Below are 72089 nucleotides of genomic sequence, written 5' to 3'. Positions count from 1 at the left end.
ATAAGGTATCACCTAAAAAAAATATCATTTAATATTTATAATCATTTTAAATAAGTTTAATGAAAATGGGATGATGTTTTTCTAATTATTTTAAGAAGTGTTATTTAAGGTTGCAACATGATGCAAGTATAAATGTATAATTATAACGTTTTGATTTTATTTGGTTGAATAATGGAAATTGTTTAATTATTTTATTAACAAAATTAATATGTTGACATGCATGTGACGTATTAAAAGCCTTATAATTCAGTGACATTATTCTATTATTCTTTTAAGAGATTTCATGTTAGATACCTCCCTTGCAAAACCTATTGTAAGAAAAAGCAGAGGAAAAAAGAAGAAGTAAAGAAAAGGTATGCACACGACACTCCTCAAGTTTTCATAATTTGAAAGGCGCATTAGTTCCCAATTTTATAATTAAAAATAATTATATATTAGTGTAAGTACACAATTTGTACCTGGTCCAATCACTAGATGGACTCAGACCTAAAAAGTCTTATACAATGAAATTCGTAGAGTATGAGTTTAAAATCTAGGTTAGGGATATTGGAGAGTTGATAAACAGGCTAGAATGCCGTAATCTATGCAAATAATAGATAAATATGACAAAAAACTCACCTTGGACGTAAGCCGAGGACCACTTGTATTGCCTTTCTTTCTCTAAGCAAAATATTATAATTGGTCTTCCAGTTTTTCCTTTTGCCCCCTTCTTCATACCTCTCCTATCCTCTTATCTCCCTCTTCTTCTTTTCTTTTTCTCACACGTGTAGCACAGATTTTCCTCTTAGATACTTGTCCCATCCACCACCTTCTTGAAGTCTTCAAATAATAGCCGGAAGGCTAAATATTACTGTTTAGAGGTCATTTCTCCATTAATGCAACCAGGGAGGTAGATGCAAGGCCTTTAATGCAGTGGTAGCAGCTTTTTTCCTCATATATTTTTCACACGTTCCTCCTTCTAACAAGTGCTTGGATCATGCCTTTACCCAACAGATTTTCCAGAATTCTGTCTTTAAATCCTTTAGCACGTCCCATGGCCTTTACTGTGCTCGTCCGAGGAGATACTCCTCCTCGGACAATTCCTTTGCCCCTTGTAGCGCGAACTGGCTTGTGGGCCTCAAAGACTCTAATTGAACAAATTTATACCAACAAACCAGGCCCAAGGCCCAAATGTGCATTTAAACATTTATATCCCCTACAATAGCCCCTCAAAACTTCATTTTTCCCCCCATCCGAGGAGAGAAATGGAGTTTTGAACCAACAGCGCACCCTTCACACACTTTGCATACTGCCACACGTGTAGGGGTCCTTTCGTTCCTTTAAAACCGCCCTTGACGCTTCGAAACCCGGAACACTCGCATTAATGACTGCAAGTTACGTCTTGTTCCCCACGTTCAACGGTGAGATACGCATCCAACGGTCCGGGTTCACTCTAAAAATTTGGGAGGGATAATTCTGATTTGAGGCCGCCTCCCACACGCCAAAACGCCTAGGAAACCGAATCTCCATCCATCCTTTCAGAAATCAATCAAGTCTAAGAGTCTTTCCTCTCAAGAAGCTCGTGAAGAATCGCCTAACTATTTCCCATAAGTTCTCAACTTCCTTTACTAATTTCTCATCGGCTTTTGTCCTCGGCCACCAACTAGACCCCTCCCATTCTCTAAACTTTCATTCTCACTTCCACCAAGTGGGTAGATAAAGGTTAATTAGATACCGACGCCAGTATGGAGGGTTTTCGGGCCAAATATCATATTCCCCAAGACGTAGGCTTGAGATATTGCCCAGTAGAAGCTATAGGTAACGCTAGAAGAGAGGGAGAAGTTATCATCCCCATCATCGCATTCTTAGAAGGTGGGATGACCCTTCCCATGAGAAACGTAACCAGCGAATACGTACGTAACCATAGGTTATGCCCAGATCAGTGCACACCAAATGTATTTAGAGTCTTACGTTGTGTCGACGCTTTAAATGAACAAATGGGTCTGAACCTCACATGGCACGACGTCGTTTACATGTACGAGTGCCATAAACTTAAAAGCATAAGATACTACCTTAAATCTAGATCTAGCATTGTTAGGCTAATATCCTGTCTTCCCAAATCCAACGAAGGCATGAAAGACGACTATCTTATCGCCTCGGAAAACTGGTCTAACGGTCCTCACTACCCAGTCGAATGGGGAGACCCAGGTGTGACTTCATAAGAGTTAGATTCCTTAACCTGTGACTTAGTCCCATTAACTTTACCGTTTTTGGTTACATTGCATATTACTACACCTTTCTTTGATATTTATTGTTGATCTAACCATGCTCGTCTCCTCAGATGTTTTTCACAGATAAACAACACGTACGGCCGCGTCTAAGTCTTTGCAGCGTCGCAAACCTCAATCGCGTTCTTTGATCTGAAGTGTTTGTTAGCGAAGACCTACAAGTGAGAGCAGCCCACCTGATATTAGGATACGATCCTTTATCAGACGATTTTCAAGAGATTGACAACGCGATCACCGCAAGAGACCAACGACGCAAAAGGATAGATATTTCACAACGAGGCTTCCTTTCTGACCACAAACTCCCAGACGACCCCTCCATCATCCTATACTCTCGCCCCATTGCAGCAATTCCTCTCTCGGCACATTCCCAAACAACAGCCATCTGAGAAGAACCTGCGTCCTCGCAACAATCGCTGGATGAGGAGATTGACCAGTTTCGCCTTGAAGAAACTGAGAGATCTCGAGAGGATCAACTCGTCATCCTCTCAGACGAAGAGCACATGCCTACAGAAACTTCTGGCATAAAGGGTTTAATAATAGCACAACCCGACTCTAGCTCTGAGGAAGACGACATGTCTACTCTTAGGAAGCTGATGTCTAAGAGGGGCACGAAAACCTCTAAAAAGGGCGCAGTTGAGTCACAGATCCCTCCCCCTCTGCCACTACCCCCTCCTCCCTCTGATCCTAAGATTCCTATTCCGGAGCCTAAGAAGAAGAGGAAACACGAGGCCAAGGAGGCGGATATGGAGAGGTAGAAGAAACTAAAGTAGCAACAACAACAACAGAAAGTAGGCAAAGGTAAGGGACGTGCCTCTTCAGTAGAGAGTGGGGAGAACCGTGACCTGGCTGAGGTACGCCGTACACAGGCCAACTGGTCTCCCGAATTGAAGTTAGATGGGGCCCCAATCTCCTGCCAATCCAGCATCAGGGCGTTCTAGCAAGGACACGCTGAGGCTTTGGAACGACCTCTTCTCCTACCAAAGGACATGGATGCCCTAGACAAGATGACTCAACCACATCTTTTTCTCTCTCTCAAAAGAGACTTGGCTTTGGTGAGTGTCTCGTATTTACCCCCACCTTACTACTTTCATTACACTTTAGTGAAAAATTTGTTCACATGTACTTTGAATTTTCTTTAACAATAATGCATTTATTTTAATACTTTAATGTAGGCCATACAAGAAGTCTTTGCTGTAGAAAAGTAGGTGGAAGACTCTCAAAAGAAGACTGCAGCTGAACTTGAGGTCAGACAGGATACCGAGAAGGCCTTAGGCCAAGCCCTTGCGGAGAACGAGAACCTAACCAAGCAGCTGACAGAGGAGAACAGGGAGAGAGATGGTGCCGAGGCCAGCCTTAAAATGATGAAAACTCAGGTGGAGGGGCAACGTAAACTTTTACGTCAAAAGGACAAGAACTTGTCTAAAGCCCAACAAGAAAACTCTGACCTGAAGAAGGAGCTTGCTCGAGTGAGGGAAGAGGCTCGTACCCTCAAGGAAAGCGTGGAGGCTGCTAAGAAGGCTGCTTACAAAGAAGGGGTTGAGGCGACAAAAAATCAACTGACAGAGGAGTTCGCCGAGCTATGCAGGGAGTATTGCCAACAAGTGTGGGTAGAAGCTTTGAATGTGGCAGGGATTCCCACGACTTCTCAATTGAGGAAACTTGAGAACATTTGGCTTCCTCAAGACATCCAAGTGCTCGAAGAGCTTCCTCCTGTCGCACCTACCCACGAGACAGCACCTTCAAAGCATCCATCCATGATTCCAGAGCCCATTCCAACTCCTAAAGAACCTGCTGGTTCTGACAAAGAGAAGGAACAAGGCGACGAAGCCGAGAAGCCTCTGAGCAAGAATGTTGAGCCCAATATTCCTTCACTAGTGGCAAAAGACAAAGGGAAACAAGTCCAGACCTCATTCGAAGCAGAGCTAAAACAAACAAAGGAGGATAACAAAGCAAAAGGGGCTTCCAGCACATCCAAGCAGGACCCCCCCACCAAGGTTTAAGACCTAGACCAGTTAGGACTCCCTCCCCTTTTCTCATGTAATAATTTTTGTTTTAGGTCTTTCATTTCCAGTGTATATCTTGACAAAATTAATGAGAAATTGGAAAGGTTTGATCTTCAACTGACTTCCAACCTTCAGTACAAAAATACTAATTCGCTTCTCCTTAGCACAAAATTACATGAGTGGAACAATTAACTCCACCCATTAATACATAGTAAAGTTTTTACAACATTTCGATTAGCATTAACTTCAAATAAAAGTACATACACTTAGTATATATGTGTAAATTATGCCTCAAAACCATAATATATGTAATACAGCAATACACAATCTAAAACTTAATTTAGCATTTAGTTTGGAGCATAAAGCAGTCCATCAAACTTACTGTAACTCATCAACACATCAACACTCATGAGGTATGGTTTCTGCTAATTTTCCCGAAATAGAGGGTCCGAGGACCCGACATAACTAAGGTTCTGTTTAACAGTCAATAGGATATCAATTTTCACGAGGTATGTGGTCCGAGGACCATGCATGACCAAGTTTCTGTTTGACATTTAGCAATAGCGAATTGAAATGTTAATTTTCCCAAAGTAGAAGGTCCGAGGACCCGACATAACTAATGTTCTGTTTAACAATCAATAAGATATCAATTTTCACGAGGTATGTGGTCCGAGGACCATGCATGACCAAGTTTCTGTTTGATATTTAGAAATAGCGAATTGAAATGTTAATTTCTCCAAAGTAGAAGATCCGAAGACCCAGCATAACTAAGGTTCTGTTTAACAATCAATAAGATATCAATTTCCACGAGGTATGTGATTCGAGGACCATGCATGACCAAGTTTCTGTTTGATATTCGTAATAAGTAAATTGAACTGTTACATAATGATAATTTGAACAACGAACGACAAAAGTGCTTTTCATTAATAATAATACCTTCGTAGGTTATTTACATTCCAATGGCGTTGTACAATTTTTTCATCTAGATCAGCTAAGCGATATGACCCTATACCCGTTATAGAAATGATTTGGTATGGTCCTTCCCAAGTTGGTGCTAGCTTTCCCCACGCTGGATTTTTGGAAGTACCCATGACTTTCCTCAACACCAAATCCCCAAGCGCTAGTGGCCTTAGCTTCACATGAGCATTATATCCTTGTTTGAGCTTTTGTTGATAATAAGCCAGTTGGACCATGGCGGCCTCTCGCCGTTCCTCAACCAGATCCAGGCTTTTCTCCAGGAGGCCATCGTTATTTCCCGGGCTGAAAGAACTCGTCCTTAATGTGGGTAACCCCGATTCCAAAGGTATCACCGCCTCAGCCCCGTAAGTCATGGAGAAGGGTGTTTCTCTAGTGGATCTTCGCGGCGTAGTCCAATATGTCCACAAAACGTGTGGCAATTCCTCTACCCATCTACCCTTTGCGTCATCCACCCTCTTCTTAAGTCCACTGACTATAACTTTGTTAACGGCCTCGGCCTGCCCATTTCCCCGAGGATAAGCTGGAGGGGAGTATCTATTTGTGATGCCTAAGTCATTACAATATTTCCTGAAAGCTTTACTATCAAATTGCACGCCATTATCTGAAATAAGTGTGTGAGGTACCCCAAATCTAGTGATAATGTTCTTCCAGATAAATTTCTTGGTGTCCACATCCCTAATATTTGATAAAGGCTCAGCTTCGACCCACTTGGTGAAGTAATTAGTTCCTACGGGTAGCCACCTTTTGTTTCCCACAGCCCTTAAAAAAAGCCCAACTATGTCCAGTCCCCATTGAGCGAATGGCCAGTGACTAGACAAAGGATTAAGGACACCACCAAGCTAATGAATATTGGGAGCAAACCTCTGGCACTAGTCACATTTTCTTGCGTAGTCTTGAGCCTCTCTCTGCATATTGGGCCACTAATATCCCTGAGTTAGAGCTCTATGGGCTAAGGATCTCCCCTTAGTGTGACTTCCACAAATTCCCTCGTGCAATTCTTCCAAAAGTGTCTCCGTCGCTTCAAGGTGTACACATAGAAGGTATGGCCAGGAAAAAGAGCGTTTATATAGCTTCTGATACTTAGACAACCAGAATCGAGGTGCCTTTCGACGAATTTTATCTGCTTCAGACTTCTCCTCGGGCAGAACATCGCTTTTTAGAAAAGAAACTATGGGGTCCATCCAGCTAGGTCCGAACCTTATCAGATGGATATGGACAACACTTGTGGTGGTTAAAGTCAGTTTCAGCAAGTCTTCGACGAGGATAATCCTAGGCAGACATTAAGGCGAGGACGTCGCTAAAGTGGCCAACGAGTCCGCATGTGTGTTTCTACTTCTAGAAACATGTGAAAGGATGAAAAAATCAAACTTGGATTGTAAACATTTGACTTGGGTCAAGTACTCTTGCATTCTTGGATCCCTAGCCTCTATGGTCCCCTTCACTTGGCCCACAACTAATTGAGAATCTGAGGACATATGAACTGCCTTTCCCCCCATTCTCCGGACCATATCCATACCGACTAAGACGGCTTCATACTCAGCCTCATTATTAGTGGCCGGGAACGCTAATCTCAATGATTTCTCAAAGGTAATTCCTTCAGGGGATACCAAAACAAGTCTAACTCCTGATCCCCTCTGGTTTGCTGCCCCATCAACATACGCTTTCCAAACTGGAGGCCCTTTGCATGTGATCATGCCAACTGATTTTTCATCCATGTACGACTCCTTTGCAGTTTCTCCCCATTCTCTGGACCATATCCATACCGACTAAGACAGCTTCATACTCAGCCTCATTATTAGTGGCCGGGAACGCTAATCTCAATGATTTCTCAAAGGTAATTCCTTCAAGGGATACCAAAACAAGTCCAACGCCTGATCCCTTCTGGTTTGCTGCCCCATCAACATACGCTTTCCAAACTGGAAGCCCTTTGCATGTGATCATGCGAACTGATTTTTCATCCATGTACGACTCCTTTACAGTTTCTCCTAATTATGGTTCAGCGAACTCTGCCACCAAATCAGTGAGAACCTAGCCCTTCACCGAGATGCGCGGCATATATTTGATATCGAAAGCTCCTAGAATAGTTCCCCACTTGGCTACCATCCTCGAGTAGTCAGCACTTCGCAATACTGACTTGAGAGGCAGTTGAGTCAAAACCACGACGGTGTGGGATTGGAAGTAGTGAGGAAGCTTTCGTGTAGCATGGACTACGGCCAGAATTGCCTTCTCCAAAGGCAAATAATGCACCTCAGCTTCATTCAAAGATTTGCTAACATAATAAACTGGTCTTTGTACTCCACTGTTGTCCCTTATCAGAACCAAGCTGACTGCATGGATAGCTACAGCTAGGTATGCAAACAGGATTTCATCGACTTCCGGCCGAGACATGATGGGTGGCTGGGAAAGATATTCCTTAAGTTGCTGAAAAGTTAAAACGCACTCCTTGGACCATTGGAATCCTTTCCACTTATTTAACAATTGGAAAAAAGGTCTACACCTATCAGTGGACCGAGAGATAAATCTGTTGAGAGCAGTAGTCATCCCAGTTAATTTCTGAACTTCCTTTGGATTCCAAGGTGGTTGCAAGCCCTGAATGGCTCTGACTTGTGCCAAATTTACCTCTATTCCTCTATGAGTCACCATGTAGCCTAGGAACTTTCCGGAGCCCACCCCAAAAGAACACTTTGAGGCATTAAGGCGCAGCTTGTACTTCCTAAGTGTTTAAAAGGTGTCGTCCAAATCTTTCACATGCATAGGTACTGTCTTACTCTTCACTACCATATCATCCACATATACCTCAATGGTCTTCCCAAGCTGCGATTTGAACATCCTGGTCATCATCTTTTGGTAAGTAGCCCCTGCATTTTTCAAACTGAATGGCATCACTTTATAGTGATAATTCCCCGTAGGGGTAATGAAGGCAGTATTCTCCTGATCACCCAACACCAATGGTATTTGGTGATAATCTTGGAAGGCATCCAAAAAACTCATCTGAGGGTGCTCGACTGTAGCATCCACTAGCTGATCTATGAGAGGCATCAGGAACGAGTCTTTTGGGCAAGCTTTGTTCAGGTCTGTGAAGTCCACACATACTTTCCACTTTCTACTCTTCTTTTTTACTATGACAGTGTGCGCCAACCATTCTGGGTAGAAAACTTCTTTAATAGCCCCAGCCCTTTTGAGCTTGAGCACCTCTTCCTTGACGGCCTCGGCATGTTCTTTCGAAGAACACCGAGGTGGTTGCCTCTTGGGAATAACGACAGGATTGGTGTTCAAATGATGGCAAATAAAACTTGGGTCAACCCCCAAAGCCTCATAGGGATCCCATGCAAAAAAATTGAAATTGTTTTTTAAAAACATCACCAATTCGATCTTCTCTTGGTGTGGTAGCCGTATCCCAACTTGAAAGAACCTTTCGGGGTCATCATTTATGAGAAATCTTTCCAACTCTTCACACGTGGCCTCCTCTGCTGTCACCGCACCGGGCGCATCCAGAGTTGTTAATTGCTATAAGTCTTCCACAGCCGAGGTCGAGAATTCTGATTCGGCTTGATGTAGCACTGCGGTCGATATGCATTACCTTGCTACTAATTGACTCCCAAGAATTTCTTCAATCAATCCGCCCGAGGGAAATTTCAGTTTAACATGTAAAGTCGAGGAGATAGCACCCAAAGCATGCTGCCAAGGCCTGGCGATGATGGCCGTGTATGGAGAATATGCGTCAACCACAATGAAATCTACATCGATCGTTTCCGGGCCCGACTGTACGGGCAAACGAATTTGTCCCTTTGGTATGACAGCCTTCCCTTCAAAGCTTATCAACGGCAAATCATAGGGAGTGAGATCCTCCAGCTCTAACTTAAGCCCCTTAAATAAGTCAGGGTACATAATATCCGCACCGCTACCCTGATCGACCATCACCCTCTTGACGTCATAATTCCCTATCCTCAATGTGACCACCAGGGCATCGTCATGTGGTTGAATAGTCCCAACCTTATCCTCATCAGAGAATCCCAAAATAGGCATACTCCCTTTGATCCTCTTCGGCCTCGAGCCAGACTCCTTGGCCGGGGAATGTGACACCGCCATCACCCTTATAGGATAGGAATTGGTCCTGCCAAGTGTAGCGAAGATGACATTAATCGTTCCCAAGGGCGGCCGAGATAAGTTGTTCTTCTGATTATTTGAACCCGAATGATTTCCTTGCCTGTTGGGTTGATACAGGTGCTGCTTCAATTTTCCTTCACTAACAAGTTGCTCTAAATGGTTCCAAAGGTCCAACAATTCTTGGTAGTATGCCCCACATCCTGATGATACTGGCAAAAGAGGTTCTGATTCTGTTTCGTAGGGTCCCCCGCCATCTTATTGGGCCACTTGAAGTAGGGTTCCTTGCGGAGTTTCTCCAGTAATTGGTGCATTAGTTCTTGGAATACGGTATTAACTACTTGAGGAGTGGCTAAATCAGATTGTCCAGAGAAATCTCTCCTTGGCTTATTGTTATAGTACCTGTCCGACCTGAAATCCCTTCTCTCTTGAGGGATAACCTTCGCCTTACCCTTATCTTGTTGTTGATCTTCCTCAACCCTTTTGTACTCGTCGATGCGATCCATGAGGCGACGTACACTTCACACGGGATTTTTGGTCAGAGATTTCCTTAAATCGTGATCAGTTGGGAGGCCCACTTTGAAAGTGTTAATCGCCACTTCGTCAAAATCATCGTCGATTTCATTAAACATTTCCCAGTATCTGTTAGAATACGCTTTCAAAGTCTCACCCTCCCTCATGGCCATGGATAACAATGAGTCCAAAGGCCAAGGGACTTTGCTGCATGTAATGAATCGAGATGCGAATGCCCTAGTGAGTTCCATGAAGGAATCGATAGACCCTGGCTTTAGTCCGTTAAACCATCTCATAGCAACAGGTTCCAGGCTTGAGGGAAAGACTTTGCACATCAAGGTTTCATTCTGAGAATGTACCACCATCCTCTGATTAAAATGGCTCACGTGTTCGACTGAGTCTGTCCTGCCATCATAGATGGTGAAGGTGGGCTGAGTGAACCGCCGTGGCAGCCTTCCCTTCTCGATCCTGCATGAGAAGGGTGACTTGGAGAGTTGGTGCAACGCTCGGCTCATAGCATCGTTTCCCAAGCCTTTGGAGGGAAACTTCTTATGCTTACGACTTGGAAGCTCATCCTTCTCATAAGAGAAGGTTTCGCTAGGGGGAGTCCTAGACCTTGGACTGTAACTGCTTCCCTAGGACCCCCTAGAGGAAGGATTGGACGGAGGTGAAGCCTGCCTTTGTCTGACACGGTGTAGCTTTTTCTTAAGGTGGTCAATCTCCATTTGCATGGCCTTGGCGTCATCCTCATGGGTGGCCCTGCTTCCTCCACGCGAATGGCTTGCATCAAGGTGTACTGTATGCACACTTCCCTCTCTATCCCTCCGACGTTCAAGACGCTCAAAATGATCTTGCGCTGGAACCCCTGAGACTCTGCATGATGCGAACCTAAGCCTGCCATGATATTCCAATACCTTCAACACTAGATCCCCACAGATGGCGCCAATTGTAAGTGCACAATTTGTACCTGGTCCAATCACTAGATGGACCCAGACCCAAAGAGTCTTATACAATGAAATTTGTAGAGTATGGGTTTGAAATCTTGGTTAGGGATATTAGAGAGTTGATAAACAGGCTAGAATGCCGCAATCTATGAAAATAATAGATAAATATGACAAAAAGCTCTCCTCGGACGTAAGCCGAGGACCACTTGTATTGCCTTTCTTTCTCTAAGCAAAAGATTACAATTGGTCTTCCAGTTTTTCTTTTTGCCCCCTTCTTCATACCTCTCCTGTCCTCTTATCTCCCTTTTCTTCTCTTCTTTTTCTCACATGTGTAGCACAGATTTTCCTCTTAGATACTTGTCCCATCCACTACCTTCTTGAAGTCTTTAAATAATAGTTGGAAGACTGGATATTACTGTTCAGAGGTCATTTCTCCATTAATGCGGCCAGGGAGGTAGATGCAGGGCCTTTAATGCGGTGGTAGCAGCTTTTTTCTTCAGATATTTCTCACACGTTCCTCCTTCTAATGAGTGCTTAGATCACGCCTTTACCCAACAGATCTTCCAGAATTCTGTCTCTAAATCCTTTAGCACGTCCCATGGCCTTTACTGGGCCCGTCTGAGGAGATACTCCTCCTCGGACAATTCCTCTGCCGCTTGTAGCGCGAACTAGCCTGTGGGCCTCGAAGACTCTGATTGAACAGACTTATACCAACAAACCAGGCCCAAGGCCCAAATGTGCATTTAAGCATTTTTACCCCCCATAGTTAGGATCACACAAAACTATATATCTAAACGTTAGAGTCCATAAAAGTTAGTCCAAAATTCTTGAATGAGTGTGGAATCTATAGAGGAGGATGTATACCTTTTGAGTTATGATTTAATATAACGTTTTGGTGAATGTGACAAAATTATTGCCATGCGTAACCTTGCTATTGTTATTAAAAATAACAAACCAAAAAGATATATATTAGCTAATTGAAGATTATTAGGGGCGTGCACCCACATAAATTCATGTCTAAAATTCTTGAATGACTGTGGTATTTATAGAGGTGGATGTATAACTTTTGAGTTATGATTCAATTTAACGTTCTAGAGAACGTGACAAAATTATTGTCATGCATAACCTTGTTAGGAGAACTACCTTATGTTAGGGTCATATTTTCTATGTATTGGCTAATATTTTGACAAAATGTAATTTACTTGTAATTAGGTAGATCTAAGTTAGATTTAATGTATCAAAAAGTTTGTTACTCAAACACATCAAGTGGTATTATTAAAGACATGAAGATTGATCCAAGAAACAAGTGAAGAAAACTTGAAACAGTGAAGCTCGACACTAGTTTCGACACTAGCATCTATCGCAAGGAAGTCAATACCGTACTGGAGGCTGTATCAGTTTCGCCATCGGTACGATATATTTCGAGTACTGGTCAATACCGGTGTACCGTTTCAGATTTACCGCTATTTTATATATTTAACACACACACACACACACACACACACAAAATCTCTATTTACCATAAAACATTACCTCAAAAATCTCTGTTTACTATAAAACATTACTTCAATTGTTCATTGCATACAAAGAAAAAAAAATACAATATAAAAAACAAAAAAATTAATTGTTCATTACATACAAAGAAAACAAATAATACAAATAATTAAGTTAACACAAATTACATAGTATTATCTACTCCCATCCATCAAAAAGATCTACATCAGGACCATAATATACATTAGTATTAGCATTTGTCAACACAACATCATTGACAATGATCATAATGACTCTAGAGATCACCAAGAGCAAACACAGCTGCATACAAAATAAAAAAAAGAGGGAAAACGGTTAATGATTCATCAGTTAAGTGACTCCACCAACATAGATTCTAATTGCAACATGGAAAGAGAAATTTCAAAAAACTTATATTTTGATTAAAATAAAGGTAGGAAATTTATATACCTGAATGAGTGAATGAAGTAATGGTGCGAGAGTACTGATGAGAGAGCTGGGATTTTTTGTTGTAGATTAGAAAGAGTGAGAACGAGAGAGTGAGGGAGAAGAGAGAGTGAGGGATGCGGCTTGGGTAGTGTTTAGGGTTAGAATTAGGAATTGAAATTACCATCCTGCCCTTTAAAAATTGTCACAATAACAAAAACAAAAAAAACACAGCATTTTGTGTTTCGGTCCGGTATTCATTTACCTGCCAGAATTCGCCGGTACACAATTGGTATGACTTGTATTTTTTTCGGTACGAAATAGGTGGTGTACCTGTACCGGTGCACTGACCGGTATGGTATGTATCGGCTGGTACGGTATGGTATCGCCCACACTAATCTATCGAGATTTATTGAAGAAACTCGACACAAGCTCGACACCTCTCGATCTATCGAGCTAACAAATTTCAGAATATAGCCAACAACGTTTTATTCTAAAAGGCTATTTGTTTATGGATCTGTATTATCCTAATAGAATTAGGAAAGTTCAAGATTTGTGTAAATCTAATTGGAATATGAGAGCTCATCTAAAAGACCCATTGAACTCTTATTTAAATAAGGAAGTGAAGAAAAAAAACCCTAACCCTAGAAAGCTTCATAAGATTTTATTTTTGAAACCCTAACCTTCTCCTACAAAAGAAAGAGATCTTGGTACAATTTGGGTTTTGTAACCAAGAAAAGTCTCTAGCACCAACATTAAAGATCTTATTGGTATTTCTATGTGAAACTGTTGCAAATCAACTACAATAATCAAAAGGTTGCTGAGGAGTTAGTCACGCACTTAGATTCGTGCAAAGGAGTTAGTGACGTACTAGAATCCGCATAAAGGAAAAAGTTTCTACAAATTAGAGCAAAGATTTAACTGGAGGTTAGTATTTTGGGATAGAGTTGGTAGTGATAGGATTCTTTATACTTGTCACTGTCTGTTCTAAATTGGTGGATTCTAGAGAGTGGTGATCTGAAATTCACGCGGTGAGATTTTTGCCTTGTGAAAGGTTTTTTACCATTAGTCAACAAATTATCGTGTTATTTAATTTTCACTGCATATTAGTTTATTTAGTGATTTGTTGGTGCCTTCATGATTTACATATAATTTGACCTAACTAATTAACTTAGGTAATTGAATTAATTAACCAAGTTCAGTTTATAACCCAACACCTTTCCTTAAAATTAAAAAAAAAAAGTGAATAACCTTTTTATTAGAATTTCTCATATATTCAATTAGGAAAAAAAAATCCCATATATTAAAGGGACAATATTAATCCAAAACCTAACACCTGCCGGAAAAAACAATGACAAAAAAGTAAAGGGACACGATGGTCAAATTTACTGTTGTAAATATTGAGGAAGGGTTTGCGCTTTTAACAACATCGTCATGAATTGAACTTTCTCTCCCTCGTATCATGGACATGCAGCTTTTGATCGATAACATACAATACAATAGTAGCCAATGATATGCTTTGTTATGTATAAAAATTTTAAGCAATTATTTCATGTTATCTAGCAATTGGTATCTCCTATATTTTGTCTCTCTGAATATTTCCCCGCGTACTATATTTTGTCTCTCTGAATGTTTTGGTTGTGTGTTAGCTCTAGATGTCTCTATTGTAGACATGTTTTGGTCCTCTATTCATTATCAGATAGCATTATCATAGCAATATATAATTAACTAATCTCAAAAATAGATCCTTCATACTTAATAATATAAGTAATTTCAAAGAAGATCTTCCTCTTATAATAGTTAATACCATTGTCAAAGAATCAAGTTAAAAGGAACACAACCCAGGGGGTTGGCTGAGTTGGTAGAGCTCTCAGTCTCAAAGTGCTTGTACTGGGCTCGACTGGGTGTGCTCCCTAGTTCGAGTCTTGCTACCTGCACTTTGAAAAGAATTTCCTGGGCCAGTGCTTTACCCCTTCGTAGGCTCTCCGCACGAACATACAGTTGAAAGCCTTGAGGATACACTGTGGGCAACCAAAAAAAAAAAAAAAAAAAAAAAAAAAAAAAAAAAGTTAAAAGGAACACAAACTCAGAGAAGACTAATGGACCCCTTACATTTGACCCGTTCCCTAATTCTTTGTTTCCTAGCTTCACGGGCGAGAGAGAGAAAGAGAGAGAGACTATAGGGAAAAAACGTTTAGAAATTAAACTATAGTTTTATTCCAACCTCCATATGAACACGAAATCAAATATTCTAAAAAGCAAACAATATCATGTTCTTATAGATAATGATATATATCACATACCCTCTTAAAAAGAAGAAGAAGAGAACAATAGAGGCCCTTTGCTAAATTCTGTGCCTGTACAAGGCTATCTCACAGATCCCTTTTGAAGTTATATAGTCGTCCACTTTAAGGAAAGATATGAAATCTTATAAGTCACAATCAAAATATAAAACTTTATCATGACCGAAAGTGAACTTCTTTAATCATATTGTGGGCATCTGTTAGAAATTTTCAAAGATACTCCATTTTAGAGGATTGTAATGTGACACTGATTTTTGGCTTTAGAACAAAGTAGTAGTTAAAAAGCAAAGCTTAAAAGAATTTAATGGGGTAGTTGACCCCATAAGTCTTGAGCCCAGAGTTGTCATTGTCACCTAGAATTGGTCATTTAAGACATGTTCTTGGGACTCAAGGCACAATCACATTCATCGATCTTCTGATATACATTAGTCAATTGAAAGGAAATCTCACGAGGATGAAAAATAACAATTTTGTGTTCAATGGCACATGAAATAGTCGGCAGTGTGTACCTGTGGCTATGGACAATGCACTATGCACACCTGCAAACCACGTGAAACTGAAAACGATACAACACTCTTTTCTTTAGCCCACCACATGAAAATTGTCACGTGAATTGTGCATGCACGGCTCCATTTTTCTCCTACAGCTGGGATCACTTAATTAGTGGAGCCAACTCTTACAGTTGTGCAGTATAGGTTCAGTTAAGCTTAACAGATAAAAGTCATTGTCATTCAACAAAAAATTTGAGGTTTAATTCGAATTCCATTTACAGTAAAAGCTTATTGGTATTGCAAAAATTTGGGGTTTAATTTGAACTCTGCTTACACTAAAAACTTATTGGTATCGCTTGATTTAATAATAAAGAACAATCAACATAAAATGGATGAATAAATTGAAATGCTATCGCATCTTTCTAAAAAAATTATATACTTTTACAGCTGTATCCCAACCAATAAAAAGAAAAAAATTGTTGACATGGGGGAATTCTAGGTGGGCATGTGACTGAAAAGGGTTAAAGAGCATGAGAAAAGCATTTGATGCATGTGGTTATAACTACATTTCTTTAGTTTTTACCCTACCTGTTCTCCAAGATTGATGTACATGTCTAATACATGTCTGTTGCTTTAATTTGGTTTTTAATATTTTATTTCATTTCCTTCGGACCTGATTGTTTTCACTCTGATGAATTTCATCTTCACTGCTAGTACTTCTTTACTAAGAATGGAACATTGATTGCCATACATGTAACTTGTTGTAACGAAATGATTTTGATGGTCCAAATATTGGGCTTGGATTTAATAATCTAATAAGAGCATGCAAGAATCTCCTTCATCCATTTTTGTTAGTCACAGTCCATCAACTACTTCAAAAATGGACTCAATAATGGACTTTTTCTTGGGTCTTGGCTTAGTGGACTGTTTACATTCTTTCATAATAGGTTTTCGGTTCTTCAGGATAGATGAATCCAAAATGGCCCATTAAGTATCTCAACCGGCCTTACAGAATATAGTTTCGCTGTGGGCTTACACGCTACGAGGCCTTGAAGTCTTAATGCACTCACGTTCAGCCCTTCAATTTTATTTAAATTTTTTTAGTTGTTATTATTATTAACCAAATTGGCCAGCACTATAACAGTATAACTACAGATCACAAAAAAAAAAAAAAAAAAAACTCCACTTAACTAGTTGTACATCATTATTTAAAAATTTGCAAAACATGATTGTATTGGTACTAGATTTGTAGCATTTTAAAATTATTATTTATTCTCTCTCTTATTAAAAATACTCTCCACTAGATCGACTTAGCAAAACTATGGGTTGGTCATGGAGTGTGGGTGAGCATGAGCGTGGGTACTGGGCGTGGTGTGGGTGACCAAATCAGTGAAGAGCATGATCATTATCTTCTTAGTTTGGCAACCACTTTGGACATAAGCTATCGATAAGGTAGTACCGCATTGTATAGTTATTATCATTGATTGAGTAATCAATTGTAGTATTGCAAAAACATGCTCTTGTACAAACTTAGTAAATATACAAAATTGTTTTAGCACATGAATGCCATAATGAGACCTAGGTAACCTAAAACTCTTGTTTCGTATACAAAGATTATATGATGTCATTACTTACAAAATAATAGTTGGTTCTTGAATATGATCAGAGTGCATATCTTTTCATATTAGATACCATTAGACATTTCTTTCATTTCCAATGCATACAATCAATGTTGCCTAACATCTTTATAAATCAGTAGCATGGGTGGCCAAATTAGTGAATAGCATTGATTATCATCTTCAGAGTTTAGCGACCACTTTGGATATAAACTATTGGCATGGTATTTTCTCATCGTGTAGTTATTACTATTGATTAAGTAATTAACTACAGAAGCACGCCCCTTACATGAACTTCATAAATATAAAAGACTTTTCTTTTTTGATAAACAAATATAAAAGACTATTCTATCACATTAATGCCATTATGAAACCTAGGTAAACCAAAAATTGTGTGCGATATTCAACAATCATATTAAGTTATTTTTTACAAAATAATAGTTTTTTATTTTATTTTTAAAGATAGGTACAATATGGTGCTAACACTATAGTTTAGACTCTTTTCCCTTTAGACCCCAATTACTTTATAGATGTGAAGGTGCTAATTAATTTACAAAACTCTTGGAATTTACAAAATAATAGTTGGTTCATGAATATGACCAAAGTACATATCTTTTAATGCCACTAGACAATTCTTTTATTTCCAATGCATACAATCAATGTTGCCTAATAGCCCTGTGAACCTGTGGCGTGGGTGGCCGAATTGGTGAACAACGTTGATCATAATCTTTAGAGTTTGGTGACCACTTCGAATATAAATTATCAGTAAAGTTGTATACATTGTGTAATTAGTATCATTAATTGAGTAATTAACCGTATAAGCATACCCTTTAAACTTCCAAGTCTATGACACGTCCTTCAAATCTATTGAACCTACCATCCATGTATTCTCAAGGGTTAATTATTAATTCACTTGAATTGTTGATGTAATTATTTTAGTACTATAATATTTTTTTTTTTTTTTTTTTTACATTATTAACAATCACGACACAATATTAGAATACACTAATTAATATAAATAATAGATTAATTACTGCAAGACACCGCCAAATAATAATAATAATAATAATAATAATAATAATAATAATAATCAATTTTTCCATTGGCCGTTATTAAAATACATATTTATATAATAAAATAGTTGAGTTGAGTAGCACTTTTTATGCCAAATAGGTCATTTATACAAAACACCTTTATTATGTCTTTTTTTTATTATTATTTTAATTTATCAAAAAAAAAAAGCTCTTTAATAATTTGGTTATCAAGCAGTTGTAACAACTTTAAAGTATCTTTTTTTTTTTTTACTGAAACTTTAAGTATCTAAGCACAGTAATTTGTCAAACACATTAAAAGTTAAATATATTTTCATTTAAAAGTTTTTTTATTATTATAAAAACTCAACAACTATAGATCTACGAAAATTATTAAGTACTCTCGAAGTACTATAAATGTGTACTCTCTCCCCTCACATAAATAGTGGATCCCACCATGAATTTAATTAGTGGGATCCACTATTCATGTGAGAGGAGGGACTACACATTTATGGTACTTCGAAAGTACACAATAATTTTCCATAGATCTATAGTTTTTTTTTGTTGGTAAACATGGAATATATTAAAAGATAAGAGCCAACCACAGGGGCTGCAGAGTTACAAATATGGTTACAAAATAGTCCAAAGAGGTCATGCATCAATAGTTGAGACATCTCCATAAGCGGAGTGTCTAGTAAACAAAAATCCTATTGGCTATAAACAACCTTCTTGGCCAGGGCGTTGGCACAGGCGTTAGACTCTTGGTAGCAGTGCTAGATCTTCCAGGTTTGGTGTAGGTTCATCAGGTTCCTACAATCATCAATTATTGGAGCATATTGAGCATAGGAATCAATTTTGCTTGTCAGTAGACTAATAACAGTTTTAGCGTCAAGTTCAATATACAAGGCTTGGATTAGGAGTTGGTTGCAAATAATGAGGCCATTCCTAATGGCCCATAGCTCCGCTTCATGGCTATTGACCTTGCCAATTTTCCTGAGAAATCCCCTCACCCATCTGCATCTCGAATTAGTCCACCCCCACCCACAGGGCCTGGGTAGCCCAGTGCAGATCTATCCATGTTTAGTTTAAACCAACCCGAGCTTGGAAGGTTCCATCTAACCTAAATCATATTATGGGTTGTGTTAGGTTTTGGGGGAGGACAAGACAAGAGAACTCAGATGTAAGATTTTCAACATCCCTCGTCAGAGAAGGCTTGAGATTAGAATGTTGAAAGCTACATCTATTTCTTTGCAGCCACAGATTCCAAATACCAAAGAGGAAAAAAGTGTCCCAGGTAAATGATTTGTTAGGAATGGTCATACTGTTGAGCAAGGAAGTCAATACCGTACCGGAGGCTGTATTGGTTTGGTCAGCGGTACGATATATTTCGGGTACCGGTTAATACCAGTGTATCGTTTCGGGTTTACCGCTATTTTATTAATTTATATATATATATATATATATATATATATATATATATATATATATATATATATATATATATAACCAAAATTCATATAATTTATTAAAAAGTTTAAATTTATAAATCTTTATCTCATTTAATATGTTAATCTCTAGTTAAAATTTCAACTAAGTAATATTAATAATAATAGGGAATTGATGTTCCTACTTCTTTAATAATAATAATAACATCACAGTCAGTAACGTTTGGCAATACAAAAACTTTTTTCACCTAAAATGCTGTTTGAAACTTCTTTGCATTAGAAAAAAAAAAAGTCAAAATTTTATAATAATTCACGTGGGTTTGTTAGGGGCACCCTGCCACAACTTTTTTAAAATGCTGTTTGAATTTTGAAACTTCTTTGCATTAAAAAAAAAAAAGGTAAAAAATTTATAGCAACTCACGTGGTGTGTCAGAGGGCACACTACCACAAATTTTTTTTTTTTTGGTTAATCACGGCCACAAGTTACAAATAAAAAGCAAAGGAAACAACAAAGGAAACAAAGGAAACAACCCTTTTACCTTTAGTCATTTTCTATTAAAAGTCACAACAAAGGAACAAGCCTTCAGAAATAAAAACTGAGAGAGGCAGACGAATGGAGGGATGGGCGTGAAGAAGAAGAAGAAGAAGAAGAAGAAGAATGGCTGGTCATTGTTTCGGTGATGGTGGTATTATGCGTTATATGCTATTTTCTTTTATTGTTAATCACTAAATTTCCATTTTTCTTGTTTTTCTTTTACTGTCCAGTATCCTGTTTCCGGTCGGTATCCAAATTTTTCCCGGTTTTGCCAGTACAACCCGATAAGCTTCAATACAAAAAGCGGTACGAAATAGCCATGCTTCTGTACCGGCCAAGTTGCCGGTACGAAAAATTCCAGCTGTACCGGTCGGTACGGTACAATATTGACTCCACTGCTATTGAGGGCATTTGCTTTAAGCCAAGTACCACAGGGAGAAGAGAAAAATTTAGGATCATCGACAGGAATCCTAGCCTTAATCCAGAAGGCTTTGGCAATGTGACAATCCCTAAGAACATGAGATATCTCTTCCAATTGATAATGGTGAATGCATGAAGGATTTTCAGAGAGCCTTTGTGGTGGAGGGTGCTTTTAACTGAGAGACTATTATGAATGCATTTCCAAAGGACTATGTGCATCTTCGAGTAGCATTTGAGTTTCTATATCCATCTTCCATCAAAAGAGAAGGTAGGACCTACAACCGCAAAAGCCAGATTATAGGCATGCTTTGAATAAAAAAGGCCTTTGGCTTTCCCATCCCAGCAAAGTTTGTCCTTGCTAACTGAGGCTTTCCTAAGAGGAATGGCTTTCAAGGCCATCAGCCAACTATCAAGTATCACAAAGGAAATTTGGGAGCAATCCCATTGACGATCAACTACGGTGTTTTTAACCAAAAGCTTTTCTTTAGCAAGAGTGAGAAGACCCTGGATCAACTACCTGAGAGGCCCAAAGGTGGTCGATTTATCATACCAAAAGGATAAGTTGTTGTTGTTACCAATAATCCAATGAGTTCCTTTGGTGCAGATCTTCTAGCTTTTGGTAATAGCAAACCATGTTCTAGAGAACCCATGCTTCCTAGGGTGGTTTTTGTTTAAATATTTCCTTTTAAGAGTTTCAGCCCATAGTTCCTCTTTGCTATTTTTGAATCTCCAGCAGAGTTTGGTTGTAAGGGACAAGTTTTTTTGTTTAGCGGCCTTAATTCCTAAGCCTCCCTCTTCTTTATAGCTAATCACTTTATTCCATCCAACAAGGTGGATTTTCCTTTTCTTTCTTTCATTCGTAGACCCCCAGATAAAGTTCCTATTAATTTTATCAAGAGCATTGTGAATTCTGGCAGGAAGGATTATGCCTTGCATAACATAGGCGGGGATGGTGGAAGTAATAGAGTTAGTGAGAACACATCTCCCAGCCATTGATAGAAGATTGGACTTCCAACCTACCAACTTACTCTTTACTTTGTCAATGATGAAGTCAAAATCATGCCCCGTGGAGCCAGGTTGTTTGAAGGGAAACCCCAAGTACTTGCCTAAATTTGAGATAGCTTCAAAACCAATGGTCTCGCAAATGGAGTCATGAGATTGTTGGGAAACATTGGGGGAGGAGAGTATTTTGGATTTGGACAAGTTCACTTTAAGGCCAGATAAATCAGAAAACTATTCTAACACTTCTATAATCTTTTGGCTATTTTTGAGGTCAGCTTTAGTAAAGAGAACTAAATCATCAGCATAGCACAAATGGGAAAAGGCAAGTCCACCACAGGCTACCTAAAAGGGATCCCAAAGATTATTTCATTGATGAAGAAGCTTAGCATTTCCATACAAAGGATGGAAATATAGGGGGAAAGGGGATCCCCCTGTCTAATCCCCTAGAAGGTAGAAACGGATCCAGCTTACCTCCATTGAATAGCAAAGAGATAGATGTGGTAGAAACATAGCTTAAGATAAGCTTTATCAAGTGGGGGGAAACTTGTAAAGGTTGAGCATATCTCTTATGAAATTCCAATCACGCTTATCATAGGCTTTATCTAAGTCAATTTTAATAGCCATGAAACTAGTTTTTCCTTTTCTTTGAGTTGAGGGTGTGGATGTGGTAGAAAAAAAACTTAAGATAAGCTTTATCAGGTGGGGGGAAACTTGTAAAGGTTGAGCATATCTCTTATGAAATTCCAATCAAGCCTATTATAGGATTTTTCTAAGTCAATTTTAATAGCCATGAAACTAGTTTTTCCTTTTCTTTGAGCTGAGGGTGTGGATTAGCTCTTGAACAATGATCATGTTGTCCATGTCGCGTCTCCCATGGACAAAGGCTGATTGGAGGGGAGAGATAATTTGGTCCAGGAAGGGCCTGAGTCTTTGGACAATGAGTTTGGATATAATTTTGTAGAAAGTGTTGTAGAGACTTATGGGCGAAATTGACTAATGGATTCAGGGCCATGGCATTTAGGTATCAGGACCAGAAGGGTTTGGTTAAGGTAATTAGGGATGGAGCCACTTTGAAAAACCTCAATCACCACCTTTTCTATAGACTCACAGACAATGGACTAGGAGTTTTGATAAAAGCTTATGTGGAGGCCATCGGGTCCTGGGCATTTCTAATCTCCTCGAGGGAGATGGGGAGGCTAAGGGATTCCAAGGCTTCCTCTAACAGAACAATGGGCCAGCTTGGGACATCCCAAAAGCTTCTATGGGTACTACTTTTCTCAGTATAGAACAATTTCAGAAAGCCTTCCCTGACAACATTAGCAACCTTATTTGCCTCATGCACCCAATTACCTGAGCTATCTTTAATTTTGTCAATTCTATTTCTTTTCCTTCTAAAAATAGTTGAGGTGTGGACAAAGGAAGTATTTCTATCACCTTGAATAGCCCAATTGTATCTCGATTTGATGGCCCAAAGATCATGTTCTTGCTATAGAATAAGATTGTATTCTTTTAACAAATTTCTTTCTAGGTTTATAAGGAATTGGTTGGGGTTGTTAGCTAAAGCATGTTGAGTGCCTTTAATTCTAGATTCCAGTCTACTCTTTTTATGAAAAATATTCCCAAAAATTTCTTTGTTCCACACCTTGGCCGTGTTGGTGAAGGCTAAGTTATTGGCTCACAGGGAAATGGAGTCGTTCCAGTTATCCTAGACAAGCTTCTTGAAGAGAGTATAAGAGATCCACACGAGTTGGAATCTAAAAGGTCTATTAAAATGGTTCCCATTGCTTGGATTGAGGCTAAGGAGCACAGGGCAATGGTTTGAGTGCAGCCTAATTAGGTGGTAGACAGAGGCTTCAGGGAACAGAGTTCTCCAATTAGAGTTTGCAAAGAAACGATCAATTCTTTCTTGAATTAAGGCAAAGAATCCTCTCTTATTAACCCAGGTGAACCTAGGTCCCTGGAATCCCAGATCCAACAGATTACAAGAATTTAGGCATTGTTGAAACACCATGGCTCTATGAATATTAATAGGTCTCCCCCTAAGTTTATCCTCGCTCGAGAGGATTGTGAAGGGTAGCAACTTGGTTAAGGTTATTCCACAGAATACGCCTTTCCCTATATCTAGGGCTCGCATAAATAGTAGAAATGAGCCAAGAAAGGTTTGAAGAATGTAACTTAGTGACTGCATGTATCTCTTGTTCGGTAGATGCTAGGATGGTGACATCCATGACTTCAGTGTACTAGAGCACCCAAATGCCTCCAGCATAACCCATAGTATTAGCACGAGCTGCTCCATCGAAGGAAAGCTTATCAGTTATTTCTTTCACTCTGTTTTTACCAACTCTAGTTTCAGTGATGATCATCATCGAGGGGGAGTGGCAGTTGATGATATTCTCCATTGACTAATGAAAGTTGGGGTTTAAAGCTCCCCTGCAATTCCACAGAATTATATTCATGGATAATTGGAGATTTGGGCCAGGACACTCATCAATCGGAGGAAGAGTCCTTCATCTGGTCTATCATGGTCCATCCCATGTCCTTTAGAAGAGACTTTGTAAACCCCTCTCTTTGGATGAGCACCATCACGTGTTCCATCACTTATAGCTAATACCAAACGTGCTCATTCTAACGTTCCGTTTGTTTTAATGGAAAACCTTGTGTAAAGATAATTTTCCTTATTTTTCAATGTTTGGTAGCATAAAAAAATATGAGTAAAAAGAAAACTATTTTTGGTTAATATAAAAAGTATGGCTTATTTTTAGAGATTGTTTTCCATTAAATTTTTTTGGAAAACAACTCTATCTCACAGCAAGCTAAATAAGGGAAGTTAAGAGGTTGTTTTTCAACTTATTTAAAGTTGCTGCCAAACATTGGAAAATGATATAATTTTTTAGAAAATGTTTTTTAGAAAATGAATCATTTTCTAGAAAACATCATTATTGAAACAAACAGAGCATAAGGTTGATATTGGGTACCCTAACGTAGTTGGCTTATCAGCCTTATATAATGAAACCATAATATCATTTATTTGATTTCAAATGGGTGTAAGGATTGTTAGGAGAGAGGAGATGTAAAACAATGTTCATTCGTTTAATGGGGAATATTTTGGGGTTCTGACGAAAGCTAAGCTCGGTTTCTAATTCTACTGTCCATGCCAATTTTTTCAATACAATCTCAAATGTTCATTCTGAAACAATGCTTATTTGGGCAGACGAAACAAGCTGGGGCAGATTGGGAAATAAACTATAAGTTGGGCTATAGGTTGGACTTAAAAAGTTGGACTATTGTAGTGAAAAATAGGATTTAGTATTTTGAAATATGAAATTTAGGTTTCCAAAGGCCGACTATCTTTCATTGATCCCAAAAATCTAGATATGAGGTATAACTGTATAAGTTCTTTCTTCTATCAAACTTTTTATATCTCTAAGACCAGATCTAACCCACATAGAATTCGACTTTTAGATTATTTTTCATTTAAGATTGGGTCCGTTATTTTTCAAACAAACAATGCCTATAAATTTAGAACCAATATTCAAACAAGGATCAATTGCAAGTAGTATTGTACTTAAGTTTTACCTTTATCTTAGAATGAGGGGCTATACATTTTTAGTCAATGTTTTATTATTTTAGGATATAATCAAGAAAATCCAAATAATAAAAAGTAATTTTGTATTTAATTGGAACTCAAAATTACATTTTCTATTATGAAGATTCATAAAAATAGAAAATTATGTGGCTTACTTTCTTACTTACAATCTAAAGGAAAATTATAAGGGTTTGACTCATAGTTACATTTTAGGGTGTGACTTACCTCCAGTAATTTTTTAACTAAGATCTCTTTTTGTTTTAATAAGAGACTGCCACATTATTCACTAACTAAATAAAAAAGTGGAGATTCAAACTCACTATCACTTGCTATTGTATATTTAAAATAAAAGAACATGTTCAATTAAAAAAGTATTGGAAGTAAGCTAAACCCTACATTTAAAGATATATTGGATAGTCACTAATCTAGAACCCAAAATCTAATTTCTCTTATTTTTCTTTGTATTTTGCCTTGAAATAATCTCAAGACAATGACAATGAGAACTAAATGTGGGGACTTAATTTTTACTATATGTTCGGTGACTATTAAAGGGAATAAAAAGTTGTTCAAACCCTCAAAACATCAACTAGAAACAATTACTTTCCTTCACACACACACACTCACTCTTATTTCCCTTTTGATGGAATTTGGGAATAAAATCAACAAATTGGGGCTTGGTGAGTATTTTGGCTTGTGAAGAGAGTGATGATATAGCTAGATTTTATTAGAGGGTGTAAAAGTAGGGTTTATACCATATCCTTAATTTGTTCTCTTGTAAGATAATAATACCACTGAACTTACATCATATGCTTTAATCTTATCTTTCGTGATCTTGAGCTTAGCAGTGCAATGGTAATGGACTGCTCATTGGTGAGAGTTTTAAGCTTGAACTTATAAATAAAAATAAAAAATAGAATAGGTTGAACAAGTTTTCTATCTAGTAATAGACATGCAGCATCCAGCAAAAAATAAGGGGAGGCCAAAGAAAAAGAAAACATCAATCATATGATACGTTATGAATCTGATAGTGAAAAATGATTGTTTCACACCCCTTAATGTACACTGTTTCACACATTGTCCACATTTTTCAAAGTCAAGTATCAATAATTTTAAAAAATGTTCCTGCTTTACACATTCATTGAAAAGAGTGTAGATACGGTTGGGCCGGTTGGGAGCAAAACAATCATAGCTCTATGATAATATGTCCACCCTTAAAGTTCTAATAGGAATAATTTAACAAATACAAAAAAAAAGTGTAAAATATGCCTGACAAACATTTGCAAAAACTTATAGCTAAGAGTAGAAAAAGTGAGGGGTAATAGTTGAGAGTAGAAATTGGAAGTAGTGTGACCAATCAATAAGGGGATGTTTGAATTTCTATGTTTCCTTTCCTTATTATTCAATTTGTCTCATATATCACCTAAAAATGGTGGGCTCTACAAAGCATCAGCTTGTTTGGATGTGATTTTAGATTTTGTTTTTAACGATCAATTCTCACCAAATAAGTAATGATGAATTATAGAAACTAGAAACAAGTTTGAAATGTTTTTAAGTTACAAAAACTGAGTAACCGTGGCAATTTCGCAACTACACTCACAGTAGCGGGCCCCATGATCAAAGTATTGTCAAATCCAACCTCTTTTTTCGTACTCTCACCGATGGCTCTAAGTGCTTCATCACCCTACCACGTACCCCATTTGCATAGGCACATCACGTTAACACCCATTACTTTAGCTTTCTTCACTTCCTCAGCACAGTTGCTTCTTGCCTTCCTTCTCCTCAGCCCAGCCACGTCTAGCAACCAAGCATCTGACCTGAACCAAACCGCGGCGGCCACAGCTCACATAGACAACGGACGTAGGATTGGGCTGGGTTACACACAATAGTAACAGGTTCAAGTGTAAAGCAGTTGTTTGCTCAGCCGTGCGACCCGCTTCGTCTCTTCAAACACCACCAACGGGATCGAAAGCAGAGCACGTTGTTTGGGTTTTTTTTTGGGTTCGGTTTCAATGCCGAGGAGGAAGGAAGGAGGTACAGACGTAGCCTAGGTCAGAGCGTGGGTCTCACATTTTTGAGTTTTTCGATTTGAAAAACAAAACTTGGTTTAGGTGCCAAACAATGCTAGGGTGATATTTGAGGGTTTTTAAGGGGTGACAATGCGTTATAGAGTGACGATTGATAATATTTGAATGATGAGTGATATATAACTCACCACCCAAACAAGAATGAAGTGACTCCAAACATAGAGATTGAAAAATGCATTTTAGCCTAAAATTAATTACGAGTAATTTTTTTTCTTGACTTAAATAGTGAGAGAGTGAGAGAGAGAAAAAATAAATAAATGAAGAAAAGAGGTATCCATCGATTCCATCCATATAGGATTCATATCCATACTTTTGAATTCATATATGTTTGCTAGTTTAAACTTTAAAACATCTATACATTTTAGAAACACAATTTTATGTAGAGTATATAAGAAGATTATTGTCTCACACTTTAAGTACACCCCGTACATACATTATTCATATATTTAATTTAACCCAAGACGGTGTATTCATATATTCTTGTTCATATTTCTCAAATATATCCATGTATTTAACCCTAGACGGTGTATAATTTGAGTGTCAGACAATCAAAACTCGAGTGTGTACTGGAATATTCTCGAGAAAGGAAGACAGCGGGCGAGAAGGCAAGTGCAACTTGAATATGAACTATGTTGCAGATAGTTTGCTGGTTTTACACTGAAAATGGGACCTCCATACTTTTATTATGTATGGCCTGCCTTATTTATTTCAGTTTGTGCCAGTTTGTGCAAATCATGATGAATGAAGCCAAATAAGTTAGGGCATGTGATCCTTTGCTCGCTAATGTCCAACTTTCGGGACCATTCCATGTGCCCACTTGCAGACCCCTCACTTTTGTGACTCTAGAAACACCTTCGCATCTAGCAATATATGCCCAAAACGTCTTAGTCTTTATGTACCAAACGAAAATTTTAGGCCGTAAAGTCTGAATGTTTTTGATAAACTGCTAAATTCTGACTGTTATTCCCACAATACTCACTCCTTGTTGATTATATTGGTAAAACTATAGCTAATAAACGAAGAGTTTCAAATGTGGCTCGAGTTTAAAAAGCTCTCTTTAAGTGATTCTATGGAACAAAAAATATTTCCAATATGGTGTAAGAAATTATTTTGAATGGCAATGTATGCAGTATCATACAAGGGAGGATGAAAGAACAAGAGGATGGTAATATCACTTTTCATGAAAATAAAGACTTATTATCAAAAGCTGTTACAAATCTAATTATCAAAGAAATAGAAAATGATGATATAATGATTAAGATTGATGTCATCTTAACAATTAATCAATATATATATATATATATATAAATATATATATATATATATATATTATTTTTAAGTAATTAGTGACATATCAATTTGTAAAATTTTTAAAGTAAAAATTTGTAATATTCATAACATTACAAAAAATAGACTATTCAAAAATTTAAATTTTATGAAAAATGGTAAAATTTTACCAATTTGACTACAAAAAGTTTACAAAATATCATGACAATGAATATAATTAATGGCAAATCAACAACATAGTAGATAGATTTTCAAATTACTTGGGTGTTCAAGAAATAAACACGGTCAATACAATGTAAACCCTCCAAGTGAAGTAAAGGGTATCCCCAGTATTATTCTTTAGACATATATTCTTGAACATGTTGCTTGAACAAAGTACAAGGAAATAAAGAATATAACAAGAGAAGACAGTGCTATTTCTTAAGAAACACAAACGATATATAATAAATTAACAAATTCATGCAGCGCACCTCAACTGCTAATTTTGGCACCCATTAAAAATGGTTGCATTGTAAAACAGTGTTGAACTTGAACCCACGTAGAGAAAAGAAAAGAAAAGAAAACTGGACTCTCGACTCTGCAGTCTGCACCCAGCAAACTCAACTGGAGTAGTAGTCTAGTAGATGCTGAATTTGATAGATAAGATTACTTATGGCAAACACATTTGTAGTGGTAAGCGCTATTGACTGGGTCGTTCCCTTCAACAGGCACTTGCTCGGCTCTGCACCTGTACTTGCACCCTCTACATTCATTATATGTACATGTTGGTGCAGTGGATCCTATCATCAATCTCCTTGAATTCCTCATCATCACTCTTTCACTGCCACCCTTTAGGCTCCAATACAAATAAATGTGAGAGAGAGTTAAGCAGCCAAACGATTTAAAAAGTAAAAAACCAAATAAAGTTTTTGTTACAAACAATGCTAGCTAATTTTCACCTGCAAATTTAGTTCCCTTTGTGGTTGAGATGAATGAGAGGCCCTTAGAGGATGAGGTAGTTCTTGTTGATTTGTAGAACCTGCAAGACAAGAAGAATAAGCATAACATATTTAATTCTGGAAAAAACTTAGAATAAAGATAGGCATTGGGAGGAAGAGAAGCAGAAGAGAATTGCTTTATTATCTTGGAAACCAGACACAAGATAGATATACTAGCTACTAGCTAGGCCTATCTCATTCATTATGAATGGAAACTTAGTGCAAGGAAGGCAAGCGAAGCTTAATTTTAAAACTCATTCCATATATAGTTTCCCTAGTTGGAAAGCCAAGAGAAGCATGTTTTACATTGAAAAGCTAGGCCAAACTGACTGTAAAACTAGGATATTTTTGACAAAAGCTCAGCAGAAATAGAACATATATTGGGAACAGGAGAAAACTATAGGAAAAAGGTGAAATACTGTACGATAATAGGAACCCACTAAGGAAAAAGGAATTGAAGTGAGAAAGAGATAGCCAGTAGCTGATTATGACCTTGAATAACATATGCTGCCATGATTAAGGTGATGAGTAGCAACAGTAAGTTGCTTAGTTTAATGTTGGCCATTTTTTTTCCTTTGGTATTGGAATAACTTTGAAGGTGATGAATATGTGGTCAAAATAATTGAAGGATAAATATGAGTGCGTGTTTCAAAGAGAAAGAAGTGGTGACTATTAAGAGAGACTGCAAAATCTGCAGTGATTCAGAGGAGTACACTGAAGAGGCCCCAGATAGAAAGATCCCCTACTGAGGCTAACTCATGGAATTTCTGGACAATTAATTAAAATTACGAAAATGCCCATTTATTTTTCGACATTTTATATTCCAATATTGTTTTTTATTTTGATATTTTGTGGGTTGAAGGGGAATTTTAAGTAAGAGAATCATTTGCAGTTGCAGAGGCTTGGATGGGTAGAGATATCTTACCCACAAAAATCGGTATCAATCCAGGTTATTCAGTCTTGGATGATCCACCGAAGATCTTGAATGAATGTGATAAAAAAAAAATGAAAAAGACTGACTCTTGTTAAATTAATGTGGTCAATGGACCTTGAATGCCAAGTCTATGTTTAAATTAAAATAAGAGTACAATTTTCAACAAAACCAATTCTCAACTATATATTCAGACTTAGGAAATGGTGTTTCAGAACTTTGAGTTCCACATATCCCTCTTTTTTTTTTTTTCATGTATATATTGGGAGTGATATATATTTTTACCACATATCCTTTCTTAATTGCAAGAGCTTAAGGGTCATGCATGTCAAGTTATCCAAATTAATTACATGTTATAGCTTAGAAAAATAGAGAAATAAACACAAGAAATCATTCATGTGATCATAGAATTACTAATGGTGAATTGGATTTTTTTTTTCTCCAAAGCATGTCATCATTCAAAACATCAAAAAGCATATTTGATCATCATGTAAGATCATGTGAATCACGTCACGCACATAAAATCACATTTATATGAGAAGAAGGTATAAAGGTCTGTTTAAATACTGCTTATTGCTGAAAATTGAAAACACTGTAACAAAATAATTGTTAAATGTGTAAATAGTGTCGTGGGATTCAGTTTTAAAGAAAAATTTGTTGAAATCCATACTTGTGGATCCTGTGAACAGTGCACGGGGACCCACACAAAAAATGCAGCCGCCAACACAAATGTAAACGCGTTTGTATTCAAACTAACACTAATATATGTTGGGAATAATTTTTCCAATTTGCATCTAAGAGCATTTGCACCAGCTCGTGCAAAAATTCTTGTTTATTTTAGTACAAGAACCTACTTTTTTTATTTTATATATTCACTTTTTAAAACATCCCATCTTAAATGATTTATTTTACACTACATTTTATTAAAATATCAATTTTCTTGATTTTTGTAATTGTTTCTCTTTCTTCACACAAAAAAACTACCATCTATTCTTTTCCTTCATCCTCAAGATGTGTGAAAAAAGAATAAATAATTAAATTTAAAATGAATAGTGCCAGTATAAATTTACATAGTTATTGTCGTAAATATGTAAATTTACATAATTATACATGGACTGATGTGAGTCATTTTTAGGCAAAATATTGTAAATTCTACACATTTTTCTATTATATAGGGACTGATGTGAATGCTCTAAGTAAACTAAACTTAAAGATAAGTTGGCATAACATTCACAAACCAAAATCCAAGTGTCACGTTTGGAAATAAATTATTTAATCAACACATAAATAATACAAATAATGGTTTAATTGACTTCTAATCTATGAAATGAAATGATTTTTATTTATAAAAAAATATTGTACTTGGTGCGCCAAACTACCATTTTTGCAGGATATAGAAAAGGTGATTGGTAATAAATGTTACTCCCAATTTTTCTTTTTTTGAAGAGGCTAATTATTTAACTCGAAGCTGCAAAATATCACTTTGAGTAAAGGCACTTGTTATCACATTATGAAAATCAAGAAAAATACATCCAAAGATTTTGAATTTGTGTATTTACAATAAATTATTGATAAGTAATTTTTGAATGTATACTATTTCATAATTAGAATTTTCTTTAAAACTCTATAGTTTTAATTAAAAGTAACAAATTAAACTTATAGTTTTCAATATAATAAATTAAACCATGAGATTTCAAAAGTAACAAATTAAATCTTATTTCACTTACATGGAACACCAATATTGTTTTGAGATTTAATATATGTCGAGAGTTTAAGTTGTTACTTTTTGAAACCTTAGAGTTTACTTAATTATTTTGAGACTATGAAATTAATTTATTATTTTTGAAGATTGTGGCTCCACGGTTTAAATTGCTACCCCTAAAAGGTTAAGGTTAAATCCAATTTTTTGTGTTTTTTTTTTTTAAACACCCCTTACGAGTTTCAAAATAGAAATTGGTGTAAATTAAAACCCTTGATATGAATATGACCCTTATCGTCAAGAGATTTCTAATTTAATGACATTACTCATTAGGTTTGGATTTCTTTCCATTTATTATTGTAACTATCGTATAAAAAAATAAAGAAAAAATTTACTCTTTTTATCATAAACTATCACTTAATTATACGTAAGCCCTTGAACTATCAAAATGCATAATTGACCCTCAAGTTTTAAAAATGCATTATACTTAACCTCATACCATATGTCTTCTTGTTAAGTCTAACATAATTTAGTATTGAAAGACTAATTTACTTATCAATCATTTCATTTAGAGATGTATAATTTGGTATTTTAATGTTAAATTTTGTCAAACTTAACACCAAAATAGACAGTGAAGAAGACATTGTAACCAAGCTATATAACTTGGAGGGTTAATCATGCATTTCAATAATTTAGGGTCAAGTACAATTGAGGTAATAGTTAAAAAAAAAAAAAAATTTAAGCAACCCATAAATAAATAAATAAATAATACAACCTTTATCAACATTCCTTTCAAGTTGGGTTTCTCTTAACGTTGCCAAATTTAAAGATTAGGCAGCTTTGGAAGTTGGGAACTCCTCCTTCCCGCGTATACCCAACCCTTGAAAAGATTCCAAACCAAACAAAGCCTCCCACCTCTTTCTCTCTGTTTCTCTCTAATGCTATCCAATGTTGCACAAACCAAAACTCGCCAACAATCCCTTTCCTTCTCCTCCAACCTCTCCCTCCTCTGCATCACTTCTCACTCAAGGTATCTCCGCCATGCTATTTAAGCTCGCCTCCAAAAACCCATCAACCAACTTCTTCTTCTTCTTCTTCTTCGTCTTTTCCTATCCTTTCATCTCTAAATGGCCACCGAACAACAACACCAACTACAACAAGAGCAGCCACAACATGAACAACAAAAACAAGAAGAAGAAGCTGCAGCCATGCTGGTTGCAGTGACAACTTGCAAGTACTCCAACCGGGTCTTGTTGAAAACCATATTAAAGCGTGATGATGGTGGTGTGGGATTGGTTGGTAAGAGAGTTTTGATAGGGGGGTGGGTCAAGTCTTCTAAAGAGGAGATTAAAGACCCCGTGCCACCGCCACCACCACCACAAGCTGTTGACAAAGAGTCTAAAGTCGAAATTAGCTGTGTCGAAATCATTCAGTCTCGGATACCATTTTTCCGGTCCATCATAAATGTTTTGGGTGGTGGAAATTACCACGTTCGTGAGAAGTTGGAGAAGCCGGCTCCTAGGCCACCGCCGCCTTCCATTGCCTTCTTGCAAGTTAGTGATGGTTCATGTGTTGCAACTCTTCAGGTATATACATTGATCAGTTATATGGAACAATAAATTTTATTTTTGTTATGGAAAAATATGATGATTGATTACACATCAAGTTAGCTTCATATATAGGAGAATTAAAAGGGGTCTTCTTTATTTTTCATAGAGGCCTTTTGGTTACTATATTTTGTCCATATAAACTATGCATTCTAAATGCTTGTTGTTATGCAAATCGATTAATGGGATGGTAAGACTCTTGAAGTGATAAATGGTTTTAGAGTTTGGCTAATCATGCCCTTGTCATGAGTCAAAACCACTAGTTTAGAGAAGAATTCAGAGGTTTTGAGCTTTGCTCTCATAAAAATTAAACCCCAAAATTTTATTATAGTATAGACTTGGAGAAGATAAATAAAATGACTATAAACTAGAGGCCAGGACCCTAAAAAAAGCCGTACCTATTGCACAAAACTCTCATTTTTGTGGGTTTCTGAGAGGTGATTGGTAGGCAGCCTTAACCCAAAAAAACTCTTTCTAAGTTGTTGGCTGCACTTTGAAGCTCAAGGTATTGAGCATAAATTCCAACCTTTTTTATTTTATTTTTTTAGTTTTGGTGGAATTGCATATTCATTCTTTATTGAAGGCACATCTATCATAACAAGTTTCAAATCATTTATTGATCAATAAGAGTTTTGTACCAGCTCTTAGGACTTTTATATCATATTCTAACTAAAATTAAAATCTATCAGGTTCATGTAGCCTCCAGTATAGCTCCTCCCTGCCAGCTCCTGCCTATTGGAACTTGTATATTGGTAGAAGGTGTATTGATGCAGCCATCGGTACCGAGAAAACATGTTATCGAGCTTAAAGTGGAGAGAATTCTTCATATAGGGACAGTGGAACATGATAAGTATCCATTATCAAAGAAAAAAGTACCATTTGAAATGTTAAGGGATTATTCCCAGTTTCGACCTCGGACAACCACAGTAAGTTAACTAGGATACTGCAATTTTATTGAATTTATTCTAGTCCTTTCTGGGTTTTTCTTAGTATGTATCTATAATTTTTGAACCCATAGTATGCATTACCATGTGACTTCTAGAGGTAATCCAATTTTACTTTTTTTTTTTTTCCCTACCCAGTGCTGAGATACTTTTGTGTTATAATTGTTTTTGACTGGTATGGATCTGTGCACTTACGGATATTCAATAGAGTAAATCATAATAACTATACCTATATTCTAAATGCGGTATTTCAATTTCTTTTATAACTTTTGGAGTGCTACTTCTTGGAAATAGAATGTGTCAATGAGCTGATTATATCTTGTATCACACAAATTCTATAGTAATATAGCTTATTTATGTTGTCATCACATTTTTGCAGCCTTATTAAAAGCTCGCAGTTACATTATAGTATAGCAATCATATTGAAAATTTATTACACATAAGAAACTGTACCTAAATTTTATTTATTTGACATGTTTCACATTCTCTAGGTGGCATCTGTTGTGAGAATCAGTAATGCCCTGACTTTCGCGACTCACACATTCTTCCAAAACCATGGCTTCCTTTATGTGCAAGTGCCCATTATCACAACCACAGACTGTGAAGGATTTAGTGAAAAATTCCAGGTTACAACTCTTCTTGGAAAAGCAGATATAAAGGTGAAGCCAAATACCCGTAATGACACTGATGGTGTTGGCCCTGAAGTTATTAAGTCTGCTGTAAAGGAGAAAAGTAAGGTAATTGAAGAACTAAAGAGGAGTGAAAGCAATAAGGAAGCACTGACTGTTGCAGTTCAAGATTTTCATAAAACAAATGAACTAGCATCACAGTTAGAAGCAAGAGAAAAATCAAAACCTGGAACTTCACTAAAGGCTGATATTAACTTTTCAGAAGATTTCTTTGCCCGCCAAACTTACCTAACTGTTTCTGGTCGCCTACATCTGGAGAGCCATGCATGCGCCCTTGGAAATGTTTACTCAGTTGGACCCAGGTTTAGAGCAGATTCTACAAAACGTGTGGCAGAGATGTCAATGATTGACATTGAAATGGCTTTTTCACAGTTGGAGGTATAAGCTCCTCTTACCCAGCATTTTAATTATTTCTATTGGTCTTCATTATATATAGTTTGTATGTCAAATGTAGTCCATACGTTGATAATTTATTCAGCACATCCTTCTCACTACCTCCCTATTGTGATAATGTCATTTGTTTAATTTGGACTTTTACAAGTTTCAGACTTGCAATGTATTATTACCAGATATCCACAGTAGAAAATGTCTACACTCTTATATTCCTTTTTCATGTAATTATAAATGATTGTGAAATTTTCAGGATGCCATGAGCTGTGCGGATGACTTTTTCAAGTTCCTTTGCAAATGGATTTTGGACAACTGTTCTGAAGATTTGAAATTTGTTTCAAAACGAATTAACAAAACCTGCATTGCTCACCTTCAATCAATGATATCAACTACAATTGAAAAGATTTCCTACGCTGATGCAGTAAATTCTTTTAAACAGGTAGATCACACTATTAGTTCCTCGGGCATGTTATCCTGACAATCATTTTCACCCAAAGCAATTTTTAACTTACGTTTATATTGAATTTGCCTCCCAGGTTGCGGATAATAAATTTGAAAAGAAACTTGAGTGGGGTGATGATCTTACAGCAGATCATCTAAGGTACACCTATTTTTTTCATTATTGGATTTGCCAACGTTTGAAATGTAGGAAGTGAAGCCTCTACTTACTGCAAGTACTCACCTTCTTTTTATGTCATAACAGTTACTTGGCTGAGGAGATCTACAACAAGCCTGTAATAATATACAACTATCCAAAAGAAGTTAAGCCCTTTTATGCTCGCTTGAATGATGACAGAAAAACAGTTGCAGCATTTGATATGGTTGTACCAAAGGTAAGCCCAGAATGAATTTTTTTGTGCGCCTATTAGATTGTGAATGACCTTTAACTGAGGTTTCCTCATTTGAATAAAATTCAAGTTTTTATTTAGGCTGATTGTATAAATTTTCTTGCAGGCTGGAACTTTAATTTCAGGTAGCCAAAATGAGGAGCGTTTTGATATGTTAAGTTCAAGGTAATGACATTCTAGTTTACCCTTATCTAGCCATTTTTAAGGGCATTATGTCTTGTAAATTCATTGAAGCAGATGTTGTAGAAGTTCACAACTGCATCTATAAATCATGTGATGACGAGAAGAATTCGTAGTCACACTTATAGTGCATAATTATGTATTTATGTTTACTGTCTGCTCAATCAATTTGTGGCTAATATTGATGGTTATATAGTATAATGGCCTCAAACTTGTTCCTGTTTTCTCATAAAACTGCAAATATTAACATCATATTTTTTTGTTGACAGAATAAAGGAATTGGGTTTGCCAAGAGAGCAGTATGAGTGGTACTTAGATCTTCGCAGGCATGGAACAGTCAAGCACTCTGGATTTAGTCTTGGGTTCGATCATATGGTTCTCTTTGCCACTGGGCTGACTGATATTAGAGATGTTATCCCTTTTCCTAGAAGCTGTGGCAAAGCCAACAACTAATCAGGTTTCAGGCAAAAGAGACACTTCCTAAATGAAGATCTACATTAAATTATTTATTTGTTATGGAATGAAGAAGTCTAATAATATCTTGTGTACATATGTGAGAAGTGTATCCTATATTCAGAGTTTTTCCTTGTGCAATTGAATGCTTGGTTGTTCGCATGAATACATAAATGTATATGACCAAATATCATGTTAAAAAGGGGAATACTACTTAAGTTTGCACACATTTTTTTTTCTTTAAAAAAAAAAAAAAAAAAGGATTTAGCATTGCTGTAGTGTATGTAAGTTGTGTCAAGAGCCACATGACAATTCCAAGTACTTGTGGAAAAAAAATAAATTCTCTCTTTGGTCTCAAATCTATATTTGAGGGCTCACACACTTTTACATAACAGATTGGGAACAAAGAAAGGCATGCATGCAAGTCCATTTTAGCAAAGCTGTAAACACAAATACTTGGAATTAGGAACATAAAAATATTTAACAAAAGACCTTAGCCCATTGGAAACACAAGGAAGTGCCACTTGACTAAAGGTCATTGGCTGCACATGCATATATAATATATATACATATGATTTGGCATAGGGACTTAGCTTGGAATTTTCATGAATAAACTATGGCCATAACAGTATCAGCCATAGTATGGTTTGTCGTTGAATCTAGAGGAAAGAAGAATGGATAGAGCTCATATCGGGCATAACAACTACTATATAGAACTCTGCATCCTATCCAGTCTTTGCAAAATTTTTCAAAATTGCCCACTGCAATGGCCAGACACTGTGCACAATCTACCAGAGATAGGTCTCTTGTGCATTGCACCAATGCATATAGTGTCACAAATGTTGACAACTTGGTCTTAACTTTCCTTTTTAGTCTCAACTGCTTGTGCTCTAATTTGACCAATCAGAGTTCCTAATTCTTTGTTAAAAGTATCAGGATCAGTTACATCTTCCACATTCCCATATAATATACCATAAGATGTATCAATTTCTCCAATGAAGCTTTTAATGTTGTATCGTAAAAAGCAAAAGTCATACCAAATTCTTGCATCAGCTTGGTTGGGACAACGTTGGCGGATTTGCTTCGCTGCATCTTGGATGCAACTTGAGCAGTCTGTTGTGCTCACATCCCCTATACATTGAGCCAGGCCAAAAACTTGATATTGGTTTTTATAATATGAAGTAGCAATAAAACCATTGGAGGGGGTTTTGGAAACCAATTCAGCTTCTAAGCGATCAATATTAGCTGATATTTGGCTATCACTACTAATATTAGTGTCTGCATTGCAAAACCGCCCCAAGGGATCTGCAGATTCAGCATTACAAATGCATAGAGCTAGTAAGAGAAGAATTTTGTAATTCAAATTCATACTTCTCCTTTGGAGCAAGCTCACACCTAGATTCATTTCATAAGGTCCTTTTTATTAGTCTGGGGAGTGGACTTGGTAAGTGGATGCATGTGGGGGTAGAGATTCTTGACTTATTTTCTCAGTACCACCTTATGAGTGGAGAAAATAAGATATTTTCTTCTAGAATGTGATCCCTCTGTGCTTTTTGTTTGTTTGTTATAGTTGCTTCATAATAAAGACTTTGTTGAATGTTATGATACAGTCTTAAGTTGACAATGCTGTGAAGAAGCTGGCTGCCGGCAAAAACAGCATTATCAAAATTCGAAGATTCTTGCATGTTTCAATTAAATTAACTAGTAAAGTCTATCATCTCAAACAAAAACTAGTAAAATCTCTCATTGTTGAACAAGTGACCTGGTGGCTGGGTTCGAATTCCACCAGCACCAAAAAGAAATTCATTAGTGTCTTAGTCTAATAATAATGAACAATCATTATGAAGCAGATGTCATATATTTCAAATCCTATTATATCTAAAGAAAAACAAAAACAAAAAACAAAATCAAGGATTTTTTCTTACAATAAGCTGGGGAGGGGGGGTTCAAACCTAGGTTTTCCACATAGAGAGAAGCAAGAAATGCCACCAAACTGCAATACTCTTGAAAAATTCAAATATTTATGATTGGCTGATTAGCAGTTTGATGTCACAAAACTCAAAACAACATCACAGTGCCTTTTAATAGCTCTTTAGTCATCAAAACTCAAACAAATTCCACCAACTAATGTGTTAAAAAACTTTTAATAGCTTTAGCAGCAGCCACAAGAATAAACTTTATCAACTTATGCCTAATCTGTACTAGTCAATCTCTAAAAGTAATTAGTGCAGCAAAACACATTTTTTTTCCTTGAGTTGCATAGAGAATTTCATTGTGAAAATTTAACTATGATTACCTTTTTTTTTTTTTTTTTAAATGAATTTTATCAACAAAACTAGCAAGATCAGTCTTTTACTGCTTTATCCCCTTCCTTTCCACTTTTAGTTGATCTACAACAACTGCGTTCTCAGTTACAGACTTATTTATCTTCTTAAGGGCAACCTTAGCTGCCTTGGCATAATTAGAAGAATCCTCACGCAGCACATTGTAAGCCGTTTGAATATCCTTCTTACCTTTGGATTCATCTTCCGATCCCTCACTAGCCTGAAACTATGTCTTCCGTATCATCTACATTAGAGGATTCTCCAGAATTCCCATCACCAACTTCAGCTATAGCAGTAGAAGCTATGAAGTTTCCTTCACTATCACTATTGTCCTCAGAACTAGAACTCGTAGAGTTACTCAAAGTAGCATTCATAGCTTTACCTTTGGACTTGATATAATTTGGGCACCTTTTACGGATGTGTCCATTGACATTGGACTTGAAGCACTTCAAACCTTGAGATTACAAATCTTTCAGTCTCTCTTAGAGTCTTTCTTAACCCTATATCTCCCGCTGGACTCTTTCCTAAACTATTTACCCTCTTGTTCCTTAGATCGCCTTTGATTCTTCTTGAACTTCAGAAATTTTTTAAAGTTTTTTGCTAACAGAACTAGGTTTTCCTCAGCACCATCATCATTGGATGAATCAGTCTTCTTCTTTAAAATTTTTTAGGACTATAGACTTATTTTTCATACTGTGGACAAGGGTGAGTTCATAGGTTTGCAAAGACCCTACAAGTTAAGAGATTGTAAGTCTTTGCTCTCTTTTATGGTAATAACCTTAGTAAGGGACCTCTCAAGCAAAGATCTCAAGACTTTTGTAACTATCTTAGGTTCATTGATCTTCTCACTTAGATTGAACTTTGAGTTCACTGCTTCAAACTTGATGGTTAACATGTGGAGTTTAGAGTTTTTGACTGCTTTAGTGTCTTCACGAGTAGTTTCTAGGATAGACCAGGCTTAGTAGTTTCTACATTCGAAATCATCCTAAACTCATCTGTGGACACAACATTGTATACTGCATTCACGGCCTTATTGTTAAAATTAGACTCAGCAGATTCTTCTTTCTTGTACTGTTCAATGGGTGTCTTAGTTTGGTCCACCCTTTCTCAATTGATAAACAAACTCTATCATTAATGGATTTCAGGAACACACACATGAGAAACTTCTAATATGCATAAAATTGCTGTCAAAGTATGGCAGGATAGTCAACGATTGTCTTTATCCATGACAAACTGGGTTTAAGGATCACACAAAGGAAATAAATCGTAACAATTGAACCTAAGCTCTGATACTAACTGAAAAATGTGGTTAGACCCCAAAGTACGGCTTACTACAAATTTTATTAATTTTGCAATTAATAGTCCGATTAATCAATTAACCATTACAATTGTAATGTGGATAAAGAATTAAATTATCAGTCACACACAAGAGATGAGAGATTGTTCACAAACTGAAAACCCAATAAGGAAAAACACTCTGGGGTTTACTCCAGTTCAATTAATTCACTATGAAGAAGTTGTGATACAAGCTAACTTACAAGACCCTCTAGTGCATGCAATAGACATTGTATATGAGCTTCCCACTCCTACTGCAACTGCTGAACCAGACCACATATTCGCAGTAATCCAACGCTGCAAGTCGATCACCAACCAAAAAACCAATCTCTAAATTACTCCAAGGCTACTTGAAGTTTTTTTTTTCCTTCTCTGTGGTTTCACAAAGCACTCCAATACACTTAATAGGTGATCTTAGTGTTTGGGTGGAAATCTCCTGTCATAAATAATTGGAGATAGTTGGAAGATAAAGAACACTCACAGATAATTTTTGTTTGTTTTTTAGTAGCAGTTTTCCTTCTCAAAAAATTAGGGTTGGTATAGGGTTTTTATATAAGTAGGGTTTGGGTTAGAGGTGGTTACACAATTAAATCTTGAAGCAAATATCAAAGTTTTTGTAACAGGGTTTTGGTTGACCAAGAGTCTACTGAAACTCTACTGAAAGTTTTTATTTGGTTTTCAATTTCACAAGGCCAAGCCTTCATTCTTGCACAACCAAGCTAGTCATTCTTACCACTATTTACATTATAATAGCAAAACTCAGCAATACAATTACATTGTTTATGGAATTAGCCAACACTTAAAAATCCTAACAAATATTATTGTTTTAAAAGTAGGAAATAGAAAATCCGATCCTTAACAATACAAACATGTAAATTTCACAAATAGAAGTATTTATTGAAATAAAACTTTCAAGGAGTTATTGCAACATATATGTTTCCTTAATATGGCTCAATGGCATAGGTACTAAGCTTGGAAGTTTTATGGATAAACTATAGCCAGAAGAGTATCAGCCATGGTATTGTTTGACTTTGAATCAAGAGGAAAGAAAAATGGATAGAGCTCATACCAGACATAACAACTACTATATAGAACTCTGCATCCTTTCCGGTCTTAACAAAAGGTTTCAAAATTGCCCACAGCAATGGCCAGACACCGTGCACAATCTATCTGAGATAGGTCTCTTGTACATTGCACCAATGCATATAGTGTAACAAATGATGACAACTTGGTCTCACCTTTTCCAAGCCCTTCATTCTTTGTCTCAACAGCTTGTGCTCTAATCTGATCCACCAGAGTACCTAGTTCTTTGTTAAAATTTTCTGGATCAGTTACATTTTCCACATTCCAATAGAATATACCAAAAGATGTATCAATTTCTCCAATGAAGCTTTTATTGTTGTAACGTAAAAAGCAATGGTCATACCAAATTCTTGCATCGGCTTGGTTAGGACAGCGTTGGTGGATTTGCTTTGCTGCATGTTGGATGCAGCTTGAGCAGTCTGTCCTGCTCACATCCCCTGTACATTGTCCAAGACCAAAAACTTGGTCTTGGTTTTTACCATAGGAAGTAGCAATAAAACCATTGGAGGTGGCTTTGGAAACCAATTCAGCTAATAAGCGATAAATATTAGCTGATATTTGGCTACCACTACCAATATTAGTGTCTGTATTGCAAAACTGACCCGAGGGTTCTTCAGATTCAGCATTGCAAATGCAGAGAGCTAGCAAGAGAAGAATTTTGTAATTCAAATTAATACTTCTCTTTTGTAGCAAGCTCACTTAAATTTCATAAGGTCCTTTTTTTAGTAGGCTGAGAAGTGGATGCATCATTCATGTGACGTGAGGATACCACAGCAGACATTCTTGACTTGTTTGCTTACTACCACCTTGTGAGTAGAAAAAATAAGATATTTTTTCTAGAAGGTCGTCCCTCTTTGTTTTTTTTGTTATAGTTAGCTTCTACTACTGATCGTTGTATGTTTATGTAATAATCATATGTCAGACTAAGCTTGGAAGAAGCTGGCTGCAAGAAAACAAGAGCATTATCAATGTTCAAAGATTCTTGCGGGTTACAGTTAACTTAACCAAAAAGTTTTTTTGTCATTGAACAAGAGTCAGCTGGATTCAAGCCCTACCTACAAAAAAAAAATAAACCCATTAATTAATATCTTAGCATGAGATGGTGAGTAATCATCATATAGCAAATTCTACAATGGTCCTATCATATCTAAAAAATAATAAAATAAATTGAAATAAATTTATTCCTATAAGCGGGAAAAGGGAATTTGAACCTATGTTCACTACACAGAAAGAAGAACCATTTAATGCAACTGACCTACAATACTTTTAACAAATTTGAAGATTATTAAATAGTTGATTAGCTCTCTGATGTCACACAACAACACAACTAGTGCCTTTTTTTAGCTATTTAGTCATTGGAAGAACTCAATTAAATTCCCCCACAAAATATATTACAAATTTTTAATAGATTAGCGGCAGCCAGAAGGATAAACTTGTCGACTTCTGCCAAATTTGTACTTGTTAATTTAAAAAAAAAAAAAAAAAAACTTAGTGCCCCAAAACATATCTTTTTGTTTGAGTGGCACAAATAAATTCATGATGAAAACTGAAAGCTCACTTGGTGTGTAAAACACTAATGAATATTTAGACCTCAAATTTCAAATTTAACCGATATAAGCTTATACTCAAAACAATAGATGTGTGGAATGATAAGTACAAGCTAAAACTCAATCAAATAAATAACTCTACACCATAATTAATCACAACACAGCAGCAATTAAAAGGTAAGAGTAAGGGTTAGAGAGATGCAAACACAAAGATAACACCGGCACGTGTTATCAAAAAGGAAACCGAAGAACTCGGCAAAAAACCTCTCCGCCGCCCTCCAAGCGGTGAAATGATCCACTAAAGAATAAAGTTGAGATACACGAATAGCAATAGACCTTCCAAGCCTAATCTACTCGATGCACCTAAGCTTTCCACGCTTCTTGCTCCAACAAAGTTAAGTCTAACCGTGTCTTTTTTAACTTTCCGGATCTTGCAATAAGCCCATTGCATCAACCAAGTGAATTGGTTATCTCTAAATTGCTTCCAAGCACCAAATTACCTTCTCACAAATATGGGTATGGTGAGATAAAGATTTGGCAAATGAACCTCTCAAGAGTATGTCAATGGAAAGGGTGAGAGTAAAGGAATTTGGAGAATCAAATGTCTAAGATTGTGGATGAGTCAATCTTGTTTTTCTCTGGAAGCTCTCTACATTTCGTGGGTATAAGAGTATTTATAGTAGGGTAAGTGAGGAATGTGAAAAGTCATTTTTCTGCAAAACAGGGCATTCTGGTGACTCACTCTCGCGATTGGAACGAGTCGCGAGTTTGAGTCGCGAGATAACTGTTAGGCTAGATTGTACTTTTTGTCTTGTAATGCTCCAGCTGTCGTGACCCTTCAGCTTCCTACATGCTTCACATGTGTGGCATTTTGGCGAGTTGCTAGTCGCGAGATCCAGTCACGAGAATCCTCTAAATGCTCACACACTTGAATTTCTTCACACTCTCTCACACACAACCCTTACATTATTTCCACTTAAATACAGGGTATCTAATTGTTGAAATTACAAGCAAATTTGGCACGGAATAAAGCCAACACATGATTGAATAAATTCAATTTTACAATCTCCCCCTTTGGCTATTCCGTGACAAAACCCTATAACAGACTCTAGACTTAAAATATGAGTTGGAAACAATTACCAAAACTTACTCACACCTAACTCTAGATTTTGTGAAGCTCTTGAACCATTCAGACAAGTTTTCCTGAAAACAATAACACAAGAAGATCATTATAAGCAGAAATCTTGAAATCTAGCAAGCACAATACGATCAAGCAAAAGCAATAAAGGATATAACAGTAAAGCATGGCTTGACCAAACATAAACAATCACTATAAATAGTGATCACAATCATCATTCACACAAGGAATGAACATCCGGACATGCAAGCTAATAAGCTCAATGCAAAGTATCATTTGCATGTCCAACACTCAATCGATGCAAAACACTAAGGTAGTTGCATTAAGGATACAAGATCCAATAAAGGCACAAGAGTACTAAAGATAATGCAAACATAATCTAAAAGTACTAAAAAGCTACAAAGAAAAGGTACATAATAAAGCATATTTTAAATAGCTAAAACATTCAAGCAATCATACCACACTATATCCAAGTATCTTAAAAACCAAGTACTAGAGTCATAGAGTACTTAAAAACCAAACCAAAGTACTGAAATAAGTGCTATGAAAACCCATAATAAAATAAACTAAAACCATAAAAGCTATAAAATTTATAAAAGTTCTCCCCCTCAAGGTAAGGCTCCCCCTCAAGAGCTATTCCATACTCCTTTCCCTTTTTGACCAAAATGGCCAAAGGACTAAGGCTGGTTTGTGAAGCTAAAAAACTTGGCTGTGAACAAATTGATTTGGTCTTGAATGATGGTCAGCCTATTAGAGTGCTCAGTTTGGACTTCTCTCAAGCTGTCAATCCTCTCAAGAATAATCTGAAAGCATTTAGAGGCACTACTAAAGATGAGGCTCTACTCCTTCCTCGACCACCACCTATTCGTGAAGATGATGGTTGTCCTTTCGCTTCAATCTCGGTGTCCATAGGTTGTTCTTGTGCAGGATCAACCTCTTCCTCATCGCCCGGAAGACGAACTTTGCTCATTTTGATTGTTAGAGCATTGATAGCAGGAGGTGTAGGCATAAGGCTGATGTCTTAAGGAGTCTCCACACCTTTTTCATGAAGGATCCTCATGATTAGACTAGGGAGAATAAGCTTTGGCCTTGAAGTTGTCCTTGTTGCATTGGCAAGGATGGAGAATAGATGAGCACCAATGTCAATGTAAATATTCTCCCGAAGCTCTATGAGGAAGATGGCTCTAGCATTGTTGACGATAGACATCTTCCATACCGGATATAAGTTGACACCATGATGTAGGTAAGGCATCGTAAATCTGAAAGGAAGTCATTTGTGTTGAGACATCTTCTTTCTCTAACACCACCAATATGAGATTGAATCGTCTCTATGGAGAGCATTCTGTCCTTGAAAGGAGTGAAGTCATGATCGATGTTTCCATGTCCAAGAACACCATCAATGTCCTCCACTTCAATGGTGAATTCATGGCCTCTAACTCAACAATCTAGGTGATCGTCTTGTAGGATGACATTGGCATAGAATTCCCAAATCAATGGTTCATAAACCCCGGGGAGATCACTAAGGAGCTTTTCCCAACCTCTTTCTTCAAAATAGCTTGGTATGAAAGAGTCCTTAAGGTCAACAAGATTCACAAATTGCTCTTGGATGATTGGAGCCTTCTCAAAGTGCCAATTGTATTGCTCAAAGTGTTGGGTGAAGCGAAAACGGGTATCATCCATGCGTTTCCTTTTGTCACCACAGAGCAGAGGTTTTCCTTGGAGCCATCTGTAAAACAGGGCAGCAAATACCACAAAACAGAGCACAAAATATGACCACAAAATATGACAACAAACTTGATTAATAACAAGTTAGTACCAACATAATATACATGGAATTAAAACCCTAAAAACTGAAATTTGAAGAGTAATTCAAAGAAAAATTGATGTGTGATGACATAAAACATCAAAACATGATATAATCATGGCATAAAGCACTAAACATGTCAAAGATTGTGTGTGTGTGTGTGCATCAAATGGAAAAGTGTGCAAACTAGAGCAAAGTGTAAAAACACATAATCATATGATATTTCAAAGTCAAGAAACATGATTATCCCTACAACTTTGTATCCAATGGAATTTAAAGGGGCACACAAAAACATCTAAGACACATTTTATCATGAATATGATATGCATAACACAACTCAAAACATAGTACAATGTACAAAAATGAAGAACAAACATGTAAAACATGCAGAATAAGCATTATACTAACAAAACCATCAAAACCCATAAATCAAACTCAACAAAACATCAACAAAACCATATTCAACAATAATATTTTCATATCTCAACATAAACACAAAATCCAAGAAAACTAGGGCTAGAAACTTGAAATACAATGAAAATAAGAGAAAACCCATACCTTTTCTTGAAGATTGATGAAGGATTGATGAAGAAATGGAGGTTTTGTGAGTGAAAATGGAGGTTTTGGGAGAGGGAGAGGCAGACAAAAAAAAGTGTGTGCACATGATAAGAGGGAAAACTGAAATTTTTTTGAAAACTGTCTTGGATTTAACCTTATTTTTGCAAAACACGTGATTTTTGCAACTGGATTGACTCGCGAGCAAGTTGCCAAAACCCTTGAACAAAATTTTGAAAATTTTTTCTAAATGTTTTTCGCGACCAGAAAGTCCACTCGCGAGCAAGTCGCGAAGGGAGTTGCGAATCCTTTTGTGTAAGCTTGTGACTAGAGCTTCCACTCGCGAACAAGTCACCAAATTGAGTCGCGAAAGTGCCAAAAACCCTGAAATTTTGAAATTTTTTCTAAGTATTTTTCGTGACTGGGGGACTAATTCCCCAAAAAGTCGCTAGAGCATCTGGGTTAGCTCGTGATTGGCTTGACCCACGAGTGAGTCACCAAAACAAAGTTGCACAAATTTTGGATTTTTTGAAAATTTTAAAACAAAAACACTTTCCAAAAACAACCAAAATACTCAAAAATATTTTTGTATTTGAGCAACATATGATTGAGTATGTATAACACATTTAATCAAGTACAATCACACAAATGAATAAGACATTCATTGAATATAGACATGTGTGATGTGTGTGAGCACCAAATGTGAGATAGTCCTTAGTCTAATGTGAAGTTTCAATAATCAATTCAATCAAGACATACACAATTAGCACTAGGAAGAGAGACCAATCTCAATTATAGAAATATGCATATATGACCTCCCACAAAACTTGATTACTAACTCTAAAGCTTTTCATTTGGCTTCTTTCATTACATTTGATCATATAAGAACAAAAATCTCATTTTGAGATCGATGCTTGAAATTTTTGATATTTCACTTTGATGAACAAGCCTTTGCCTTTTTGGGCATTATATATTTTCATTACAAGTCGCTTTCCCTTTTTCCTAGTCAAATACTAGTATGTACGATAGCTTTTGTAGCTCATTATCTCTTTTTGAGATTTGACATTTGTTGAGCTATAAACAAAAACATAAAAGAGTGGGAAGATATATAGGCACAAGTCTATGCATGTCACAAGATTAGCAAAACCGTTGGCTAATTATTCATGACAAGTTTGAAGATCTATTTACAACAATATGTCAAGATTTTTCCCACAAAGATATGAGTGCATAAAGAATAAGCTAAGCTTGTAAATGCATAAAGCCATTAATTTGTACGAATGTACAAGGCAAAACATGCGTGTGAAAAAACACAATAATGACGATAAAACCTTTTTGGATTTTCTACTTTTTATTTTTATTTTTTGGATTTTTGACACAAAGTAAGTAAAGATAGATCAAAAAGAACAAACATTCAAAGCTATTAAAAACAAACAAAAGTAGTAAAAACATGCTAGAATGAAAACATAGGCAAACAACCAAACAATGTCACAACATATCAAAAGAATTGATGCATGAACATGTTCTAATGCATATGCATGCATACCCTTCTTCACCCACACGGCACGTGTGTTTGGGGTGATATCCTTAGAGGATTGGGTACTTGAATTGCGATTCTCAAACCTTAGGGTGAAGTTTGTCAAACAAGAAGTGATGATGTCTATCATCTTCATCACATCACATCACCAATATCAGGATCAACTTCTCACCCATTTGATTGCTTGCGGTTCCCTTTGCTATTTCCTAGTCCTCTTGGCCTTTGAGAACCCGCATTCTTCAATGCGTGAAGCTTATGGCAATTAGGTCTAGTGTGTCCTCGGATTCCACAATGGTGGCAAAAATGTTGAGTTTGAGGACTTCTTTATGACTTCAGAAGAGACTTCCCTTTAGCCTTGGGTTTGGCCATAAATGGATTTGGAGTTTTTGCCAAAACCTTTTGAGCAATTACATTTGGCTTCTTCTCAACATTCACATTCTCAACAATTGGGGTTGCTACCATTGGTTCCTTGGCTTTAATAAACTTCATCTCCTTAGACACATTGGCGCATGAGCTACTTTCTCTAGTGTATCTTAAGCCGCATTTGTCAGAAAAAGGCTTTTGATGTGCAAACACTTCGTCAAGTTTCTTGGAGGCAACATGCTCCACTTTGGCATTAACTTGAATCACTTTAAGCTCAAGAAACTTGATCTTGGAATAGGCATCGGTTAGTTCTTCATTCAGCTTTTCAACTTCACACTTCGTTTCTTTGTACCGCATTAGAAGACTTTTGTAATCTTGCACAGCTCTTTTCATTTTTCTTATGGCTGCTTTAGCCATTCTAGCATACTTTCCAGTCTTCTCAAGAAGAGAATTATAGGATTCTTTCAATCCCTTTGCTTCATCATCTTTATAATCAAATTTCTCCCCAATCCCCATAGACTCCACTTCGGTGTGCTCACCAAGCTCTTCCACTAGAGCGTTCAAATCTTTCGAGGAGTCCACAAGTGCAATGGCCATAAATGCGGAGTAGTTTCCTTCTCTATCACAACTTTCTTCCAAATTTGAATTGGAGCTGTCTGAGTCACTAAGGGTAGTGGCAAAGACTTTACCCTTTTCCTTCAAATATGTGGGGCATTCTTTCTTCACGTGATTGCTTGGGATAGAGAAGAATCTTTAGAATCCTTCTTCTTGAAATCCTTTTTATCCTTCTTAAAATTTGAGAATTTCCCTTTCTTCAAAGACCTTCCATCCTTCTTGAACTTTAAGAACTTACAAAATTCTTAGCAAGGTACGCCACTTCCTTTTCAACCTCATCCTCATCCGAGAAGTCTTGAGCTTCCACTCCCTCATTAATCGTCTTGAGAGCAAGAGATTTGCTCTTCCTTTGTAATGGTAGAGATAGCTCATAAGTTTGAAGAGAATCGACAAGTTCTTGAATTTTAATCTCATCAAGGTCTTTGATCTCTTCAATGGCGGCAACCTTAGCACGGAAACTCTCCAGCAACAATCGTAGGATCTCCCTCACAGTCTTGGAGTCCTCTGTCTTTTCTCCCAAGTTAAATTTTCCAATCACCACTTCATTTAGCTTCCCATAGAAGGAGTCGAACGACTTATCTTCCCTCATCTTTAGTTCCTTGAAGCGAGTGGTGAGCATTTGTAACTTGGTGTCCTTCACCTTTTTGGTGCCTCATCTATGGTCTCCAAACTTTCCCACGCCTCCTTAGCGATTGTAACATGTGAAATCTTGTGAAATTTATCGGGTGAGACACCAAAAAAAATAGTATTTAAAGCTTTACTATTAGCATTGGCCGCTATAAGGGCCACCTTATCCCAAGTAGATTTGGCAGCCTTCGGCCTAGTCCATCCAATCTCAACTGCATCCCATACACTATCATCAATAGAGCACAAGAATGCACGCATACACACTTTTCAAAAGGTGTAATTGCTCCCATCAAAGAAGGGAGGTGCATTTAGGGATTGAGATCTTTCCATTGTAGGGTCAAGGATCACACTTAGGATGTAAAAATCCGACAAAGTGTACCCGCTCTGATACCAATTGAAAGCTTACTTAGTGTGTAAAACACTAATGAATGTTTAGACCCCCAATTTCAAATTTAACCAATACAAGCTTATACTCAAATAATAGATGTGCGGAATGATAAGTAAAAGCTAAACCCCAATCAAACAAAAAACTCTACACCATAATTAATCATAACATAGTAGTAATTAAAAGGTAAGAGTAAGGGTTAGAGAGATGCAAACACAAAGATAACACCGGCACGTGTTATCGAAGAACTTGGCGAAAAATCTCTCCGTCGCCCTCCAAGTGGTGAAATGATCTACTAAAGAATAAAGTTGGGATACACAAATAGCAATAGACCCTCCAAGCCTAATCTATCCAATACACCTAAGCTCTCCAAGCTTCTTGCTCCAACAAGGTTGAGCCTAACCGTGTCTTCTTTAACTTTTCGAATCCCGCAATAAGTCCATTGCATCAACCAAGTGAAATGGTCAACTCCGAACTGCTTCCCAGGCACGAAATTACCTTCTCATAGATATGAGTATAGTGAGATAAGGATTTGGCAAGTGAACTTCTCAAGGGTATGTCAATGGAGAGGGTGAGAGTAGAGGAATTTGGAGAATTAAATGTCTAAGATTGTGAATGAGTCAATCTTGTTTTTCTCTAGAGTTTCTCTCTCAAAATTCTCTCTAGAAGCTCTCTATATTTCATGGGTATAAGGGCATTTATAGTAGGGTACGCGAGGAATGTGAAAAGTCATTTTTTCTGCAAAATAGGGCATTCTGGTGACTCACTCTCGCGACTGGAACGAGTCGCGAGGTTACTGCCAAGCTTGATTGTACTTTTTGTCCTATAGTGCTCCAGCTATTGTGACCCTTCAACTTCCTGCTTGCTTCACACGTGTGGCATTTTGGCAAGTTGCTTTGGCAAGTTGCCAGTTGCAAGTCACTCACGAGATTCAGTCACGAGTCACTCACGAGATCTAGTTGGGAGAATCCTCTAAATGCTCACACACTTGAATTTTTTCACACTCTCTCACACACAACTCTTACATTATTTTCACCTAAATAAAAGGTATCTAATTGCTGAAAGTACAAGCAAATTTGGCAAGGAATAAAACCAACACATGATTAAATAAATTCAACCTTATAAAAACATTGAAAAGTTAACTATGATTACTGATTTTTTAAAGAATTTCAGGTGTACAGTTATTTCTTAAACAAATCATTGAGGTGATCATAATCCTATTGAACATACAAAAAAAATTTGAAAAATCACGTAAGAAGACCAATCTAGTCTTGAAAGTGATTGATTTTTTTCGGAGGTTCAGAATGCACAATTGATGTCAATTACAAATCATTTATTGATTATATGGTATAAGAAAGCACAGAGAACTCAAGGAAAGAAAGAGAGAGCTAGAGAGAGAGAGAATTGGAGTTGAAAAACTTGTATCCAACCAACTGAATGAATCTGTACATAAAATTAAGTCTATATACAAAAACAGAGTATAAATAAATATCCCAAATTATATGAGATCAGTTACTACACGTGTAAAGGGTAGTTACAGCATGTGTGAAAGCATCCTACATAAATAGACTACTAAGCTACTTGTAGTTTAGTCCACAGTATTCAACAATTGACTATGGCACTATCGTTTATAGCTCAGACTTCATCTTTTGCTTCTTTCTTCTTTGTTTTGTTTCTTTTCTTCCTTTTTGATCTGATTCTTTACTTGTACAACTTTGATACTCCCCCTCAAGATGAGAACTAGGATTGTGGATATTCACAATGCTCATCTTGGTAAGTAATGCTTCAATTGTTATCCACTAAGAGCCTTTGTAAGGAGGTTTGCTAATTGTGAATGTGTAGGAGTGAAGAACAACCTAATGACTTTATCTTGCATCCTATCTCTGACCAAATGACAATCTACTTCTATATGCTTTGTCCTTTCTTGAAAAACTGGATTCTCACCAATGTATATGGCTGCTTCATTGTCATAGAAAAGCATTGCAGGTTTTGGATGATACACTTCTAAATCTTTCAACAAAGCCAATATCCAAGTCATTTCACAAACAGTCACGGCCATAGCTCTATATTCTGCTTCAGCAGAAGATCTAGAGACTATGGACTGCTTCTTGGATTTCCATGAAATCAAGGAATCACCTAAGAAAACACAATATCCAGTGATGGATCTTCTAGTGTCAACATAGGATGCCCAATCTATATCTGTGTATGCTTTTAGGTGCAAATCTGATTTGGATGATAAGAGAATACCCTGACCAAGACTCCTTTTATGTATTGTAACACCTTATAGGTTGCATCTAGATGAGATTTTCGCGGTTTGGACATAAATTGGCTCAGTTTGTGTACTGAATATGTGATGTCTGGTCTGGTAATAGTGAGGTACAATAGTCTACCCACCAATCTTCTGTAAACACCAGGATCTAGTAACAATTCTCCATGAAACTTACTCAACTTCAAATTTTACTCCATAGGAACTCTGCTAGGCTTGCATCCTGTCATGCCTACATCTTTAAGTACCTTTAAATAATACTTTCTTTGGCATAAGGAAATTCCTTGTTCTGATCTAGCCACTTCAAGACCAAGGAAGTATTTCAAGTTTCCAAGATCTTTCAACTTAAAATCTTGATCCAAGAAAACCTTAAGTTCTTCAACAACATGAACATCATTGCTTGCAATAAGAATGTCATCAGCATAAACCAAAAGTGCTATGAATGATTGATTGAACTTCTTAGTAAACAAAGAGTAATCAGACTTGGATTGCTTGAACCCACAGTTCAAAATAGTGGCTGAAAACTTGGAATACCATTGCATTGATGCCTGCTTGAGTCCATACAATGATTTGTTAAGTTTACACACCAAATGCTCCCACTTGCTACGAAAACCTTGAGGCAGCTGCATGTAAACTTCCTCATGGAGATCACCATGGAGGAAGGCATTGTTTTTATCAAGCTAAACAAGGTGCCAACCTCTCACAGCAGAAATATCAAGCAAAGTCTTGACAGAAGTCATTTTAGCCACTGGAGAAAAGGTTTCTGTGAAGTCCAAACCCTCTTGTTGAGTGAAACCTTTAGCCACAAGTCATTCCTTGTATCTTTCCACTGTTCCATCAGCCTTATACTTGACCTTATACACCCACTTGCACCCAATAGCCCTTTTAGGAGGAGGTAAGGGAGTGAGAGACCAAGTCAGGTCGGATTCCAATGCTACAATCTCAGCAACCATGGCATCCTACCATTTAGGGTCTTTGACAGCCTCAAGATAGGATTTGTCCTTAGAAAAAGTAGTAATAAGAGAACAAAAATGGGAATAAGAAGGTGACAATCTAAAAGAATCAAGATAATGAGATAAATGGTATTTAGTACTTGAAATGGATGAGGAGGATCCAGACTTGATGACATGATTGGAATGATCAAACTGATCATGAATAGCACTACTGCATTTATAATCTTGCAAATAAGCAGGAGCTTTAGTGATTCTGGTGGACTTTCTTAAAGGTGGAACAAAAGAATCAATGGGAATAGCTGTAGAATCTGTAGTACCAGCAGAATTAGGAATTGGAACATGAGGAGAAAAAGGGAAGTTAGAATTAGGAATAGGAAAATCAAAATTAGGCAAATCATTGGTGAAGGACAAATCAGAATTAGGCAAATCATTGGCAACTGGCAAATCAGAATTAGGTAGATTAGAATCAGAATTAGGAAATGAGTGAGCGATGTCAAAATGATATGGTGAATCAAAAGTGTGAGTAGAATTAGGAAAAATAGGTCGAGAAGTAGTAGGTAAAGTATCAATGCAAGTATCTAGGGAAGGAAAAAGATGAGGCAAAGTGATGGTTGAGTGAGGTGAAGAAGAATAAGTGGATGAAATGAAGGGAAATACAGTTTCATGAAAGACAACATCTCTAGAAACAAATATTTTCTTGGTTGCCAAATTGAGCACTTTGTAACCTTTAACACCAAAAGGGTAACCCAGAAAAACACATGGAATAGATCTAGGATCAAATTTGGACCTATTATAAGTCAAAGTAGAAGCAAAGCAAAGACATCCAAAGACCTTAAGATGATCATAAGAAGGAAGTTTGTTATAAATCTTCTCCAAAGGTGTTTTGTTACCTAGGGTGGAAGAAGGCAATTTGTTGATGATATACACAACAATCAATACACATTCACCCCAAAAGCAAAGAGACACATTAAGATGAAACCTTAAGGCTCTTGCAATGCTTAAAATGCGTTGGTGTTTCCTTTCCACAACTGAATTCTGTTGTGGAGTGGCGACACATGAATGCTAATGCAAAATCCCATGGTCAGCATAAAAATCTTTTAGGAAAAACTCTTGAGCATTGTCAGTCTTAATGGCCTTGATATTAGTATGAAATTGTGTAGATATCATCTTGTAAAAAGAAATCAATAAGGGTCTGGTTTTAGATTTGGATTTCATAAGATATTTTGATGTGGATCTAGTGGCATCATTTACAATGGCAAGAAAATACCTAAAACTATCATGAGTAATCTTGGCAAAAGGTCCCCAAACATCACAATGGATAAGATCAAAAACACTTTTAGACAAATGATTAAAGAAAGGAAAATGTAATCGTTTTTGTTTAGCAATGGGACAAAGAGCACAATCTTTATTGCTATGTACATTGTTTACATCAAGAATACAATCATGTATAGCATGAAGTTTGGCATCTGAAACATGTCCTAATCTAAGATGCCAAAGGTATGGCTTGGTAATGACAGGAACATCTGAAACATTATTAACAAAAGAACTAAAAACAGACCCTAGAATAGAGGAAATTTCGGAATCAAATTTGCAAGAAGTTGAAGATTGCAAGCAGAGGTTGTTATGCAGTTTACCCACTCCAATCGTTTTCCAACAAGAAAGGTCCTGTATAAAACACAGGTTGGACAAGAAAACAAAACAACATGATAGACATTTGGTTAATTGACTTATTGAGATCAAGTTGAAGGTTAAAGCAGGGACACATAGCACATTCTCAAGAACTAAAGTAGTTGTTACTTGAATAGTGCCTATGTGTGTGACAACAACCCTTTCACCATTAGGCAATTGCACAAAAGAGGAAATGGAACTAGTGATTTTAGTGAACAATTTAACTGAATGAACAATGTGATCTGTTGCTCCAGTATCTAGAACCCAAGTTTCCTTACCATAAGCTGTTATATTTACAGTATTTATAGCAAAGATTGAATGTTGCATATTCAAGCAAACAGAATCTTGCAAAAAGGCACAAAGATTACCTGAAGGAGCAAAATCGGCTGTGTGAATAGCATCATTGTAATTACCAGAAGTAGATGCATTAGAATTCAGTATAGAGAGCAACTGTTGATATTGTTCTGAAGTGAAAGGGAAAGAGCTATTCTGATGTGCAACTTCATATTGGCCTTGATCAACATCAACCATGACTTGGTTAGCTTTAGCAACTCTTCCTTTCTACTTGTAACCTGGTGGAAAACCAACAAGCATGTAACATTTCTCCATGATATGACCAACCCTTCCATAGTGACTGCACACAGGTCTTCCTTTTCCAACGTTGCCTTTGAAGTTCTTGCCATTATTGTTTGAAGAAGAACCTTGATTGAAGGCTTGGTTCTTAACAGCAAGTGTAGCAGATTCAATTGAAGGAGTGACATTAAATCCTGGAGATCTTTGCCTTTCCTCCTAAATCACCAATGAGAGGGCCTTGTCTATGGATGGAACAGGTTCCATCATGAGGATTTGAGTCTTGACTTATGAATAGAAATCATTCAGTCCATTAAGGAACTGCATCATTGAATCTTGATGATAAAGATGTGCAGTCTTATCATTCACACCACAAGTGCATTTACCACATGAACAACATGGTAAAGGCTTGAGATTTAGCAATTGATCCCAAGAGGCTTGAAGATCAATGAAGAAGCTTGTCACTGTAGAATCCCCTTGCATCACAGTGGAGATTTGCTTCTGAAGTTGAGAAATTCTTGGTCCACTAGCTTGCAAAAACCAATTTTTGAGTACATTCCACATTGCTAAGACTGTATCTTTGTAAATGACACTAGCAGTAATATGAGGTGAAACTAAATTCAAGATCCATGATGAGATCATTGGCACTTTGACCAAGCTTGTTTCTTGAGTGGTGCGACTGCCATTGATGCAGTGATAGAACCATCAACACAACCTAGTTTGCTCTTGGCATCCAAAGCCATCCTTATTGCTTTGGCCTAGGTAAGGTAATTGTCCTTAGTCAGAGGTTGAGCAACCAGGATAGCACCAGGGGATTCACCATGGTGTAAGAAGAACGAATTGCGTGGATCTTCCATTGGAGAAACCTCTCGCTGAGAGGAAGAAGATGAAGTAGTTTCAATGTTTGATGCCATTGACAAAGGCTCAAGCTCTGTTACCATATAAGAAAGCACAAAGAACTCAAGGAAAGAAACAGAGAGCTAGAGAGAGAGAATTGAAGTTGAAAAACTTGTATTCAACCAACTAAATGATTTGTACATAAAATTGAGTCTATATACAAAAACAGAGCATAAAAAATATCCCAAATTATATGGGATCAGTTACTAGACGTGTAAAGGGTAGTTACAACACATGTGAAAGCATCCTACATAAATAGACTACTAAGCTACTTATAGTTTAGTCCACAGTATTCAACAACTGACTATGGCACTGTTGTTTATAGCTCAGACTTCATCTTCTGCTTCTTTCTTCTTTGTTTCGTTTCTTTTCTTCCTTTCTGATTTGATTCTTTACTTGTATGATATATGGTGCTAACTGTTGTGCAGACCATGGTCCATCGCCGTGTATAAATTTGACTAAATGCTACCGTATGTGTTACCAGGGAAAATGCCAAAGTTATTGAATGAATATCATAACTTCTACGTGTACTATTAGGAATAGTTTTATTATGATGCATTACTATTGTCTAACAAATAGAACATATAGGGCAAACTATTAGGGGAACCCAACCCTCAAAGTAATTGGGGGAATCTTTCATGTCCAAGTATTGAGCTTAGGGTTAAACTTGTTGCATAGTTATTATTTTACTCAGTTTTACGTACAAAAAAAAAACTAATATTATGATTTAAAGACATGATTTCTAAGTATACACTGGTTGTGCGTGCACACACACATACATATACAAAAAAGCAACTGTAATAGTGACTTAAATTCCAGCGACTTTAAGTTGTTTTTTCGTGTGTATACAAAACTGTGTAAAACTACTTGGTGTTATAAACATTACTTGCTTCCCTTTACATCAGAAGTCATGGGATATCCTACATTCAAGATGCCCCAATTAAAAACTGTTGATGAAACCAGAGACCCATTTTCAAGTGGTTCTTGATGAGATCATGTGTCAGATGTTCCAAACCACATTGAAGGGGTTGGCAGTAATATGGTGGAAACAAAGCATAGTGGGTTCATTTTCCAAAAATGATAAGCAAGAAAGACGTTTGAGTATTTACTAGACTACGTCTCTAGTTTGAGTGAAAAGATTCTACGGAGTGATGAAGTAGATAAAAAGGTAGCATTAACTAGGAGTGTAGCCAAGAGTTTTTACTTGGAGCCACATTTTATATATATATATATATATATATATATATATATATATATATATATATATATATATTTATTTATTTATTTATTTATCCTTCTAAAGATTGAGATCAAAAGTGTTTTAATCTCAACCATTGAAAGTGATGCACGTGCACAATATGGCACCCTTTCTCAATCTCTCTTGGCCCTCTTTCTCTTTCTCTACAAGCCAACCATTGAGCTATTATTGATTGATAATTTCATTGACTATTGATTTTCCCCCCCAAATAACCTATTTTGCTCAAACCAACCACTTTTCCAATTTTTTGTATAAATTCTAAAATTTGTGATATGTTTTCCCATTTGAGACTCCCAAATATCTAGAGTCTATTTTTGCAAATAAAATATTCATATTGTTATTTGGGATTACAAGAAATATCAATGATTTTCTCATACAATCCAACACAACAAAAAATGTTTTCTAACTTGTTCTCTAGCTTGCAACCTAATACGAGAAAACAAGTCCGTTTTCTATTAGAAAAAACGAAACATTAATTTTGAAAACTTAAGGATAGTTGGCAAAAACAACTAAAGTCAATGAAAAGATTGATGAAGCACATAAACCATTCTGTGTTTGAATGAAGCTCATTGAAGAGTAATTCTTAGGTACTCTCGGAGCATGGAAAATGATGCTTCATTCTCTCACATTCATAATAGGATCCATTTCACTATACTTCGAGACTAACTAAGAATTTTTCATCATTGAATGTGTCAACCTATATTCTTTTTACTATAAGTAGATTTTTTTTTTGAATAATCATTAAGTTTATTCCACAAAAGGAAAGAGATACATTAAGGCATGGGCCCAAGCTCAGCTCTAGTTAGAGCAGAGGGCAAAGCTGAGATAGGGACCGGCCCACACCAGTTACAATTCAAGCCTCATCTCATAGTGCTCTAGCTCATTCCAATTCCCTATGAACAAAAGAAAATTTGTCTAACTCCTTGTAGACATCAAAATTTTATGATGTATTCACAATCGTCCAATTGTTCATGATAAAATATTTGTGGTCAAGTTAATCTTCAATTGATGATGTGGACGATCATCGAATGAAATCAAGTCATGTGGCAACATCAAATGAAGAAAGCCATATGATAGCATTAGAAGAAAAGACCTATATGGAAAGTTCTTATTAAATGAAATACCAAATTAAATTCATAGTTCAACTCTCAATAAATGCTGAGAGGAAATTCTAAATTAAATACTATTGAGTTGCCTATAAATAAAGGCTTCTCATATGAGAAAAAGGACGAAAGAGAAAAACCCTGCTGACACTCTGCCAAAATAGAGAGTCATCTCTAAGTCCAAAAGAGTACCCTTGCTCCCTCAAAATCAAAGCTCATTTCTACTTCTTCAAATCAAAGTAGAGATTTTTCTTCGATTAAGTTCGAGATCAAGCCAACGGCCCTTAACTTCAAATCAAAACTCAAGTACATCCATACACACATCTAACTTGGAGACATCAAATTATGATTCAAGATCAAGCTTTATAGCCCTTCGGATCGTAAAGTTACTTGGAGATCAAATCAGAGGAGTTTTATTGTATTCTTTCATTATAAAGAGTCATACAGAGGATTGTACTCACATACATACAAATCAATACAATTGATAATTTGTTACACTATTTTGTGATCGTGTGATTCTTCTTTTACGAAAATTATGTGTACGAATTTCTGACACGCCCAGTGGGACCTCTCTGCCTCTCATCTCTTTCTCCATCCTAGAAATCTTCAAGTGTCTAATCTACCAAGATCAATGGCCTTGAAGAAGTCTCAGATGCCCAAAAATGCTACCAAGAGTGTTGGAGGGTCAATAAGTAGTAGTACTTCTATGGGTCTCATGACTCGAAACAAAGCTAAGATAATGAAACTCTTCACATCACAAGAAGCCAATGGGAAAGCTCCTATGACCAAGCTCATCAATGCCTCGACTCAACCAAAGACATTTATCTCCTTGAGCACTTTAGGGCCAAGAAAGCACACCATCACCGAGAAGGATAATTCAACATTCACTCTAGAGGACTTAGTGACAGGGGGCAAATCATCCTACTATGCATTAAAAACTAAGTCAAGCACTACTTCATGTCTGGGTTCTTCCCCAGGATCCTCTCTAGAGGTTACCTCTCCAATCTTCTTGGGAAGCTCATCTCGTACGATATTCATGTCGGCCATGATGATGGAGACTACTACCGTTGATGAAAAGATTGCTGAAATGGGACGTGCCATCGTTAAAATTACCAAGATTGTGGAGGAGAAGGACCTTCAAATTGCCACCCTTATGAACAAGCTTGAGGTTCAGAATCAAGGGAAGTCTAGCAATGGCCAATCTCAAACTCAACAACATATGTTACAAGGGGCTCATACATCCTCTCCAAAGAAGGCTGACAACCAACATGGAAACTCTTCCTTCATCGCTTCTCTATCAGTCTAGCAATTGCAAGACATGATAGCAAATAATATACGAGCTCAATATGGTGGTTCACCTCAGAATTCTCTTATGTACTCAAAGCCATACACAAAGAGGGTTGACAACTTACGAATGCTTGTGGGTTATCAACCTCCTAAGTTTCAACAATTTGACGGGAAGGGAAATTCCAAACAGCACATTGCCCACTTCGTCAAAACTTGTAACAATGCTGGCATAGAAGGAGATCTCCTTGTGTAACAGTTTGTCCACTCCCTTTGAGGGAATGCCTTCGATTGGTACACTGATCTTAAACCTGAGTCCATTGATAGTTGGGAGCAAATGGAAAGAGAGTTTTTGAATCGCTATCATAGTACTCGTCGCACAGTGAGCATGATGGAACTAACAAACATGAGGCAATGGAAGGATGAACCTATCATCGACTACATTAACCATTGGCGTTCCTTAAGCCTTGATTGCAAAGATCGTCTTTTAGAAGCATCTGGGGTGGCAATGTGCATCCAAGGTACGCATTGGGGACTACTTTACATCCTCCAGGGAATCTAGTCTCGCACCTTTGAAGAACTTACTACTCGAGCACATGACATGGAGCTTAGCTTGTCTAGCCATGGAGAACAAGGCCTACTCGTTGATAAAGATACGAAGAGAGGTGACAAGTACTCCAAGTCTACTGTTGAGGAGTCTCTAGCCATCACTACAGAGCCTATTCATTACAAGAAGAACGCAAGTCTACCACAAGAAAAGGAATGGTGTCGACCCACCTTAAAAGAGATGGAAGAAAGGACATTTCCTTTTTTGGACTCTGATGTTTCAGGAATGCTTGATGACCTCCTAGAAAAGAAGATGATTAAGCTACCAGAATGTAAAAGACCGAAAGAAATGGGTCACACTAACGATCTAAAGTACTGCAAATACCATCGAGTTATAAGTCACCTGATGGAGAAATGCTTTGCTCTGAAAGATATCATCATAAGGCTTGCAAAGGAGGGTTTAATCCTCTTGGACTTGGATGAAACGTTTGAGTTGAACTATACCGCGTTCACCACTACATTCCCAACTCTAATAAAGTCACAAACTCCACCAAGGACATGGTCACAAATAATCCACACAGAAAAGCAATATCAAAAGAGCAATCCTAGAAGGCCTCGCAAAAAGGTGATAAGGAATCCAAGCAAAGAAGTTCATGAAGACAAATTGTTGCAACAAAGAAGCAACTCTCCAATCACCCTTCATGATTTCTTCCCCAAAAGTTATTTCAAGACAAGGACTGATAGCTTGTGAGTTGAAAATTCGAAAGCATGTGATGATAAGCCTCAAGATCAAACTTCCTAAGCATTCAGCAAAAGAGCTCGTCCATATCCTTCTCAAGTAGGAGATTTGGCACTTGCAACACGATGACCATTCAATATGTTGTCCAAGAAGTCTTCATTGAAATGGGGTGGTCCATATGTTGTCCAAGAAGTTCATAGCAATGGTACCTACCAAATAGTTGACAAAGATGGGCAAATGGTTAGAGCAACCATATCAGTTCGTTCAAACTTTTTGTCTATTTTACAAGAAAAAACCTACTTTTTCTATTTTACACATCTACTTTTACAAAATACTCACATCAATTTAATAAAATATTCATTCTTTTTACATTTTTTATTATTTCCTTCCCTCTCCTCCTCCCTGGAACCCTCTCACAGACCCAACACAAACCCAGCCACCCAGCCACCACCATTAAACCCACCCACCTAGCCACCACCATCAACCCACAATCATCAACCACCATCACCCCACAGAAAATCCAAACAGAAATTTCATACCCCACAAAAAATCCAAATAGTAAATAGAAACCAGTAAACCCATCATCAACGACTCATCGTCTCGATCCTGGGCGGCGCTGGAGTTCGAGACCTCGACCCCACACAAAAACCCCATGGCACCGGAGGAGGCGCTAGAGCTGTCCGGGTAGTAATGAGCTTCACCCTCCATGTCCAATCAATTCTCCGTCACCGTCTTCATTTCCAAACAAATTGTTGGATCGGAGAGGCTAATCGGTGTTCCCAACTCACTCGCCGCCCAAACTCGCCGATCGGACTCAGTCCGTGGCACACGAGATCTCCGCCGAGCTATCGTCGTCTTCATCTTCAAAGCCTGAGATTTTGAAGAAGAAGGAGAAGTTGATCGGCTTCTCAAAGTTGAGATGAGAGAAAGAGAGAGCTGTGAGATTTTGAAGAAGAAGGAGAAGCTAATTGGTTGAGATAAGAGAAAGAGAAAGTTGTGATGAAATGAGAAAGAGAGAACTGAGATGAGAGTCAAGTCTAGTAGGAGAGAGAAGAAATTATTAAAATACTCTATACACGAGCTACAGTGACCGTGCATATTTTTGCACAATTTTAGACAACTTTACACCCACTGATGTGGGTGTTTTTTTGGCCAAAATGTGTAAAATTGAAAAATTTTTGTATTATGGAAGATTATCCACCATTTGATGTGGATGCTCTTAGTCCCATAAAGGCAAAACGTCACTAAGTTTGAATATATGATATGCTCCTCGATAAGAGCTTAAACTACCCACAAAAAAAAAAAAAAAAAAAATCTCGCTAGGTTGAAAACCTTGAAAGAGGCTACCTAGAAAAAAATTAAGGGCAAAAAAAAAAAAACCTTGAACTACGTTATAACTTGATCCCTTATTGGGTACATAGGCAACTTGGCATCACTTGCTAAGTTCAGTCACATATCTCAAAAAAAAAAAAAAAGTGTAAGTGCAAATCCAAACGATTTCAAATCAATTGGTCATGCTAGCAAGTAGCAATGTTGAAGGAGCTAGCCGAATGTGTAATTTCAAAGCGATACTCATAATCCGTATGAGGACAAAGGCCTAAAGATCTACTTGATCACAATCGCTTGAAAAAAGAAAAAGAAAAAAATCAAGCACATAGAGATTGTGATCCAAGTGGAAGGCAAAAATTGGCTGAATTGACTCCCGTTTCGTTGTAACCACTCCTTGAGAATGTGAAGATTACAACTAAGCTTGTGAGAGAAGACACGCATCCCAACCATATCTTAGCATACACCTGTGAGCAAACTCATACAAAAGCAGTTTCTCAAGTCACGAAATGTCAAGTTGTGTGTGTAAGCTAGGAAGCACGGGTGCGGCGTTTGGGCCGCCGCACCTACGTCCGACGAGGCCCGACGCGGGGACGCGCAGGCGACGCCGCTGCCTGCGCGTCCGTGCTGTGTCGGGCATTAAAAAAATCATTTTTTCGGCGCGATTCGCGCCGATGTGCGCGAAATCGGGCCGACGCGCGCCGATTCGGCCCGAATCAGTCCGTATCGGGTGCAAACCGATACCAGCGAATCGGCCGATACCAGCCGAAATTCAAAAAAAAAAAAGGTGTAGTAGAGAGAATAGGTGCTGTTGAATGGCTCTGGAGCATGTTGTTGGACTTGGATTGGCAGGAAGTGTTTCTTCAACTTGCAATCTTAAATTTGGTCAATCTTAAATTTGAGCAATCTTCCACTTCCATATCCTATTATTCTTAAATTTGGTATATATTTATATAATGTGAAAAAATTATGTTTAGCAATATATTAAAAATATAAATAAAAATATTTTAAATAATTTTTTAATCGCCGCACCTGCACTTTACTTTTTAAAAAATTGTTGAGTTCCGCACCCACACCCACTCCCGCATCCGCACTCAAATTCCAAAACGCACCCATGTTTCATAGTGTCAGGGCCGGCCCAACAAAATTTGGGGCCTAAGGCGGAAATTTTATATGAGGCCTTTTTATATGTAAACATTAATTAAATAAATATATATAATACAAATTAAATTAAGATTAATTTGATGTAAATACAGAAATTGATGAATAATAATAATTAAACTAATGTTAATTTCATACAGAGAATAGTTGAACCATAAATTTAAACAAAAAGAACTAGAAAAAATATTATATTTTTAAAAAAGAAACTTACTATAACTTGGATATATAACTATGCATAGTTAAGTACAGTTGTAACCTAAATTTTAATTTATATATTTTTTTTAAGAGAAAGAGATAGATTAATATTATTTGGTACGTGGCTTTGTAGGATATTAGTTTACAAAAATTAAGATCTCAAACTATTAGAGGAGATTAGTCATCATTGATGTTCTATCACATTTGCAACATTTTTTTTTGAAACATTTTAGGGTTTCAATTGGTTTTAATTTCTATTGGTTTCCTATTTTGGAAGCCTTGTTAGAAATGAACAATTGGTTTTAAAAATGTTCACAATATAATGTGATAATGAATGTAATTGATAAAATTCAACAACTTAATTTATTTGTGTTTGAATTAATTTTTTATGTGATTGGTGACATGTTAGTTAAATTTAAACTTAAACTTATAGTAAAATTTGTAGTATCTTTAACATCACTTAATAAAAAGTACTAATTATTTTTAAAATATTATATTTTTATAAAATTTTGGACCTTTACAAATGAAAATGGGCCTTTTTTTAGTAGGAAATTTTTTTTTGGTTGTGAGGCCTTAGGCCTAGGCCTAAGTTGCCTAGGCCTTGAGCCGGCACTGCATGGTGTGTAAGTTGTAACCAAAAAGAAAAACAAAGACAAGAAAGACGCGTAGAGGTTTGCATGTACACTATCCAAATTTGAAAACCATGTTCAAGGCTACAAGGAAGCCACGTGTTCGCGTGAGGCATAGAAGCTTTACGCATGTATTTAATGTGCACCTTAGTTGTCACATGAAGATGAAGGCCAGAGCGCCATAGTCACGTAGAAGCAAAAGGAGACAATTAACAGCCCAATGCTTCTTCTTACATGGTGTCCACCTTGGGTGAATTTGAATCAACATAAGTCGATTGCTTTTGGAGCTTCAAGGACAGCGCAACTTCTCCTTTAACACTGTGTATGCAAAGAATCAACATGAAAACACGCGGCTCACAGGGACAAGGTTGGAGTGCCCAAAATCAAATGCAGTGCGTTACAAACTCACAACGTGGAAAAGTAAAGAGCTTTAGATGACCTTTACTCTTTGGCATGAGTAAGGAATAAGGATAGGCAAACAAAGCTCACATAGATAGCCGGGGAAAGAAGGTAGTTCGATGTTAATGCGGACTAAAGAGAGCGACTGTTTCTTGAACCCGACGTTATAGAAGAATAACTGCGCACTTCAACTGGCTTCTCTTGTGCTGACGCGTGAAGGAGGTTCCGAGATGAAGCGGAGATCTCACAACGGTAGCGCCTCCAAGAGATGACAATTGGTGTTTGTATCCAGCAACAACAGCTGCGAGATGAAGAACGAAACACACGAAGGAAGCTACACCGATAGTCGCAAGATGAAAGCAGTGAGAGGGCTACGCCGACGAAGCTTACACGCTGATAGCCAAAAGACGAAGGCAGTGAGATGGCTAAGCAGATGAAGCTCTCAGAGACAGTGAGAGGACCGTCGATGCTTGAATCCTTTGAATGCTGCGTCGAAGATTAGAACCCCATAACTCGTTCTGGACCACGGCGCAGAGGACACCGACTCACAATAGAGGGCGGCTGTAACAAGGTCTAAGTTGAAGCTGCTGGTACTTCAATTTGCAAGGCGTTGAAAGAAGAAGAGCGAAGTTCAGAGATGAAACAAAGACCTCACTACGGTATCGCCTCCAAGAAATGACAATTGGTGCTTGAATCCATATGTGGCTATCTCTATGCTCCTGCGCCAACAGCTGCGAGGTGGAGACGATGGATGCGCGAACAAAGCTACACACCTATGGTTGTGGAACGAGGGCAGCAAGGGAAATCCGTTGGATGCTAAGATGAAGAGCAATGCACGATGACTCACTCGGGACTTAGCGCAGAATCAAGAAGGTTGTTCGAAGACGAAGCCGCCAATGCTCGGATCTGTTGGACGCCAAGGCAAGAATATCATAACACAGACTTGTTTTGGACATTGACGCAATGGAGGATCAAAGCAACGTTGATTATGCCACGGCCATGAGAAGACCATTCATGGTTCAAAGAAGATGCACGGGCACTGTCTATGAGACTACGATGATAATCACAAGGAGTTTGGTGGGATTTCAAAGCACCGGTAGAGTAGATATGGCAACACCAAATGTCGCATGTCGTTGGGAGTGGATAGAATTCTCTAGATAAGATGAGACAGCAGAGTAATGTCAAGAAGCTGAGATGAGAAGAGTACACCGAGGAAGCTCTCGCACTAATGGCCGCAAGACCAAGGCAGTGGCAAAGGCAGTCAGAAGGATGCACCGAAAAAACACTCGCACTGATGGAAGAATGCGCCGACAAAGCTCTCGTACTGATGGCGGCAAGACAAAGGCAGTGGCGAAAGATGCGCGAATGAAGCTTATACACCCCGTGTCCAAGGATGGCAAGAGGATTGCTGTTGCCTGAATCTGTTGGACGTCAAGACAAGAAGGACAGGAAGCAGCAACTCGCTTTTGGACACCAAGACAAGAAAACAGGACATCGCAATTCGTTTAGAGCCTTAACGCCGAGTCCTCGACTCCTAAAGATAGTTTAGAGACGAACGGGATGAACCCATGCTGCCGACTTCAATGCTCTGCGAAAAAGAAAAAAAAAAAAGTAAAAGGCAAATGAAGGATAAAAGCAAACAACATGTTTCTAGGCTGAAAAATTCTGTTGCTATAAATTAGTGCACAATTTTATGCACAACTCGATTATGTGACGAGTTGTACACAAAATTATGCACAAATTGGTGGCGTCAATGAACTCTTCTAGGCTGCGCAGAAGAAAGTGGTAGATGACTTCACGCCTCCTTTGAGATTTGTCTTCGCTTGGAGACCATCGGGTGCACTTTTATAAGTAGGCTAGGCTGTAAGAAAAAGAAAACCCTAGCATCCTAAAGGCTGCTGCGGCTACAACATTGTAAAAAATAAAAAAAATAAAAAATAAAAAAAAGCGTGCAAGGGAAGACAGCTTCAACACCGACTCTACTAAGCAGACTACCGTGGGCCTGTGGTCCAAAACAAAGTCTTTTGTGCATTCAAGCTCACAAGGCGTCAAGTGACCAAAAAAAAAAAAAAAAGAAATCAAATGATAAGTGGGCCGTATGCCTAATTAAGACCATGGAACAATACTCTTCAATCCAATGCTAAAACTGTAACGTACATCATTGAGATTGAGGAAGCTAAAATCTTCTTTTACGTGGATGAAGATCTTGCTTTCCTATCAACTAAGTCCGAAATTGGAATTAATAAAATACTTCAAGCCTCGTCTTCCTTGCATCAGAAAGATGCAAAGCCGAATCTTGAAATAGGGGCATTTGTAAACATTAAAATTTTATGATGCATTTATAGATGTCCAATTGATCATGCTCGTGTCTTTTTTTTAATTAAATTAAGTTATAATTGATGATGTGGATAGTCAGCAAATGAATTCGAGCCATGTGGCAACATCAAATGAAGAAGACCAAGTGGCAACTTTAGAAGAACAGACTCATAAGGAATGTTTTCATCAAATGCAAGACCAAAATTAAAGTCAAATTTGTATTTGAATTCAAAATTTATAATTAACTCTCAATAAATGCTGAGGGAAAAAATTCCAAATTAAAGACCATTGAGTCTCGTATAAATAGAGGCTTCTCCTATGAATAAAAAAAGAAGGAGAAATTGAGATAGAAAAACCCTACTAACACTCTGCCAAAATAGAGAGTCATCTCTATGTCCAAAAGAGCACCATTCATCCCTTAAAATCAATGCTCATTTCTACTTCTTCAAATCAAAGTAGGGATTTTCCTTCAATTAAGTTTGAGATCAAGCCAACGCCCCTCAACTTCAAATCAAAACTCAAGTACATCCAATCACACATCCAACTTGGAGACATCAAAGTACGATTCAAGATCAAGCTTCATAACCCTTCGGATTAAAGTTACTTGGAGATCGAATAAGAGGAGTTTTATTGTATTCTATCATTGTAAAGAGTCATACAGAGGATTGTACTCACATATACACAAATCAATACAATTGATAATTTGTTACACTATTTCGTGATCATGTGATTCTTCTTTTACGAAAATTGTGTGTACACTCTTATTAAGTTGCCTTCAAAAACTACTCATCTCAAATTAACTTCCATTGCACATATGACATATGGTTTCTCTTAGAAAAGCTCGTTCTTAGCTTCAAAGAGGGGTCTGGAATTGAATTGATACACCCAAGCTTTTGCTATGAGAGAAAGGGAAAATTGCTCAACTTGAACGAAGGATTCACGTACATAGAAATTGTAATACCCCAATTAGGAATTAGAAATTTCTATTTCCAAAAAGACCATAATAGCGTCAATCTTCCAAACAAAACATTTGAAATAAAGAAAGTGGGTTTTTTTCCTTCTCCTATTCCTTGTGTGTGTGTGTTTATTTCTCAAAAAAAAAAAAAAAGTGGGGATAAGACTATCTAGGATAACAGTTCGGGACATAGACCAAGCAAAATTGGACCTGAACTCGATAACATATTTGAACTCGAAGGAAAAATATGGGTATGGATAGAGATATTTTTTACCCGTGAAAAAACGGGTCAACTTGAAGCTAACCTGCTGAAATGAAGTCGAGTAAAAAAATATAGGCATGGATAGAGATATTTTTGCCTTGTGAAAAATGGGTTGACTTGAAGCTAAACCCCGTTGAAATGATGAGTTAGGTTAGGTCACCCACGGGTCACACAAGTTTACCCAAAATTTATTTTGCACTTTTTTGCTTGTTTTGGATTTCTAACTCTTTGTAAAAACGTTTCACACTTATACCACTTCTTTTTTCTATTGCCTTTCTTTTATGTGTTATTTTCTTCTTACAGACACTTATAGATATTTTTTTTCTTAACAAGATCGATGCTTGAAGGCTATTAATGAACCTTGGGTTATGTAAACTTAAGAATTTATGTGTTTAACTTTTATTTTTTTTAGCATTTTTCCTTATTTGTTCTCTTATTTGTATTTGGAAAATAAAAAACATAATATTATTATGTTTCATTTTTATTTTATATTATTGTTGTTTGCATGTGAAAAAGAAAATTATGGGTTTGAGCCACCCTAAAAGGACCGCATAAGGGTCATAGGTTTTACAACCAATCTCTCACCTGAACCCAATCGATCCAACCCGTTTTCTAGGTCTAGGAAGAAGTGCTTGAGGTGTACACAAAGTTTCTAGTGTAGAGCTTGCCGACCTTCAACTTCCAACCATCAAGCACCAAGTTGTTCTCCTTAAGTCCTAACTTTAGGCTTAATTCAAGTAATTATTGGGATGGGTAAACATTAGGTATAGTACATTAAAAATGAAACAACACACAATATTAATATTCAAAAATATATAAGATTTAGTAAAAAATGAAATATTTATATGGACAAATATAATACAAGCTTACCTTACAAACACTAAAAGATAGTAGATAGACTAATTCACACTTACAAACTTAATTTACAAAAACTAAAATATAGTAGTAGATTTTTATTCCTTAGATAAGTGGGTAGAGACTCAGATACTAGTTACAACCCCCAAAGAGGAAATTTAAGACCACATGGAAGGAAGTATTATTATTGCATTTGTAGCTCTTTTCAAATGAATGGCTTCTATAGTATAGGAAAATGAGTCATTTTTAGGTATTTTCAAAGCATGGTGAATGATGTTTTCTTTTTTCATATTCATATTAAAGTCCACTTATTAGATTTATGATGTGGTCTATTATGAATGTGAGAGGATAAAGCACTATTTCATTATACCCTCGCTCTGTTTGTTTCAGCAATAATATTTTCTAAAAAATGAGCCAACTTCCAACAAGTATTTTCTATAAAACTATATTATTTTCCTATGTTTGGTATCAATCTTAGATGAGTTGAAAATCAATCTCCTTACTTCCCTTATTTAGTTTACTATGAGATAAAGTTGTTTTACAAAAAAATTTTAATAAAAAAAATCTTAAAAAATAAGTCATATTTTTATTTTGACCAAAGATAATTTTCTTTTAATTCATTTTTTCTAATCTATATATTACTAAAAGCTGAAGTATATCGTTTAATGCTGCTGCACTCACGTTGAGTCATGTCAGCGTCCACATCATTATTTTTTCTTTCCATTTTCTTATAATTATTTTAATGTTTTTTTTTTAATTTCAAATTTATACTTCTCCAACCTTTCTCCCTCCCATACATTTTCATCTCCCCACTACTTCTTCAACCTTTCTCCTTCCCTCACCTTCTCATCTCCCCACTACTCTCTACATTAATATCATTCTTCATCTTTCCCTTCACCTTCCTCTATTTTTGTCTCTTCTTATTCACACCCTTTTACTATAAATTTGTCACTATCTATATCATTCTATGCATAGTTTTCCCTTACCAAAAAAAAGTCTCTCTCTCTCTCTCTCTCTCTCTCTCTCTCTCTCACACACACACACACACTCAATTTTTGGGTGGATTTTTTTTTTCTTGCATCTTCGCTTTAAGTTGATAATTTTTTTATATTCTTTACTCTACTTTAGGTCAATGTGATTCAGTTTTGTTTTTTTTAATTGTTGTGTTTTTTTTTCTCTCTCTTTGATTGTTAAATGTTATCCTCTTGCGTTATAAAGGATTAAATATAAAAATATAATATTATCTTACTACATAGCATGATTTGGATAATTTAATTTGATAGTTATTGTAATTTGATAGCATGATTTTTATAGCGCTCAATTTAGATGTTAAACTATGAGACTTTAATCTTTTTTTTTTTTTTTTTAATCATTTGTGGTGGAAAAAGTACTCTTAATAATTGTATTAGAAGTACTCTATAATGCCATTTATTTAGAGAAAAGCAAAGGTTGACTAAAAAATAATTATTGGATGAGAGACAAATTTTATCTTTTGCAATTTTACTTTAATTATTATTATTATTTTATAACAATGCATATATAGAAATTTAATTCTTAGATTTTGCTAATAATTGCTTATTTGATAATATGTTTTGGATGGCCGAAATTACAATTTCTACAAAAAAAAAATAACCTTAGTAGATTATAAATAACAAATTGTTTTCCTAATTGGTCCAATTAATTATAGCTAAATTTTATTAATTTTTTTAGTTACTTTTTTCAGTATTTTAGATTGTAGGTAGAAAAAATAAGTTTGAGAAAGTTTGTTTAAAACTAAAAGAATAATTTCCAAAATTTATATTCTTTTTAATAATTCACAAAATGTTATAAATAAATTTTATTAAAAAATAAATATTTTCGTTAACTTGCCTTTTGAATTTTTGAGAAAAATTGTATCTTTTTCACTTTAGTATGAGAAAAATTATTGAATTTATGATTTATGATTGTTCCTATATTATATTTATGATTATTCTTATAATAATACAAATATAATTACAAAATACATTACTCTTTATTAAATTAGTTTAAATTGTATAATTTTAAAAAAAATAAAACTACCATAAAAATAAATATCATGGGCAAGATAAAAACTGTTTATATACAAGATTTTTCATCAAAACAAATAGATCGTT

At 36.8% G+C, this 72089-nt stretch overlaps 2 protein-coding genes and 1 pseudogene across 2 annotated transcripts; 1 reads left to right on the top strand and 2 right to left on the bottom strand.

Annotated features, from left to right (window-relative positions):
• Positions 1 to 28764: 28764 nt before the first annotated feature.
• LOC142620891 (EPIDERMAL PATTERNING FACTOR-like protein 9) lies at positions 28765 to 30217 on the bottom strand. Its single transcript, XM_075794197.1, has 3 exons — positions 30017 to 30217; positions 29486 to 29565; positions 28765 to 29375 (listed from the first exon to the last, which is right to left on the bottom strand). The coding sequence occupies exons 1-3, from the start codon at positions 30087 to 30089 to the stop codon at positions 29193 to 29195; spliced, it is 336 nt and encodes a 111-aa protein (XP_075650312.1). The 5' UTR covers positions 30090 to 30217; the 3' UTR covers positions 28765 to 29192.
• A 2906-nt stretch (positions 30218 to 33123) lies between these two features.
• Positions 33124 to 37406, top strand: LOC142619030 (asparagine--tRNA ligase, cytoplasmic 2). The gene is made up of 8 exons (XM_075792102.1): positions 33124 to 33740; positions 34451 to 34687; positions 35197 to 35772; positions 36038 to 36223; positions 36321 to 36385; positions 36488 to 36617; positions 36739 to 36797; positions 37082 to 37406. The coding sequence occupies exons 1-8, from the start codon at positions 33282 to 33284 to the stop codon at positions 37263 to 37265; spliced, it is 1896 nt and encodes a 631-aa protein (XP_075648217.1). The 5' UTR covers positions 33124 to 33281; the 3' UTR covers positions 37266 to 37406.
• A 462-nt stretch (positions 37407 to 37868) lies between these two features.
• Positions 37869 to 38670, bottom strand: LOC142620733 (cysteine-rich repeat secretory protein 55-like; annotated as a pseudogene).
• Between the last annotated feature and the right edge of the window lie 33419 nt (positions 38671 to 72089).

This window comes from Castanea sativa, chromosome 12 (assembly GCF_040712315.1).
Source record: "Castanea sativa cultivar Marrone di Chiusa Pesio chromosome 12, ASM4071231v1".
NCBI classification, from domain to species: domain Eukaryota; kingdom Viridiplantae; phylum Streptophyta; class Magnoliopsida; order Fagales; family Fagaceae; genus Castanea; species Castanea sativa.
The sequence above is the reverse complement of the archived record's forward strand: the minus strand, read 5'-3'. Positions and strand labels throughout refer to the sequence as shown.

Bases quoted from the DNA above. Each gene is read 5' to 3' on its own strand.
- LOC142620891 (XM_075794197.1), bottom strand. From the start codon at position 30,089: ATGGCCAACATTAAACTAAGCAACTTACTGTTGCTACTCATCACCTTA. The intron at 29,566-30,016 runs GTCATAATCAGC...CTTGTCTTGCAG, and splicing joins GGCAGCATATGTTATTCAAG to GTTCTACAAATCAACAAGAA. The intron at 29,376-29,485 runs GTGAAAATTAGC...TGGAGCCTAAAG, and splicing joins AAAGGGAACTAAATTTGCAG to GGTGGCAGTGAAAGAGTGAT.
- LOC142619030 (XM_075792102.1), top strand. From the start codon at position 33,282: ATGGCCACCGAACAACAACACCAACTACAACAAGAGCAGCCACAACAT. The intron at 34,688-35,196 runs GTAAGTTAACTA...CACATTCTCTAG, and splicing joins TTCGACCTCGGACAACCACA to GTGGCATCTGTTGTGAGAAT. The intron at 36,224-36,320 runs GTAGATCACACT...TTTGCCTCCCAG, and splicing joins CAGTAAATTCTTTTAAACAG to GTTGCGGATAATAAATTTGA.